This window comes from Papaver somniferum, chromosome 8 (genome assembly GCF_003573695.1).
Source record: "Papaver somniferum cultivar HN1 chromosome 8, ASM357369v1, whole genome shotgun sequence".
NCBI lineage: Eukaryota > Viridiplantae > Streptophyta > Magnoliopsida > Ranunculales > Papaveraceae > Papaver > Papaver somniferum.
This window is the reverse complement of record NC_039365.1, coordinates 116064559-116136647: the sequence shown is the minus strand read 5'-3', so window position 1 is coordinate 116136647 and position 72089 is coordinate 116064559. Positions and strand designations below refer to the sequence as shown.

At 37.8% G+C, this 72089-nt stretch overlaps 3 protein-coding genes and 1 long non-coding RNA gene across 10 annotated transcripts; 3 read left to right on the top strand and 1 right to left on the bottom strand.

Moving 5' to 3' along the window:
• The first annotated feature begins 29526 nt into the window (after positions 1-29526).
• LOC113302730 (very-long-chain 3-oxoacyl-CoA reductase 1-like) lies at positions 29527-33280 on the top strand. The gene is made up of 3 exons (XM_026551670.1): positions 29527-30550; positions 31465-31534; positions 32775-33280. Exons 1-3 carry the CDS (start codon positions 29910-29912, stop codon positions 33027-33029), a joined length of 966 nt encoding a protein of 321 aa, XP_026407455.1. The 5' UTR covers positions 29527-29909; the 3' UTR covers positions 33030-33280.
• Positions 33281-33402: 122 nt separating this feature from the next.
• On the bottom strand, positions 33403-37245 carry LOC113302729 (uncharacterized membrane protein At3g27390-like). The gene is made up of 10 exons (XM_026551669.1): positions 36699-37245; positions 36119-36227; positions 35820-36012; positions 35584-35720; positions 35079-35367; positions 34827-34933; positions 34615-34726; positions 34302-34494; positions 33947-34190; positions 33403-33849 (listed from the first exon to the last, which is right to left on the bottom strand). Exons 1-10 carry the CDS (start codon positions 36790-36792, stop codon positions 33558-33560), a joined length of 1770 nt encoding a protein of 589 aa, XP_026407454.1. The 5' UTR covers positions 36793-37245; the 3' UTR covers positions 33403-33557.
• An 8870-nt stretch (positions 37246-46115) lies between these two features.
• LOC113306553 lies at positions 46116-49995 on the top strand. 7 transcript variants are annotated; one of them, XR_003338687.1, is made up of 13 exons: positions 46116-46377; positions 46451-46682; positions 46773-46852; positions 46931-47036; positions 47154-47196; positions 47359-47466; positions 47700-47773; positions 48078-48281; positions 48431-48487; positions 48641-48752; positions 48839-48923; positions 49079-49150; positions 49716-49995. It is a non-coding gene; the product is annotated as an uncharacterized LOC113306553 (long non-coding RNA). The 7 variants fall into 7 exon arrangements; XR_003338686.1 differs by having other exon boundaries at positions 47341-47466; XR_003338685.1 differs by having other exon boundaries at positions 46594-46682; positions 47154-47466.
• An 8158-nt stretch (positions 49996-58153) lies between these two features.
• LOC113305952 lies at positions 58154-58639 on the top strand. The gene has a single exon (XM_026554943.1). It carries the CDS (start codon positions 58154-58156, stop codon positions 58637-58639), a length of 486 nt encoding a protein of 161 aa, XP_026410728.1.
• Positions 58640-72089: the final 13450 nt, after the last annotated feature.

The window sequence follows — 72089 nt, the reverse complement described above, 5'->3', positions numbered from 1 at the left end:
AAGCTGATGGACGTGAGTTTAGTTGTTTTAAACAACTATGGCAGCGACTTGTTTTGGGATTTTGGCTGAATTGTGGCAACCATTTGACATGGGATTTGAGCACGGGCGTAACTACAATTTGGGTACTATATAAGAGACCTCTCTAATATTTTTGAGGGATATCTTTAATCTTTTATCAAGCCATTGGTGATGAGAACTCAAGAAAAGAAAAGCTAGGGTTTGGAGCTATTCCATCACCGTAACTATTTCTTTACCATTTTATCATATGAAACTCATGGGTTTTGTTATTACCATGAGTAGCTAAACTTCTTAGTGATTGGGGATGAATTCTAAGTTCTAGACATGATTTGGGTTATTATATAAATCTATTTTGAAGTTCTTCACATGATTATTGATTGTTTATACCAATTAGAATATTTATGATTGATTGATAGATTGTTTAGGTGGCCAACTGAATTAATTTGTTGATTCAATCAAATGCTAGTATTGAGTTAGGAGATAAGTAATAGTCGAATAATTCATACAAAAGTAGAGAACATAAGACCTTGCAGAGGGATTCTGTGTATAAACAACACTAGAAAGTGGACCTTGAGCTAAGAGTCTAACTACTAGGATTAATCTATAATTCACAAAAGTGGACCTTGAGCCAAGAGTCTAACTACTAGCATTCAGACAAATTACACCTTGAGTGAGCTACTACTAGGTGGTTTAGACGAATAGAATCTGGTATTGGAGAGCTTCCGTACTCAGTGATGTAAAGAATTTAGGGGATAGCACTGAGCTAGCTGTTATTCCACGATTGGTAATAATATGTGATTAATTATATTAATGGATGAATATAATTACTTGATGACAGTTTAGTAACGAAGAAGGATTCCCTGATCATATTTCTCTCAATTGCTTGGAATTATTAATTACTTTTCATTGCTTTATTATTTATTTAGCTTTAAAATCCAATCCCCCATTGTGACACTTTCGACAACTAAAAATCCCTGCTTTTCGTGGGAACGAACCTTATTTACTGCTATATTATTCGTTAGTAAAGTAGAATATATGTGAATTAATTTGAGCACCTACGACACGCATCAACTGGAGGTGTAACACCTGAACGAACATTTTCCGTGGCAGCGGCTCTGGCTTTGGTGACCGAAGGTGTAACGCCTGAAGGAACATTCTCCGCGCTGCTGGTGTTGACAGGTGGCGTATTAACGCTACTGGAAGGAACGCTAATACCAAGAATAATTTCAGCGCTAGTGTTTTCAGAGTTTGTTGCTGACCCGGACCTGAGCTCTACCATCTTGAAATTGGGATTGAAAAATGAAATTGGAAATTAGTATTGCAACCGAAAGATTAATCTCCCACTGTGGTCTCCAATTGTTTGTGAGTGAAAACTGTTTCTGCCAGTTTTGGTAAATTTGTGTGTGTGGATGAGAAACGAGTCTAGACCCTAAAAAATGCACTGCACGGGAGTAATTTTTGATTCGAGAGATCAATCTGTACAATCCTGGCCTAAACCAAGAAATGGTCGTTCCAGGATTGCTTCGATCACAAAGTGAAGGAGAATGGTTGTTCTTAGGGAGGGAAGCGAAGAAAGTGTTGAGACCAGAATCGTTGATTCTGAAGGTGTGGTTGTTTACGACGTGTATCAGAAAATAGAACTGGCTAGCAGAATGGAAATCTATCAGGTAATTTCTGGATGTTGCGTTGTTCTCTGACCAAAACTTGTTGTTTGGTGAAAATAGGTGAAGCCTATTTATACAAGTCATATTGAAACGTACCCTGGTCTCGTAGGAAGTGGAAACGATTTAGTGGTGGAAGAATAGAGTAACGTGTAACCGTCAGACATTATGCTTCCATGATGAAGGAAGTGAATTCGTTTTCACCACCACCAATTATCCCGTTTCATGACACTTTCTTGTAACAGGCGCATTGCACGCCGCACGTTGTAAACCGCCTGACCAATAACTTGATGAGCACCCCCCAGTTTGTGACATGTTTTGATGTCTCGAGTGTTTTCGTGGAAAACATGTAGCACTTTTCTACGTGTGGAAAATCAAAGTCAAGGGACTTACCGCAGGAAAATAGCATGTGATGCTATTAGGCTTGTTTTGGGTGGTTGCCTAAAAATTGCTACAGGTCCGTTAGTTCGGTAGCGAACTCGGACGGTCGAGATTACATCCTGTGAGGAAGGGTAGCCGTCGATTATGGCTACCTTCTGTCGGTAGCAAAACACTTGCAAGTATACAAGGCCAAGATTTGTAATAAAATGATGAGTAGGGGTTTGTCCACAGGGAGAGGAGCATATAAGAAGTTTTCCTAGCTAAGGTGTGTAGTGAGCGGGCTTAGGTAGAGTAGAGTCGGGGAGAAAATAGTGGAGTGATTTGGGGTGAGGTGGTGATGATGGAGACGGACATGGTGGTGGTACGGAGTATGGTGGTTCTGCAGAGGGGGGTGATGGAGGAGATGGGTTCGATGGAGAAAGGGGAAGGGTGCGTTTGTTTGAGGTCTAGGGTGTTCGGCACTTGGGTGTGAGGCGAGCGCATCGATTTTTGATGTTCAGCGAGACTAAGCCGTGGGATAGGGAGATGAAAGATCAATCGGACGGTGAGATGAAGTGAAGCTTGTAACGACCGCTGGATTATATAATACAACAAAATCAACGACGCCAGATGGAGTTAGGTGTTGTAGTGTTAGGCGGAGATATCCAACTTCGATGCACATCAAGGGAGCGACCGTCGGATGCTTCTGAGAACTGATCTGACGGCTGAAGACGCAAGCGGGTATGGATTTGGGTTTTAGGCTTTTGGGTATAGAATATGGGTTTGGGCTTGGAAAACCTTGAGCCCACTTCTTCTTTAAGAACAACTTTCTTCTTCTTGAGCCCATTTCCAGCTTTTTGGACGTGCGCTCCATTCTTTGCGGCTTCCTTGCGTAATTCCTCCCGGCTTTTCACCACTTTTCTGCTCTTTTTGCTCCGCAACTCATCCAATCTTTATTTACTACCAAAAAAATGCAAATTAAGTAAGAAAATATTTATTCTTGAAAACAATGAAAATACAGAATATGGGATAAAATGTAGAATTAATGCATAAAAGATGAGTTAAATGCCAACAAAAAGGGATAAATATATACATATTTGGCACTCATCAAATACCCCCAAACCTGAATTTTACTTGTCCTCAAGTAAAACAAAACTAAGGAAATCCTAACTATACCACTGTCGCTGGTCTCTCGAATGCATTTAGCGTATGCACTAAGCCTTTTAAACCACTAAGTGTCCCTAGTGGACGAGTTGAAGTCTCGTGAAGGTTTGCTTAGAACGTACCTACAAAGTTCTAGGTCAAAATATAAGCTCAGATTCCATCAAATGTGACATGTGCAAAACAGTTTAAGCTCACAGCAAAATGGAGATGTCAATCTAGCTATCGAAGGCACAATCCTAGCACTGATAACAAAAAAGACATGTGATAAGAGTGTAAAGTGTATCTACACATGTGTAAAGAAAGATCTGAAGTCATGACTACTAATCACCAAGAGATAGTTTCTCAGGCTAAGAACTGAGGTCGAAATCTAGCTAGCTGTCCGGACTTTACGAGAATTGTGAATGAGTTGGAGGTATTTCACAATTACTCGCGTTGTACATCAATGGCATACACCCTCCTTGCTTACAACACAAAAACACAAAAGATGACTTTACATGACTCTTATTTACATTGACTACTCTCTTTTATTTTTGGAACAAGAGATGATGGAATTGATAAATACTTGATTTTTTTTTTTTTTGTATTTTTTTGAATTTTTCTATTTTTTTTTTTTTTTTTTGAATATATACATCGTTTTTTTTTTTTTTTTTTTTTTTTTTTTTTTTTTTTTTTTTTTTTTTGAACTAGGAAACACTTTTGATAATAACAAAAGGAAACAAAAGATTACATGACACTTTGCAAGAGGTAGCCCTTTTTGATGCACCCAGTTAAATTCGATGGTTGTCTTTCTTAATGTAACCTCCACCTTCTATCCCAACCAACCAAAGAACAAGCTAGTCAAGTTTCGTTCAGTATTCTAAAGTGATTGGCAATCGTAACTTCCTATCAAACACCTTGAAGATCGAGGCCATACATGTATTGGTAGATCGTGCGCGTGCAAATTTCTTATCACTATGTGAATTGTGCTAGAATCAGGGTGCCTAAATATCTAGACTAAGACTCCTAATAAAAATACATATTTGCACAAGAGTCAACATTTCAAGGTAAATGAGCTCCATTTTTATGTTTTTTTTTTTCAATTTTTTTAATTTTTTTTTTTAATTTTGATTTTTCAATTTTTTTGGAATTTTTCAATTTTTTCAAAAAGAAGAAGGAGTTCGTTTTCAATTATAGCAAATTATCATGGTATCTACTCTATACCCCCAAACCTAAACTAAACATTGTCCTCAATGTTTCAAAATATGGAAAGAATTATAAAACAATATATGAAGAGGAACATGCTGAGTAGAGTAAAAGGAGAGAGAATACCCGATTGTACGGCGAGCGATTAAAACTCCGTTATTCAAGGCAAAAATCCATCATATTAGAGTCACAATGGATGAGCACAAAATATATACAAAAGGAAATTTAACTAACACATTATCTACAAGAAAATTTGGTTTTTAATGGGATTGGACTTTTTGGAAAAAATTTGGTTTTGTTGGGAAAGACATTTGGTTTTGATGGGAAAACGAAAAATTTTGGTTTTTAGGGAAACATTTGGAAAATTTGGTTATTTAGGGAAAGAGTGGACCAGTTTAGTCCACATAGACTGGGTCCTCCAGGTCGGTTGTTTCAATGTCGGGTGGAAATGGCTCAAGGAATGGCTTTAATCTCTGCCCGTTGACTTTGAAAACGTTCTTGTTGGAGACATCCTCCAGCTCTACAGCTCCATGAGGAAAAACTGTGCGTACTAGGTACGGTCCCTTCCATCTGGAACGCAGTTTTCCTGGAAAAAGATGTAATCGGGAGTCATACAGCAAGACTTTCTGACCAGGAGTGAAGGATTTGCGTAGAATACGCTTATCATGAAATATCTTCATCTTTGCTTGTACAGCTTGGCACTGTCATAAGCCTCATTTCTCAATTCTTCCAACTCGTTGAGTTGAAGTTTCCGTTGAATTCCAGCTTCGTCCAGAGAAGTTCAGCTCTTTGATTGCCCAGTAGGCACGATGTTCTAATTCCACAGGTAGATGGCACGGCTTTCCATACACTAGACGATAGGGGGACATGCCAATTGGTGTCTTATAAGCTGTTCTATAGGCCCACAAAGCATCATTCAATCTCAATGACCAATCTTTCCTGGACGGGTTGACCGTCTTCTCCAGAATGTGCTTAATTTCCCTATTAGACACTTCCACTTGTCCACTAGTCTGAGGGTGGTACGGAGTAGCAACCTTGTGAGTTATGCCATACTTGCGTACTAAAGACTCAAAGTACTTGTTACGAAAATGTGAACCGCCGTCACTGATGATAGCTCTAGGGGTACCAAAACGTGAAATATGTTCTCCTTTAGAAATGAAAGTACCACCTTGTGGTCATTTGTTCTGGTTGCTATGGCTTCTACCCACTTAGAAACGTAATCAACTGCGACTAGGATGTACAACTTGCTGTCAGACATGGGAAATGGACCCATGAAGTCTATCCCCCAAACATCAAAAATCTCCACAATCAAAATGGGGTTCAATGGCATCATGTTTCTCCTCGAAATGCTTCCTAGCTTTTGACAGCGTTCACAAGCAACACAATAATCATGGCAATCCTTGAACAATGATGGCCAATAGAATCCACACTGCAAGATCTTTGCAGCAGTTTTCTTGGCACTGAAATGGCCTCCACATGCTTGGTCATGACAGAAAGATATCACATCTTTCTGTTCAGTGTTGGGGACACATCTCCTAATGATTTGGTCTGGACAGTACTTAAACAAATATGGGTCATCCCAAAGGAAATGTTTGACTTCAGCCAGGAATTTAGAGCGGTCTTGTCTCGACCAACGTGAGGGCATCCTACCTGTAGCGAGGTGTTAACAATATCAGCAAACCAAGGAAGGTCTGAGATAGACATCAGCTGTTCATCTGGGAATGATTCTCTAATCAGCTCAGATTCATCAATAGACTCTAAAGTTAATCTAGACAAATGATCAGCAACCACATTCTCACAACCTTTCTTATCACGGATTTCGAGATCGAATTCCTGTAATAAGAGTATCCATCGAATAAGGCGAGCTTTAGCATCCTTCTTGGAAAGAAGATACTTCAAAGCCGCATGGTCTGTGTATATGATGATCTTAGACCCTATCAGATAAGATCTAAACTTGTCTAATGCGAAAACGACGGCAAGCAATTCCTTCTCGGTAGTTGAATAATTGAGTTGGGCATCATTAAGGGTTTTGCTAGCATAGTATATCACATATGGTAGTCTATCAACTCGCTGTCCTAAAACAGCACCAACAGCATAATCAGAGGCATCACACATAAGTTCGAACGGAAGCTTCCAATCGGGTGGTCGGACTATAGGAGCGGTGGTGAGAAGGGTTTTTAATTCCTCCCATGCCTTCACACAAGCAGCATCGAAATTGAAGGCAACATCTTTGGAGAGAAGACTGCACAGAGGTCTGGAGATTTTGCTGAAATCTTTGATGAATCGCCGGTAAAAACCAGCATGACCTAGAAATGATCTGATCTCCTTCACAGAGCAAGGTTGTGGTAGATGTTGAATGAGGTCAACTTTAGCTTTATCCACTTCAATTCCTTTTTCTGAGATGATGTGTCCTAGAACTATTCCTGAATTCACCATAAAATGGCATTTTTCCCAATTTAGAACAAGGTTCTTTTCTTTACATCTGGATATCACGAGGGCAAGATGCTTCAAACATTCGTCAAACGAGGAACCAAAAACAGAGAAATCATCCATAAAGATCTCGAGAAAACTATCTATCATGTCAGAAAAAATGCTCATCATGCAACGCTGAAAAGTAGCAGGTGCATTACACAACCCGAAGGGCATACGTCTATAAGCAAACGTCCCAAATGGACACGTGAATGTAGTTTTTTCCTGATCTTCTGGAGCAATGTGAATTTGGTTATAACCGGAAAAGCCATCTAGAAAACAGTAGTGACTGTGTCCAGACACACGTTCTAGCATTTGGTCAATGAAAGGGAGCGGGAAGTGATCCTTCCTTGTTACTGTGTTCAACTTCCTGTAGTCGATGCATACTCGCCATCCTGTGGTTGTACGAGTAGGGACTAATTCATTCTTGTCGTTCTGAACAACAGTAATGCCTGACTTCTTAGGCACAACTTGAATGGGACTAACCCATTTGCTATCGGGAATTGGGTATATGATACCGCATCAAGTAGTTTCAGGATCTCTCCTTTGACTACATCTCTCATGTTAGGATTAAGTCTCCTTTGCATTTCCCTCGATGGTTTGGCATTCTCTTCAAGGTTAATGTGGTGCATGCAAATGGTGGGACTAATTCCTTTGAGATCTGAGATGGTCCATCCTAAGGCCTCTTTGTGTTCCTTAAGTACTTCTAAAAGCTTACTTTCCTGTTCCGTGTCTAAACATGATGAAATAATGACAGGTAAAGTATCAGAAGAACCTAGGAATGCGTACTTCAACGTACTAGGCAACGTTTTCAATTCAAGCTTGGGTGGCTCAACAATGGATGGAATAAGCTTGGAATCAGAGAGTAGGGGTGGTTCCACTTCATATTTCCTTCAGTGACGTCCATTTGAGGTACAGATTCGAGCAGAGATAGGACGTCACTACAGTATGCATCATCATAGGAATCAGGGTTAAAGTTCTCCATACATGCTTGAAAGGGGTCGACGGATAGAATGTTAGTCAACGAATCTTGCATTAATCCTTCAATCATATTAACTTCATGCACATCATCATCATCAAGATTCACAGGTTGTTGACTAATATCGAACACATTCAATTCTACCGTCATGTTACCAAAAGACAGTTTTAACACTCCATTCCGACAGTTGATGATCGCGTTGGACGTAGCCAAGAAAGGACGTCCTAAGATGACAGGAATGTGACAGTCTGGGTTTTGTACAGGTTGAGTGTCTAAGACAATGAAGTCTACGGGAAAATAGAATTTGTCAACCTTGATCAAAACATCTTCGACCACTCCACGAGGAATCTTGACAGATCGGTCTGCCAGTGTAGAGTGATAGATGTTGGTTTCAACTCCCCAAGACCTAACTGCTCATAAACAGAATATGGCAGTAGGTTAACACTTGCACCTAGGTCTAATAACGCTTTATTGACCGTGTGTTCTCCTATAGTGCAAGAAATTGTTGGACATCCTGGATCCCTAAACTTGGGTGGAGTTTTGTTCAGAATGATGGAACTTACCTGCTCAGCTAAGAAAGCACGTTTTTGCACATTGAGCTTGCGCTTTTGAGTGCACAAGTCTTTGAGGAATTTGGCATAAGCAGGGATTTGCTTGATTGCTTCAAGAAAAGGAATGTTGATGTTGACTCTCTTGAACAGATCTAACATCTCATTGTAATGGGTACTTTTCTGTTGATAGATCAATCTTTGAGGAAATGGGGCAACAGGAAGATGAGTTGGCAAAGGGACATTCACAGCAGTAGAATTGTCAGATTTTCCAACTTGCTCAGATTCTTTGGTTTTCTGGGGTTGTGGAGACAGTGTGGAATTTGTATCAGATTCATTAGGTTCGCCTACGTTGTTCTCGATGACTTTACCACTTCGGAGGGTGGTAATGGCATGGATTTGATCAGGTGAGGTTTCAGTGCAGGATGTTGTGCCTGTTTGAAATATCCTCTTTGGATTTTGTTGGGGTTGGCTCGGAAGTTTACCCTTTTCTCTCTCACATATTTGATCCATCTTTTGATCTAGATTTTCTGACTTTGCATCAAACTCTGGAACATTTCCTCTAGGGGATAATCTCTTGTCGGTATTGTGTTGAGGATATGATTGTTGTTGAGAGTTTGATTGTTGTTGAGGGTTTCTCGGGTGTTGATAACCTTGATTGTTCTGATATCCCTGATTGTTTTGATAGCTCTGATTGGGTTGAGATGGTCCTCCTTGAGTGGGTCCTTTTGACCATGAAAAGTTAGGGTGGTTTCTCCATCCTGGATTGTAGGTCTGTGAATAAGGGTTATGCTCTGGTTTTGAAACATGGCATGTGCCTGTTCAAGCCTAGATCCTGGACTGCAAGCAAATCGGACAATTTTGGAATTGATGGTTGGGGTCGTTACAAGCAGCACAAACAGATGAAGCGACATGTTCTCGGAGAGTAGTGGTGGAAGGTTTTGAATTTTTATGTAGTTCTAACTCTTCTAATCTCCTAACTATTGATGCCATGTTTGCTCTACCCTCAAAATCCGCTTCAATCCTAAAAGCCTTTGCTTCGGATGTAGTCTTTCTGGTTTCACGGATGGATTCCCACTGTTGCGTCTTTTCAGCTACTTCAATTAAGAAGTCCCAAGACGCGTCAGCAGTTTTATCTACGAATAGACCATTACACATCGACTCAACCGTTGTTCGGGTGGACACATCTAGACCTTCATACAAAATTTGCACAAGTCTCCATTTTTCAAAACCATGATGGGGACATTGGAGCAATAATTCATTGAATCTCTCCAGGTATCTAGCTAAGGTCTCACCTTCTAATTGCACAAAGCTATTCAGACTTTGACGAATTGTCGCAGTCTTGTGGTTCGGGAAAAACTTTTTGAAAAACTCCTTTGTGAGGTCATCCCATGTCATGATGGATTGAGGCTGTAAAGCATAGAGCCAGGCCTTTGCCTTATCTTTCAGGGAGAAAGGAAAAAGCCTTAACTTCAGGGTTTCGTCGGTCATTTGAGTGAAACGCAGAGTTCCACAAATTTCCTCGAATTCTCTCACGTGGTGGTACGGGTTTTCATTCTCAACACCTCTAAAAATAGGAAGCATCTGTATTGTGCTATTTCAGCTCATAATGGCCATTAGCCTCGGGCAGCAAAATACAAGAAGGTTGACTGGCTCTAGTTGGGTACATATAATCCTTGAGGGTACGGGGTTCTCCCATTGTTTCTGGTTGATCTGGACTGTCTCCCTCAGAACTTAGAATTTCGATAGGTTCGTCTGGGTTAATTCTAACAAGTCTGTTTGTCTGGTCTCTGTAGGTCACAATCATGTCCTAGTAGGTACCTTAACTAACATGTTGGTCAGACAGAGCAATCGGAAACAATTTGGCCACAAGGGTTATGAAGATTTGGTTTTGAATGGGTTTTGGTTTAAAGAAGGGGTTTTGTTTTTGGTTTAAAAATTTGGGCTTTGAAAAAAAAATTTTGAACTAAACCTAGCATAAATTAGCACAACTCATAAAAGAAAATAAAAACAATAATAATAATTAAAACAAACCCATAAAAGAAAAAAAAGAAAAATAAAAGAAAAATAAAAGAAAAAAAAAAAAAAAAATAAAAAATAATTACAGTCCCAAATATAAAAAAAAAAAAAAAGAAAATAAAAATTATTACAATCCCAAAATAAATAATTAAATTAATTATTACAAGCCCAAATTTGAATTTAAATGAGGCCCAAGTGGGTTAACTCATGGGTTAGGCTTACTTGTTTTTTGGAGGGAAGCCCAAAAATAGGCTTTTAGTCCCCTTTTAGTTGCACAGCCCAGTTGGGCTTTATGATCGTCCTAAGCAGCTCACGTCCAAGCCCAGCAGCAACAGGTGGAGCAGAGCCCAGCAGCAGCAGCAACGAAGCCCAGCAACAAAAGGATGCAGAGCCCAGCAGCACTTGGTGAAGCCCAAGAGCAGAAGTTACTAAGCCCAGCTCAGTTGGTTCAAGCCCAGCAGCAAAGGTTGGATCAGAGCCCAGCAGCAGAGGTTGCACAAGCCCAGTTGACAGCTTCAGTTGGCAGCCCAGTTGGCTTGGCAGCAGGCTTGGCAGCAACAGCAGCAGCAGCAGCTTGGCAGCACCAACAGCAGCAGCAACAGAGAAAGCAGGCTTTGGCTTTGGCTTGGCAGCAGCACCAGCAGCAGCAACAGCAACAGCTCAGCAGAGAAGGCAACAGCAGCAGCAGGCTTTGCAGCAGACTTGGTAGCAACAACAAATAATGCACAGCTCCAGCAGCAGTTAGCAAGTGAACAAGATAGCAATGAACACACACAACTAGGCAAGCACAACAAGGCCACAACAGCTATGAAAACTTCAAAAATATGGCAGCCAGCTCCCCGGCAGCGGCGCCAAAAACTTGGTGTGATGATAAGATGCACACAAAACACTTGCAAGTATACAAGGCCAAGATTTGTAATAAAATGATGAGTAGGGGTTTGTCCACAGGGAGAGGAGCATATAAGAAGTTTTCCTAGCTAAGGTGTGTAGTGAGCTAAGGGCAGGCAAGGTAAATGGCATACATACAAGAATGCAAGTTAAAGCAGCAAAGAAACAGCTAAGAAAAAAAAACAATGTAAATCAACAAAGAACCAAGGCTTGGAAGCCAAGGGCAAGGTGAGTTTATGCACTGACTTCAGTGCACAGTAGCTACAAAGTGCAAGAAAATAAAAGGCAAGAAAATAACTGAATTGCAAACACACAGGACTGAAAATATAAGAGACTGAAAGGGAATTGGTGGGTAAGCCAAGGCTTATGATCCACCTTGTGTCCTAATCAAATGACATGTTTCTAGGTTATGTTTGTTCCTAAGCATTCATCTAGAAATGGAAGAACACCAAATTGCTCACTAGTCTACCCCTAGCATTGGCTGTCTTTTGACAGTACAGCCAATCACAGGCTCTATGAGCATTGGTATCTCCCATTTGCTCAATCAAAACATAGCAACAGGAGAACCATCCTAGCTTCTAGTCACATGACAGTGCACAAGGCTTCACTGAGCCTTGGCCTGATGCTGTTTAGCTCATGCTAAACATGGATAAGGCAATCACATTCATCACATGTAATAATTCAAACACAACTAGCAACATTTGAGATAACTAAACACATATGCAATGTTCAACTTGATAACTGATAAGCACTGAAATTGAAATTCATAAAAATTTGTAGCAAATTCTCTACTGGCTAGTCCAGAGAGGTATACAGTGTCCCCTACACACTTCACATAACATCAATTTATACCCATTACACATCATTGGGTTTTCCCCCAATTTTCCCCCAAAATCAGTAGAACTAGGGTTTGGTGAAATTGATTTACCTACTGTTGATGAGATACTCGCTCCATCTCGTCGACCCACTCTTCTCCTGCTTCTTCTCGTTCCTCTCATGCTCCAATTGTTGCTTTAATCATCACTTATATCCCCAATTTCTCACCTAGGGTTTCAGTGAGCAGAGAGATGAGAAATTGGAGAAATTAGTGATGCTAAAGAGATGGTACGTGATGGTGATGATGGGCTTAGGTAGAGTAAGTCGGGGAGAAATAGTGGAGTGATTTGGGTGAGGTGGTGATGATGGAGACGGACATGGTGGTACGGAGTATGGTGGTTCTGCAGAGGGGGGTGATGGAGGAGATGGGTTCGATGGAGAAAGGGGAAGGGTGCGTTTGTTTGAGGTCTAGGGTGTTCGGCACTTGGGTGTGAGGCGAGCGCATCGATTTTTGATGTTCAGCGAGACTAAGCCGTGGGATAGGGAGATGAAAGATCAATCGGACGGTGAGATGAAGTGAAGCTTGTAACGACCGCTGGATTATATAATACAACAAAATCAACGACGCCAGATGGAGTTAGGTGTTGTAGTGTTAGGCGGAGATATCCAACTTCGATGCACATCAAGGGAGCGACCGTCGGATGCTTCTGAGAACTGATCTGACGGCTGAAGACGCAAGCGGGTATGGATTTGGGTTTTAGGCTTTTGGGTATAGAATATGGGTTTGGGAAATGAGTTTGGGCTTGGAAAACCTTGAGCCCACTTCTTCTTTAAGAACAACTTTCTTCTTCTTGAGCCCATTTCCAGCTTTTTGGACGTGCGCTCCATTCTTTGCGGCTTCCTTGCGTAATTCCTCCCGGCTTTTCACCACTTTTCTGCTCTTTTTGCTCCGCAACTCATCCAATCTTTATTTACTACCAAAAAAATGCAAAATTAAGTAAGAAAAATATTTATTCTTGAAAACAATGAAAATACAGAATATGGGATAAAATGTAGAATTAATGCATAAAAGATGAGTTAAATTGCCAACAAAAAGGGATAAATATATACATTATTTGGCACTCATCAGTATAGAAAAGTGGCGTCTGGCGTAGCCATGGCATAACAGCATGCCAGTGGCGTAGCCGTGGCGTTGTGGTGCGGCCACGCATGTGGCATTGTAGCATGGCCAAAACTAGGATTTGGCTCCGTGACCAAAGTTAGGGCTTAGCGGCATGGCCAAGGCTAGGGTCTGGTGTCGTGGCCAAAGTTAGGGCTTGGAGGCGTGGCCAAGGCTAGGATTTGGCGTCGTGGCCAAAGTTGGGGCTTGGCAGCGTGGCCAAGGCTAGGATTTGGTGTCGTGGCCAAAGTTAGGGCATGGCGGCGTGGCCAAGGCTAGGATTTTGCGCCGTGGACAAATTTAGGGCTTGGCGGCGTGGCCAAGGCTAGGATTTGGCGCCGTGGCCAAATTTAGAGCTTGGCGGCATCGCCAAGGCTAGGATTTGGCGCCGTGGCCAAAGTTAGGGCTTGGCGGCGTGGCCAAGGCTAGGATTTGGCGTCGCGGCCAAAGTTAGGGCTTGGCGGCATGGCCAAGGCTAGGGTTTGGCACCGTGTCAAAATTTAGGGATTGGCGGCGTGACCAAGGCTAGGATTTGGCGTCGTGTCCAAAGTTAAGGCTTGGCGGCATGGCCAAGTCTAAATTGGCTCATGGCATGTTGTGGACTATGACCAAAAATTAGGGTTCCGGCTAATGCTACTGAAGTAAAAGTATTGTTTAGATAATGAAATCCTAATTGGAGTCCGTTATGGCATTGGCCACGAACAGAAAAAGGATTAGCACGTAGTGGCATCATTTATGGCACATTGGAATATTACTGCGGTAGAGTGGCATGTTGGCATGTTACTGCGGCAGAGTGGTATGCTGGCATGCCGATTAATATGTTGTTGTGGCAGGGCGCGTTTGGCTTGCCGGTTATTATGGTGGCGCGGAAAGGTGTGTTTCGCCTTTAATGTATGGCGGCAAGTTTAAAGCGACTTGATTGGTCAAGAAAAGGGGTCGGCCAAACATATGGCGCGCCCACTCCTCTAGTGCTTGTGGCGCGTTTAAAGTGACCCGATTGGTCGGTAGGAAGGAGAGGGGACGGCCAAGCATGGGCGTGTATACACTTCTGGTGTGAGTGTGGCGGCTTTAGAGCAACCTGATTGGTCGATGGGAAATGGGGCCGGCAAGTATGGGCCCAGCCACAACTTATGTGCGTGTGGAGAGTTAAAGAGACCTGATTGGTCGAGGAAAATAGGGTCGGTTTAGGATGTGGCTTGGCCAATGAAAAGTGGCGACAGCTGGCCTAAGGCATGTCCACGCCTCCCTTTGCTACTGCGGCTCCTTGTTTTTCTGATTCTGGGCAAGGTTTTGCACCTACTAATTCATGGAGGATTAATTTCCTAGTTTTCCCAGGCTTACTTTTGACAAGCAAGGTCTGGTATATTGCGCAAGGCACAAAAGTAATTGATTGAATCCTATGTGTTGACACGGATTTCTTTAAGTTCATTGCCAGAGAGCAGCATGCTTTCTGATTGAATACCTTATGCAAAGACCTTATCCTTGATATTTGGTAATTCGTGCTACTCTGCTGCGAGTGAACACAAATTGTCATGTCATACCAACATTAAGGGTTAAGCCGGGGTACATAACATAGAAAACATTCAAGGGAACTTATATTAAGCGAATATAGGCAAGGCGCCGAAATTTACAGAACATCTGGGATGGTTGCTACATGCGCCAGTCTGGATAAATTTCATGTAAATATATTGAATGGCTCAATAAATATGCCAATGGAGAGGTTAACACTCATGGATCCGTTTCCTTACAGAGTGACGTCACATCAAATGCAAGGTTTTACAATTTTAACCCTAAACTAAAAACCACCATCAATAGGGAGATCATTCACTCGGTTGCAATCTCACATTTTCACAAGATGGTTGATCTTAGGTCAGGTTCAGTTACAGACCCTAACCCAAACCATGCAAGCACTGGAAATACTGGTGGTACTCCAGAAACTGCTCCGGCTCCCAACAACGGCACTAGCGGTACCACTCCTCCTCAAACCAACATCGGGAACAATCCTCTCTTCAGCTGGTCTCCTGAGGAAGTCAGAGAAAACCCGCCTACCATAGGTAATCTCATGAAGGTGCAAAAGACTCTTGCTAAGAATCAGACTGAATGGATGCCACTCAGAAAGAATTATGCAATTATCTCAAGACTCTTACAGACAAGATGTCAGAGAAAACTCAGGAGAAAGGAAAAGCTAAGGAAACATTTTCAGACGCTGAACCTGAATTCATTCCGATCCATGTAGTATATGATGAGGAAGTCCCTAAGGCTGCAGACAATCCACCGGTGAAAGAACCGTCCAGTTTCATCACTCGTGAAGACCTGGGACGCATTTTGGAGGATCGTGGAAAAGACAAGACGACCTTTGTCCACCGTCACCAACCTCTATACCCTGCTGTTGCGCAAAGGATTCCTCTGACAAAAGGTTATACCTCTCCACCATTCATCCTTTATGATGGAACAGGAAATGCTCAAGAACACGTTTCTCGATTTCTGGAGGCATTGGGCGAACATGATCACAACCATGTCGTTTGTCTGAAGGAATTTTCAAAGTCTCTGAAAGGAAGAGCATATACCTGGTACAACAACATCGCACCAGGAAGTATTGCAAGTTGGGAGAGATGGTTAAGGGTTTCTACATAAAATATTTCTTCGTTTCAGAGCAAATCACCCTCTCTGATCTTGGAAGGATATTTCAAAGGAGCAATGAACATCCTAATGATTATGTGAAAAGGTTCAGAGTTCAAGCTATGGACTGTCATGATCCAAATGTCACAGAACAACAACTCGTTGACTTGTGCATCAATGGAATGATTCCAGTCTACAGGTCTTTATTAGAAAATCTCAGGTTCCAGACTTTTTCAGAACTTCATGAAGTGGCTAAGAGATCTGCAACTACTACACCTGCTTTATTGGAGAGAGCTAAAACTACAAAAGTTGAAGAACCACGAGAAACTCGAGGTTGCAGACGTTTAATCAACAAACAGTACAACCTTCAACCTTCCACAAATGTTGTTGCAGAAGGGAGCAAAAGAAAATCCGATCCGCAACGCAAGCATACTTCTCCGACCCCTTCGAAAGCACAAAGAAAGGATAATCAAACTCGAGGTGCACAAGCTCCTACTCAACACGCAGGGGATGGTCAAGAAGCACCTGATTTCCATTTTCCCATTGAAGAGGTGATTGAATTATTAGATGTCTGGGTTCAAGACGGTGCAATCAAGTTACCATATGTCAAGAAAGAACCAACTGAAGAAGATATGAAAAATCCTCGTTATTGTCGCTTTCATAGGTTCGTCAATCATCCCACGAAGGATTGCAGAAATTTGAAGCGTATATTCCAAGAAAAAGTCGGACCAGGAGAACATAACTTGGGGACTGAAGGAGTGCACAGAGACCCTCTACCGGTCAGAACCTTCATTCTATCTGAACCACCCGTCAAGGAAATATTTCAATCCTTAATAGAGCATGTTTACGAATTGCGGTATTTATCAAAGGCTCAAAGGAAAGACATGTTTGTTGCATTGAATCACATCGTGTCAGGGAAATGTTTATAGATCCAGGAGAATTTCCTAAGCCTTCAGCAACAGACAAAGAAATGTACGACTGGGGACTTCTTACCACGGTCCATCTCAAAGGAAATGAGTTCAAACGAGCGTTGATTGATGTTTGAACTGTTGTCAATATTATCCCTCTGAAAACTCTCAGAGCCACTGGTATTACACGACAAGAATCCATTCATGCTCCGGTCTCAATCATGGATCATGAAGGGTCTCCCAAAGATGCTTATGTCTACATTACCCTCAAGCTGAAAGAAAACTCGACCTGGACGGAAACCAAGTTCTACATAATCCGAGAAGATCCAGATATGATATGATCCTTGGGTGTACGTGGATTCATGCTGGAAAGGTAACTCTAGCATCTTCAATTGCAAATTTCCCGGTGAGGAAAGCTCTGATTCGGAAGAAGCAGAGGATACTCCGCATCTGAAGGAAGTCAAAGCCTTGATGGAGTTGACACAGAGACCTGAAGAAAATGCACATGCTTTCATCAAAATGTTCCGCGCTCAGGCAAGTCTTATTACTCCTCATGCATCCATCTTATCAACTTTCAAATATGCTTATTGGGTCCAAGGGATTCACTCCACCAACAACTTAGCTATTGCAAAATGCTGAATGTATAACCTCACTTCAACAATATTTCACCAAGTAGTTGGATGCAGAACCTCTCGAATCGAGCATCTCATTAATACAGTCATCGCTGATGTGAATACTAATATTCCGCGGAGCACGTGTCACGATCTCGGCGGTCGCATACAAGATAACTGTATAGCCCTCGATGTACAAAGGAGACTGAGCAGCAGAAGATGCCTTCGTAGATCTACTTTATCTTCCCACAATAAGAAGTGTCTCGACGGTCAAGATGGATAAAGTAAATCCTAGCCTAGGAGGAGGTAGATGGCGAAGGGACAGAGTTAGATAACATATCTAATCAGCATTAAATGCACAAATCTCTTATCTACACGCATAATCCAAGCACGCGGAGAGAGATGACGTAGCGGGACCCGGTAGGAGAAAGCTAGCGGTGAACGAAGGTACAATCTGTACTAAGGCTGGGAAGTTCCCGAAGAAACGTGGGTCAGCTGAGATGGCAAAGTTCGACTGGAAGAAGCACGCGACGAACGAATGTACCATTTGTATGGAAGGTATATCGGAATAACGACGGACTCCAAGACAGCAAAGATATACCTGGAGTCGAAGGAGCTATAAATACCAAGCTTCACCAACAAATTAAGGCATTCAATTCTTAGGAGAAGAAGATCTAGTCTTAAGATTATACCTCTTTAATGTTTAGAACTTAAGTAGATACAACAACTTGAGTTCTCTCTATTACTTTGGGAAGCATTTAATATCTCTTGTAACCACCCAAACTCAATACAAACAATCACTCATTTCCCCGTGGGCGTAGACTAAACAGTCGAACCACGTAATCTCTTGTCATATGATAACTTAGCTTCATTACTTATTATTCTTTGTTATCATTTTGATCTTGAGCATCATTTATTTACTTAGCATCATCAGTTCAACAGAGGTATCCATACTACTTAGTATATGATTCTATGAGTTGTATACATTACGTAGGCTATGGGAAAATTAGTAGTCACAGTTTTGGTATTCCGAACCTGGATACAATTTGTTCAGACAAGAATTTGAAGACATCCGTGTCTCTGATTCATTCCAAAGGCTTGGCCTTCACCCACCAAACTCAGGTTTGAGGAGTAGAGCAATATAATGGAAATTATTGGTGTGCCCTTCGTGAGTATTGGTACCGTAGCAAGGGTAAGACTACTTTGGAGTCTTATGACCCTTTTGCTCCGGGGAGATCTAAGAAAGAGGATTATACTCCTTCCAATTTCAATGCTACCTATGCTGATGCCATTCAGAGAAGCAGTCTTCTTCCTTCGAGTGTTGGTCCTCGCCGTATTCATGTTACCGCCAAGCATATTAGGGAGGGTAATACCCTTCGTTTGTTGGAGGAGATAGACAAGACCGGGCTGACTGTCATTCCTTATTCTGCCAAGCTTCCTATGTCGAAAGATGATCATATTCTCCAGGATCATGATGATCGTTGGGCTCGTACACTCATCCACATTATTGGTCCTTGGGCTTATGGATTTTCCTCTTCAAATCCCAATGTTCCTCGCACAGCTTCGTCCTTTCCTGCTAAGTATGGTGGGTATCAACCTTTAGTCTTCAACCCTGCTACCTACGAGGTATGCTTTATAGACGTAGATTCCTTTATTTTGATTTCCTTTGTCTTCTTGCTTTCGTTAAGTATATTCCTTTTGATAGTCTGCCCTTACTTCTTCTGCTGGGACTGCTCCGGGATCCGCTAATAATTCTGTAGCTGCTAGGACAAGGAAAAAGAGGGCTTCGTCTGAAACTGCCGTTACACCTGCGGAGGTAAGGATTACATTCCTACCTAAGTGTTTATAGATTCCTTAGTATCTTTCCCCTGATCCTTAGCTATCGCATGTGCTCTTCCCTTAGGTTTCTGGGAAGAAGGGCAGGCTAAAAGTTGTAATTGATGTTGATGAATCTGATGAGGACCCCAAAGCTAGCGAGGAGGAGCCCAGGATGAGGACATGGAAGATACTGTGGATACCTCCTTTAGCCCCCACTTGGATGATATGGAGGAAGATTTTTCCAAGGATGTTCCCAGCCCTGCTCCTGCTAACTCTGTGGAAGGTGATAACCTTCATGGTGCTAGCGGCTCCTTGCTGGTGAGTCAAGTCAGCAACCAAGTTGTAACTCCCGTTTATGTAACGAAGATACCTTCGTTGTATTCTCCTGTTAGTTTTCAGCCTGTTGCTTTATCCACTGTTGGTGTTGCGGTGGTGTCTTCCAAGAGTCTTCCTTCTTCTCCCGTCACCTCGCTACATTCGATTGGTTCTTTTTTGAAGGATGTGACTCCGGTTGTGAGAGCTGGTAATTCAGATTCTCAGCCAAAGAAGAAGATTGTGATCTCCCTTAGCAGCTTTTCTTTCAATGTTGCCCCCACTTCATTGGGGAGTACTCAGTCTGTCTCTACTTCCCCTATTATCAAGCATGTTGGACCTCCGCCTTCTTCTCCAGATTGGACTGTGCTGGGTAATATTCCCTCAGCTGGCAATATGGAATTGGTGGGTCCTTCTAGCCAAGCTCCTTCTTTGGTTCCTATCTCATCCACCTCGCCTTCTCTTTGTCGTGGTGATGGTTCAGCCCTTGTGCCCCATGCTCGTTCTCAAGCGATTGATGGGGTATCGACTGAGAATCTGAGTCTTGGTAGCTCTGATGATGCCATCCTTGCCACTATTCTTCGGGATTCGAAGGGACCTTTTTCTTCTGAAGTTGATCATCATTGCCTGTCTATCTATTATGATATTACCACAAGGTTGTATACCTTGACTGCTCAGTGGCAAATGGCTAAGGATCTGTGCTTCGATCCAGATTACCTTCGTTCCAGCCAAGGTTTTGTTGAGACTCGCAGAGGTAGTATTCAGGAGATGGAGGCTTTCATGGATACCTACGCTGACTTTCTCCCCCGTATGTCTGTGTCGTGGGTAAGCAGCATTTCTGCTTCTGGTCTAGAAATACCTAAATTTGCATTTCTAACAAACTATCATAAGAGCCAGGCAAACATCATTTCTTGTTTTTTTCGGTGGAGCCGTCTACTCGGAGAGTAAAGTATCCTAATTAGGGGAAATCATTTATGACCGCTCGTTTAAAGATTTATGTGGGATCAAGAAGATCTGTGAGTACCATTGGTGGGAATCTTCTTGTGATAATCCATTATTAACAGACTTGGTTCTGTGTGAGATTGATCATGAGAGATTCAAGTGGTGTCGTGCAGGTTTTTATCGAAGATTAAAGAAGATTTGGAGACGAAAAAGATTTCTTATTAGTTCTTATATCTTTGTGTGTGCACAAACCTTGATCGGCTTGGATCCAACTAGAATTAGATTTATTCGATTAATTAGTTGTGTGAGATCGACATCACTTTATAGCTTCTCGTTGATATCTATACTGATTGATTGTGAATCTAAACTTAATTGCTTCTGTAGTTATTAGATAGATTGATCTAACCAGGAAAAAGAGTTTATTAGATTAAACGGAATAGCCTTTGTGTATGAATTGAGATATCTTTATCTTGGAAAGAATCAATAGAGTTGTTACCAAACAGATTTGTTGTTCATTTACTGTTTGGGATACGATCCAAAGGAATTGTACCAGTGCGTGACCTTCGAAGTTGGAAACGCAGGGATACAAGGGAAACTAAGTGAACTAGGGGTAGTTGTTTGGTCTCAACTGTACGAAGTTGGTGAAGATTTTGTATAGCGGCTTAATTATGAGAGTATTTAATTCTGGACTAGGTCCCGGGGTTTTTCTGCACTGGCAGTTTTCCTCGTTAACAAAATCTTGATGTGTGATTTACTTTTGTTTTCCGCAATTATATTTGTTTATATAATCTGAAGTAAATTATACAAACATTAACTCCAATATACTTGATAGTGATCCTATAGAGTTTGGTTAAGTCTGAACCTATTATCAAGTATCACACTTTGGTAGTCGTATTGTCTCGATCTCGTATCCATAGACAATCACACAAAGTGTGAATACCGATTAGTTGTATTGTCTCGACTCTGTCCATAGACGATCACTTTCGGTAACAAGACTTATAGGTTTAAAACAAAAATGTTGTGTTATATTTGGGTACCCTCGTCTTTTCAAACTGTCCCTAACAATTACTGCCAAGTCTCGCCGAGACTCCATCTCAGTTCCATCAATGACTATCCAGTTTCATTTTCCCATGGAACCTTAGTTCACCCAAGACGGAGAAGGAAAATATCTTTGCATCCGAACGTGTCAAGGGAAAAAAAATTTATATTGTGATACTTGCAAGGTTAACTATTCAAATAAAGACTCCACTACTCGACATACAGCCACAACCAGCTACTGTCACTGAAGTGAACAGGGGAAGGATCCAAGACCATGTCTTTTCATCACTCAGGCCATACGCTAGTCACACAGATGAATTTCATCGGTTCCCGCAATCAACACATATTCTCTCGAAAAGACCTGCTCCTCAGCCTGCCCCGGGTTCAGAGTTAGATGTGAAAATCGAAAAAAATAGATGCAACATGGACATTTACCCCCCCCCCCCCCCCCCCCCCCCACCAAGAAACCACTTTCTCGAGGCGGGATGTACCGTGGGGACTTCTGAAGAACTCTATCATCAACAACCTTAACGCAAACCAATTGTTTTGTTATCCTTGAATTTCGTCCCTTGCTTGCTAGCCCTAGAATGTGTACATTATTATACTGGTCCTATAATATGTCTACTGCTCTCGAGTTCGAATGATCACCAACTATAAAAATATGGATCTCAACATATGGTTTATTGTATAAGTCCACGAGGGTCCTTCTCAAGATATCGAGCATATGCAGAACAATAATTGCGTCTTTTCCACGTAAACGAGAACTCGACGTGCCTCACTACAGACATATCCTGCCCGTAAAATATTTATTTCCCTCTTTGAAGATTGAATATTGAGAATTATAGGATCTTACTTCTCTCCAATCAATAAGAATCCCTGGTCGTACATAAATCTGGGAACTGACGAAGAACCATATATCAGATATATGCATATCTTATAAAATATAACCCGGGTATCCAATTCTCAGGTAGCAGATTTGGAAACCATCAACACAAGGGTCTATAGAGAATGCGACTCATGAGGGACATTCAAAGTTAAGTATTTATCATCGGAGACAACCAAACACATCCATTTCTTATCGATACACGTTTCATTCTTCACACACACATTGCAACATACAAAAATGTTATTACTTGGGGACTGGGGACTAGAGATCAGTCTTCACAGTAGTAAGGGGCACTTATTTATGACTCGGGAGATCAAAGTATCACCTTTATTCAGTATTGTCGAATATTTCGATGTTAGCATCTTCTTTGCGTTCAAATATTATAACTACGTCTCGGATCCTAAATAAAGATATGAAGATTCAATTCTGAATAGTTTTGTCGTTACAAGATGTTTTGGGGTTCTGTACGCATGCACCAAGACTCATATCAAGTGGAAGAAGCATTCAAAACATACCTTAACACTGGTGCATACATGAGAAATAAATAGGGCTTGCAATCAGTTTGAAGAGGAGTTTATAGTTCATACTCTACTCGTACATGGATCACAATTCAGCCATCTAACTCGATGAACTAGGACAAATTGGTTAATAACTAGACAACGCTTCCTTGAAGAAAATGTTCGTTTTATAACATATTAAAAAGGGCTCCGCATTCCGAGATATAATTCAAGAGACATGGTTGATGCATTCGATTTCACGTGGACTTATCACCATCAAAACAAGGTCCAAATATGGTTTTTTTTCTCTACATGATGAAATTTTAATCTTTTCAGTTCGATAACTGTGGTCAACCTCTAAATTTGGATATCAAACGAATTTTTTACAACCTCTAGGGTGAAGATCGCATAAGGCACCATTTCTTATTACAAATTTGACTAAGGATTTTTACCTACTCACTACACGACAACAAAATTTAGGGTTTGCATCAACTACAAGCGCATGAGGGTGCTCCTCATTCACCAGTATACATGAGCAAGGTCTAAGAGAAAACAAATATCAACTAAAATTACCTAACAAATGTCTTCCCCGACTTCGGGATTGGAACAGAGCCTACGAAGTCAGTCCCAAGATATCTGTCCAGTCCCTTGTGCTCCAGTTCTCCTCGTAGAAGCCCCCCCAAACATGAATATAGTTGCTTACCGGGGACTGGTATTGTCGAATTTTAGGCCAGTTGGTCCTTTCTCAGCATATGAGAAGTGTGAGATCACAAATACAGAAAATATCAGACAAGGGTTTCAACGGTCAAATTGTATAAGCTAAAATCGGGTTTCAACAAAACATGACTATGGTTTCCTCTAAAGACCGACCCACCACCACCCAAAAAAAAAAACTTTGTCTTCATCTAATCTCTTTATGTAATACCCTGATTCGGCGGGTAGCGTTCATCGATTGAAATATAGGTAATGGTCTTTCCTTTCCTAACACTGAGGCCTTTTCAGCATAATTGTCTTCAAATTTAGCAAATATGTAGATGGAAAAATATAGCATCTACCATCAACTGACATCTGGAGCGTCCTAGAGCTTAGATCTAAAAAGGATCTTACGGCGAGATCGAGTAATAAGTCCTCAAATCGAGCACGATATGAAGATAAATACTTAACAGAACACGAGACACGACACATAAAATCATGACGTGGAAGACGCGAGTTCTGGAGCGAGAAGTGGAGACAAGGTCAAGCCTTTTAGGATTGTAACCTGAAGATCAAGATACTCTGAATATCACAGGTCGAGGGGTTAACCGATTAACAAAGTAAAGTCTGAATGGATCATAACGTCACCTCCATCTAGACATAAGTGGTCCATCTGTATTAACGTGTTTGGCATGAGTCACACGCTAAACTAACTGTATATAAACCCTCGAATGATCAATTTGTAAAGGAAGACGGTAGAGATTGGTTACACCTAGTCACATGCTAGGTTGTGACGGATCACAACATGAATGTACACACAAAACTATTTTGGGCATAACTTTTGCATATGATGTCCGAATTTAGTGATTTTTGGCTCGTTTAAACCGTATAAACAAGAGATACACATATGCGACCAGTAGATATCATCCCGATAAACTCAAAATTACTGTTTCTATCAAAAGATCAAATATGGATAGAGAAGGTATGAGTATAGAAGAGAAAAATCTCCCTGAAGATGTTAATTAGTCACATAATAACCGAGAGGTCATTTGTTCAGTTTTCATGTGCTTTCTCACCTTTCAAAAGATTGTGCACGAAGATGAGCATGCACATTCCAACATAACTAGGTTGTGTTGAGTTTACCCTTGTCTTGTTCGTCACAGGTGACTAAGACATAATCATCATTCTTGACCTCTTGCTTGGTTTGCTTTATCTTGTTCCATCTGTTGTATTTCTTCTTTGACTTGTGACGAAGAGTGTCATTATCGCAATATTCATTCGTACAAGAGTCTTTAGACAACAAGATGTCTTTCCTTAGTTTTTCAAGAAGACTCTCAACATTTATCAATTGAGTGTCATTCTTGTGACTAACATTTGGTCCCTCTTTGGCTGTAAAAGACTCCGGGACCAATTTATAGATGGGTTTCGCAGGAGCGGCTTCATACCATTAGGACCACTTCCCTATTGGGTACTTTTCGAAACATCTTTTCTCCAATTTGGAACATCAGATCTTGTCTTCGCATTTACAAAGTCATCTCTCTTTCTATAATCGGGTCTTTTATGAGATGACCTTGTCGAGCTATAAGCAAAACTTGAACTATCATTATAATAATTATTTTGCCTAAACTTAGGACAATAACGATCTGAGTTATTTCGGGAAGCAAACTTAGCCAATTCGTTTGATATGAAAGAAAGTGCATCCTGTATCTTACGAACTTTGCATCCCCATTGTAAGTGTCCATTATTAGCACAAAAAAAACAATAAAAAAAAATAATGTTTAGTAACATAAGAAGTGTGAGTTTTAATGTTACCTTTTTTTGGATCCAGTTGCATTGGAGCTCGACGATTTTTCTTCTTCTTCTTATCTTTGTCCAGTGTTGTTGTTGCTTTCTTAACATTAGCAGAAGTGCTTTATTTGATGGTTGCACTCGAAGAGTCGGGTTGAACACAATTCTTTGGATTGACATGCTTTACTTCTTTACAAGAAATAGGAGCATCTTTGACATCAGTGGAAGCCCCTGGTTGAGAAGAATTTGTAGCTTTAACAAATTTCACCTCTTTGATAATATTTGAAGCATATATTCCCTAATAGCACAATCATCGTGTATCACGGTGATTTATACTTGCTTCTAACATTGAGGTTAACTTGTTTGAGCTTTCATTGGACTTTTCAGTTCCAAATTTTCTTCTTCCAACGTCTTGATTTTATCAAGAACACCAGTTAGATCAGCCTCAAGGCGCTTTTCTCGAGAGAGATATGGACATTCTTTATCTTCAAAACACAGTTGTTGAGATTTAATCCTTGCTTTTGATTCACCAAGTTTTTTTTTTTCGAAAAAAAAAAATCTCTTCTTAGATTTTCACATCCAATTTCTTAGAATTTAGATCTTATTTACGATCTTTAAGAAGAGATTCAGTGATGCGAAAACCACTATAATGTCCTTGGAAAACTTTTCTCAACTTCTTGTTCTCTCGAAAAAAGGGGTTATGAGAACAATGAGATCAGAAGTTTTCAGTTTTCCCTTTCTCAAAGGATCTGGTATCTTAGAGTATTAATATCCTCATAAACATCTCGATCGACATCTGAGTCACCGTCGTAGGAAATTTCATCCAAATGTTTTCCTAGGTGTGATTCCCAGTTATCAGCAGTTTCTGCATCATTAACAAGATGAACTTTTCTAGTAGATTCTCTCGAGATTTCATGAATGTCTTCAGATATTGATTCATAGATGCCATCATCAAGTGTTAATTCAAAACTCTTGATATCTTGCTTTATGTTAACTGAATCATTCCCAGGTTCTATAAAAACTATTTTTAGATTCCAGTCTTATAGGTTGGATCGCACCAAACACAAATTATTGGATCTATTCCTGTTTTCCTGCTCTGATACCAATTGAAAAGACTAGGGTACCCAAATACACCACAATATTTTAAATATCAACATATAATTCTGGTATCTTAAGTGATTGTCTGTGGACGGAGTCGAGACAATACAAGTTAAGTCCTATACCTTGTGTGATTGTCCATGGACGATATCGAGACAATACGACAACAAGATATTAATTGAGAATAGTTACGTTAAAAAACCGATTGACTATTAGGATCAATGTCAAGTAATTCAGATTAACTTATAAGTGTAATTACCTTAAATTATAACAAAAAAATTATATTTTTGGAATAATAATGTAAATGACACAGCAAGATTTTGTTAACGAGGAAACCTCAAATGCAGAAAAACCCCAGGACCTAGTCCAGTTTTGAATACTCTCAGAATTAAGCCGCTATACAAAATCTAATACCAACATCGTATACTTGATACCAAGTAGACTACCCCTAGATACTTAGTTTCCCAAGTATCCCCGCGCCTTCAACTTCTAGAGTCACGCACGTGAATAGCTACTCTTTTGGATCGTATTCCAAACATCAAAGAAATGAATCTGTTCGGTACCACTCTCATCAATCTTTGATAAAAGATATGTGTGAGTTGTTGACAAAGACTCTTCCGTTTAAAATAATAAACTCCTTTCTCTAGTTAGATCAATCCAAAACTTGATTACCGAAATAACCAATTTTCGGATTTGCAATCAATCAATATAGAAGTCAAAGAGTAACTATAAAGCGATGCCGATCTTATATAACTAGGCAATCAAGTCTATCAAAGATAAACACGATTCTAGTTGGATCAAAGTCGATCAAGGTTTGTGCACAAAATTCACAAGATACGAAAACTAATAAGAAAATCTTCTTCGTCTTCAAATTTTCAATTGCCTTCTCAATCAATAACATGCACAACACAAACTTGAATCCTCCTGTGATCAATCATAACAAAACGGAGTCTGTTAACAATGAATTGTCACAAGATGACTTTAGATCCACAAATGGTTCTAAAGATCCCGTCGATACTTTGATCTAGTTTGAGTGACCCTTATATCAGAAGAGAAGGTTCTTAAGAACAATCAAAATAGGTGCAATCAAAGTTTCAACAACCGTTAGTCAATCAAATCAATAAACGAAAACTAAAATAACAATGAAATTATCTAGTTTCCCACCTTCGGTACTTGTAGAGATTCTTGATCCCACAGAAGTATTTAAATGGGCGGTCGTAAGAGATTTCGCCTAATTAGGGTATTTTTATCTCCGGATAGGCGGCTCCACTAGAAAAAACACGAATGAAGTTTGCCTAACTCTTAGGGTAGTTTGCAAGAAATGCCAACTCAAGTATTTATAGAACAAGGTTAATTGGACAACAAGGAAATTCCAAAATCAAAAATATTCTCAAGATATTCATTGAAGTACCTAATTTCAGTTTTCCTATTTTCAATTAAATGCCAAACCACATTTCTCAAATCTTTCTTAAGAAACTTCAATTATTAGCTTTGCACATTAACTAATAACCTTTTCTAGAGGATGTGCTTTAATTGCTGGTAACTAAAACATATATATTTGAAAATCATAATTAAATGCTTTTTAATATTTCGGTTCGGGATCACTTGAGTATTAAGGAATATTTATGAAAATGTTCAAATAATGTCGACATCTAGAAGTTTTTAATTTATTAACTTAGTTAAACATGATTAAATGCTATTATGAATTATATAAATCGGGTAGATAAGGGGTACCTTAGAAAAACTATTTAAATCCTTATTTTGTCCTATTAGCATATCCCCCAATTACTTTTGGTATCCCCAATTGGGTGTTAAAAAAAACAAAACAAAAACTCATGGTCCCTCCCAATTGGGTAGATAAGTCGTTCTTAAGTTAGTAATCGGCCCAGTTCCTCCCAAATCCGTGGGCTTCTCTAATGGATCCCAGCAATCAAACAAGCCTGCTAAAAAACAAGAAACCTATTTTGAGGCATACTCATTCATTATACCATCTAGGATGGGTTTATAAGGGGTGTCTAAAGATAGTGCAATTACCCATATATCCTTAAAGAATTTAAATTACTAGAGTGCCCTTATCCTGAAAAACCTAAAATAAAAAATCAAAATAAACTTTAAACTTAAACATCTTGGACTCCAATTCAATCAAGAAATTGATCAAGCAAAGCAAACACGAATCGAAGTGAGCGATGTTAGAGTGCGAAATCCAAATCTCAATTGCTCTTAGATGTATTTTAGAATGTATATGTAACAAACCCATCTTGTTTTTGATTGATTTTATTTTGTTTGATCGATAGAATATGATTTCAAAGATGAAATTCGGGTTTTCAGAAGATCAGTTCGGCTGATCTTGGAGTATTAATTTTGAGCCGAACCTAGTGCATGATTTAGAGAAACACTATGTTCGGCTAATGCGACTTTGCTAGATTCTGTTCAAATTATCCGAACCTAAATTCGTCAACTACAGAGTGAAGTTCGGCTGATAACTTTTCATCCGAGCCTCAGCTTTTTGAAAATATACTCAAGTTCGGCTGATAACTTGTCAGTCAAACCTAAGTATATTTTCAAAAAACTGAGGCTCGGCTAAAAAGTTATCATACGAACTGTTCATCTGGTCAGTAGATCTGGGTTTTAAAAATTCCATTTTTTGACGGATTTAACTTATAAAAAGAAATTAAACCTCGTATATAATCTACCTCTGATTTGAATCACACATTTTGGTCACTTCTAATCACTAAAATCTCAAAATTCAAAATCCAAGTTTTTTTTCACTTCTTCTTCTTCTTCCTCTCAAAAACCCCAACTCTCTCACATAAATTTGATTTTCTACTAATTCACCACTAATAATTTATTTTTTAGTCGATCCTTAAAATTCCTAGTTAATAAAATCTAATCATAATCATTAATACTAGTTATGTAAGGGTAGTTATGCATTATGAAAAAATGATGGATAAGGAGTGATGTTGTTTTTTATTTAATAATCCTATTTTGGCATTTTCCGGTATGACTTAAAAAAAATTCAGCATGCCTGAAATAGGTTTCAAAAACAAACCGTGAGTCTTTAGCTGTCAGTCCAGTAAACAGTAATAGCTTAATAGTATTCAACTTCTCCCATCCACTTTTCAATACAATACAGTTGAAGAGTTTTAATGGTGATTTAATGGTAATTGGCTTTCCTCTTTTATATAATTCTGTTGCAGGTTTTTCAGCTCATCTAACTCAACAACTTCATAAATTCCTCCATTCATTCTCAACCCCCGTGATTGCATGACCCTTCCCTTCCCCTGTCTACTAGTATCCTCTCTCTCTGTCAATTAAGTCAAATCTTATCTACCTTGAACTACCCACATGATTTAGATCCTCCCTTTCCATTATTAAAACCCTCTCACACAAAACCCATTTCTCAGATCCGATCTTTTATCAAGAATAGAGTGTTATAATGGCGGGTTGTGTGTACGAAGACTTGTTATTGCAACCAGCCTGGGTTCTTGGTCTTTTAGCCCTTGGTGTGATTGCAGTTTTGAAACCTGTTTTGATTTTCTTAAGATGGGTTTACATAACTTTCCTAAGACCAGGTAAGAATTTGAAGAAATATGGTTCATGGGCAATTGTAACAGGACCAACAGATGGTATTGGAAAAGCTTTTGCATTTCAATTAGCAAGAAAAGGACTTAACTTAATATTAGTCGGTAGAAATCCAGATAAATTAAAAGAAGTATCTGATTCCATTACACAGAAATTTGGAGGAAAGATACAAATCAAGAATGTAGTTGTAGATTTCTCTGGTGATATAGATGGAGGAGTTAAGAAGATACAAGAAGTCATTGATAGTTTAGATGTTGGTTTATTGATTAATAATGTTGGTGTTTCGTATCCATATGCAAGATTTTTCCATGAAGTTGATGAAGAGTTGTTAAAGAATTTGATTAAGATTAATATTGAAGGGACTACTAAGGTGACACAAGCTGTTATACCGGGTATGTTGAAGAGAAAGAAAGGTGCTATTGTCAATATTGGTTCTGGTGCTGCTACTGTCATTCCTTCTGATCCTCTTTATGCTGTTTATGCCGGCACTAAAGCGTAAGTCTCATCAGTTTCTTAGTTTGTGGTTATTTTTGTGATTACTTAAAACTTTATGTATGAGAACACATTTGGATCTGATCTATTTGAAATTGCATATGGAAAACTAATAGAGCTATAAGCTAAGTTTTCCTTGCAATAATACGGCAATACCCGTTTTGTTATCATGCTTTTTTCTCCCCTCTTACTAGGTTTAGTTGCACTCAGCTTAGAACCAGTTGTAATACCCATTTCGTTTTCATGCTTTTGTTGTTTATCATGCTTACTGCACGGTTTCTCGCCTTTGTATAGAAATGAGATTGTTATTGTTGGTTGATACCAGAGACAGAGATGAGGTTTGTTGGAAACAATAGAAAGGGTTGGAACAAATAATACTGAGAAATTGGGTAGACATAGGCAGCGTCATGGTTCTTTAATTTTTTCTTGCTGAAATGTGCTAGGTCTGCCATTTCATCACCCTGGTTCTGCTTTGTTGTCAACTATGCTGTCTGGGCGAGGCTTATGGCTGAGCGTTGGGTCTAAAATATAGAGCTGCAGCGAAGGTGAGGTAGAGCCACAGCATTAGCATACATTGCTTTCCAACCAGCAAACCTAATTTAGGTGATACATTATTACTCTAATGACAAACGAGTGGGGCTTTGATCTCAGTTAAAGAAGTGAGCCCAGGATCAAAATGAAGACTTAAGTGCTATACGGTTTTGATTGGTTAATTAGGTCTTCTCTAAGTTCCTCAGATAAAGGTAGCGCCTTGGCCGGGCGAGGTGCCTAGGCACCAAAACTCCCACTTTTGGTGCCTAGATGCTCCTTGTACAACATAGATATACTTAAGAACCCTTTTGTTTTTCTTGTTATTTATTTGTGATGGTGGATTACATGATGAGTAGTATATTGAGGCTACTTGGCTTTCTTTTCAGGTATATTGACCAGTTCTCAAGGTGCCTCTTTGTAGAGTACAAGAAGAACGGAATCGATGTGCAGTGTCAGGTTTGTTTTTCTCAACTTCAGATGGTCTAGTATACATAGTTAATTTCTTCTTCTTTTACTTTGGTTGGTAAAATATACTCTTTCCATAGTTAGCTCTTGCCAACCTATTATCCAAATTTGAATTTCCTTGCTGATGCAGTATATTAGAAAGGTTGGCTTTACTTTATATGAAACGAGTAAGAATACATGTGCATAGCACATGCTTGCATCTTGTACACTTTTAACAACACAGATTTTTGAAAAGAAGAAAATGTTTTGCTCATTAATGAAAATTGAGTATTCATATTTGTACTCATCATGTATATATTTCAAAGAGCTTTCCGAATATATAAACTTTACGAAAATCCGGTTTGTATTTCGAGAGATACAAATATTTTGAGCTCTTTGATTTTTTTACAAACAATGGCATTTTTGTAAATATATAAAGATAGATCAAAATGTTCATTTTACTCTGGGAAGCACGTGTAGTGTTGGTTGTTATAAGCTGATGATATTGGAGCTTATATCAGATTTTATGACGGCCGAAAAATTTCCCTTCTGTTTATAGTAGTTAGATAAGGCAGGTCTTGTATTCTAATTAGCAGATGCATGAACTTTAAAACTGCTTTTATAGTTTATACTGTTGATTATGTTCTGAGCTGTCTTTTAGTATGGTACGCTCTCAACGGAGTAAAGCTCACAATTTCTTAGAGCATAGCAAGTCCTGCAACTTCATTGTCGTAGTACCCTGAGTGGAGAGTCCATTGCCATAGTGGGTTGTATTTTCGTACTTAAGAGCATTGAAGATGTCATATTTAGTTCTTGTTATCCCAATTTAAAGCTCAGTGTAAAATGATGCCTACACAAAAAGTTATTAAGTTTGAATTCACTCACATGGAGTTAGATATGTCCTGTATTCTACTAAAGCATATGGACGGACTTTCAAATTGGGACTCGAAATAAGCTTTCTATTGTTGATTCGGATAATCTTCTGAGCTTTCTTTTGGTCTGGATGGAGCTCAGAAATCTGCTGCACCTTCAATAGAGTAGAGCTCCCATTTTCTAGAGCGTGGCAAGTCCTGCAATTTTATTGTAGTAGTACTTCGTGTGGAGAGTCCACCAACCATAGCCGGATGTTCTCCTCTGTTTTGAGAAATGATAAGTCTGAATTTTATGATTAAGTAGTTCTGCTGGTGCTTCATTTTACAGCTAGGAAGGCTTAAAATATTGTAATTTGATTTTTCTTATGGGTCGGATGTAGGTCCCACTGTATGTGGCAACAAAGATGGCTTCAATCAGAAGAGCTTCTCTCGTTGTGCCATCAACAGATGGTTATGCTAGAGCTGCTATGCGGTGGATAGGCTATGAACCACGTTGCACTCCTTACTGGCCGCACTCTGTTATCTGGACTTTGGTGTACATGTTGCCAGAGTCTTTCGTGGATGCATATCGTCTAAACTTCTCCCTCGGTGTCCGTAAGAGGGGTCAACTCAAAGATTCCAGGAAGAAGGAATGAAGAGTATTCTTGCCATTGTGTCCATTGTTCTCCTCCCTTAATCGATGGACTTAGGTTTAGCAACTTGATAGATGATTCTTGCTACCACAGACTGGAAACTAAGTTTTAGAATATTAATGCACTTTTCATGTTGTATCGTTTAATGCTCTCTTTACCTTCTAAGGCTAAGTACAAAAACTTGGATGATTTATCAATGTACTTCTTTTGCCCATTATTTCTTTCTGGTGTACCAAATGTCAAGTTTCTGTTAATCGTTCTTGCTTGTTTGTGGTTGTATACCAGTTCAATATGGCTTAAAAGGAAATCATTTCTGTAGCGGTTCTGAGGTTGAAAATTGTGCGAGTGCATTCTTCTAAATTGAAAGTAGGGTTCCTCTTTCAGGTGAAAAATCAACGACAGGTAAATTCCACTGGATTGTTGGTATATGAATATGATAAACACTAGGTAGGGGAGTCAATTACAGGAAAAGAAAGACAAACTTGTAAGTAAGACCTTTGATTAATTCTATTACAAGCAAATTACAGCTGACTATGCAATTTCTATATCCTTTACAACTGGCTGAGTTTCCTCTCTATCAAGGTCGGAGTTTTCTGTTCTGTTTCGGAAGGATTTCTGGCTAAATATTCTGACGAAGCTACTTTTTGATCTTGAAATTGATTGAGACCTACTAGGAAGGGAGTGAGATCTTGGTGTACGACCCCCGTTGGTCGAATGAGTAAATTTTTTCCTTGCAAGCTCTTCAGATAGGGACTTGGTTAGTACATCGAACCTTCTCTTTGCAGTTGGATACCTGGAGATAGATTTGGTAATACCTTGGAGCCTATATATGAAACAAAAAAACAAAAACAAAAAAGATGAAAAAGGTAGTGCAATGAATTAGCCCAGGCTTTAGTGGAGGGTGGTGTCAGGTTTGTTACCTTCTAGCTAGTCCATCAAGTTCGGCTTTCTTCCTATTTCCCTCTGGTGGTGGTTCGACAATGGAGTTCTTTAATCTCTCAGGATGGCCGCTTAATAGAACCAAATTGGAGAGATATTTTTCTTCTTCCTCTGTGAGATTATGAGCTTTGATTTGGTCTTTGATGACCAGTAAGGGGTTCAGGAACCAATCATAGAATGCATCTTTTGGTCTATTCATCGAATTTATTTCAGTGTTAGTATCTCCTGCGTAAAGAAAACATGTCTCGAAATCCTTTATTTATTTACTAAAAATACTACGAGGAAGAGGAAAATAAAAAATTGAGAGAGAGAGAGAGAGAGAACAGTTTCACTTACTCAACAATATACCCTCGCAGTTGGACTCAATAGAACGCAAAAGTGCTTGAAGAATGCAGTACGCCGGTAAGCCGAGGCAAATGACTCCATATTTCCTAGACTTGGATTCATCTATATCTTCGGGCGTTATTAATCCTTCAGCAATCAGCCTCTCTCCTTGGCCTTTGCAGTCTTTAAATAAGCTATCAAGTAACTGCATGTACACAATTTCTAGATTATTTCACACTTTACCAAATATCACTTAACAACAGGCTAACATTTAAAGGTAGTATAAAGACATTCAATGTATTACTATAATTCCAAGGGATGATACCTCAAACAAATTTAATTCAACAATCTTGAGTGAGACTGTCCGGGATGGGGGATTGCGGAAAGATGATGTTTGCGAGTTAGTGGTTGGCGGGGTCTTCTTTCGGAACTGAGGACTGATAATCACAGGGCAACAATAAAGTGAAGTTCCAAATTACAGAGTAAGCTGTTAAACTAAAAAAGTGCCTGTAAAATGCAAATGCATTATACGAGTACCTAGGAAAACAAGTGCCTTCTGCTATGCCAAGCATATCATTGCAGTATTCATCAAACATCGCCAGGGAAGCAACAATGTAACAGAGACCTGACCAAACAGATGATTCCTGTGAAGCAATAATTCATCAAATATGAAATCAAATCTTCCATCTTTTACTGGTTACTTTCGAAGATGAAGCAGAACACCTCCACACTTTGGAAATATGATCTAGCTATTCTTATCTGTATGAAAATAGAACTGGCGGTACTGACCTGGTATAGAATAACTCCTGCATAAGCACCTAAGAAGATACTTGATACCGTTGCACCCAAAAAGGCACCAACAACCAACACTGGCCAGAATAAAATAGCAAAACCCGCAAATGGTACACATATAGTCTCCAAGAAAGGGCCTTCCCGACCTATAAGATCGTGAAACAACCGCTGCCATCCCTTGAAAAGCATAATTGGGGCCTTAACTATGGAGACACATGTGATCACTACAAAGTCGACGGTAATACCAAGCACTGCAACTAACACAGCACCTAGAAGGAGGAGTATCCTACAACAAGATGGGGTTAGATTCTGACAAGTCAAAATCCCTCGCCAATAACGATAATTGCCAAAACAAGGTTGATCTTTTCGGTATCAGTAACTGGCATTAACTCAAGACTCCATTATGCAATATCCACAGAACTTCTTCAATCAAGATGTACTGTTTTGTTTTAGTAATATGATAGAAAGGGAACAAGAGCGAACAGAATTAAACACCACAAACCTGATCTCATATGGTTTTCCCATTGGGGGATCTTCAAGACGGAGGTCATCCATAATGGAAAAGTAGGAATGGAAACAGACGTCCATAACGTCCCTGACAATGGTGAAGCTCCCTTCTAAGGTGTCCACTGTCCCATCCTACAAATTCAGAAAAGTAAACCTCAATCCATTGAAGAAGTTAAAGAGTAAGAAACGATAATATGAAGAAGTGATATCGTCGAAAGAACATTGACATACATAGAGACAATGGAAAAACTTATCAGTTTTCCCTTCTTCAACAGCTTTAAAGGTGGCAATCACTGGTGCTATAAGGCCATACCCTGCACCTCCTAATATACTCCCAACAATTCCTACCACTGGCCAACAAACTAAGAGAACCATAACACATATGCAAAGCACAAGCTTCAGAACAGGTCCGATCAATTTAGCTCTGCATCCCGTTATCACAAACCATAAAGCAAACAAAGAGTACACAAGATTGAACGTAAAATTAGTCCATCGTAACAGTTAAAAAACATGACGGATGAACGAAATACCTTAAGATGCAATAATATGTCCAGAGACCATGTGCAAGCCAAAGGACGACAATGATCATAGAGTTTCCGATTGCTATTATAAGGCATATCAAGGGACAAAATATAACGCCTGAAAAAGAAATCTTAAAAATAAATTCCATGACATCGCAACTTACCATACAATACAAAAATTGTACATCAATTGTCAGCGTGAGCAATATTAATTAATTTCCCAACAAAAAACAGCTAGAAGCTCACAAGGCCGGTGAAAGGACTACACCAGCGATGCCAAGTGAATGGAATTACTACTATAAGTGCCCATTGGAAGAATAACTAATGGCAATATTTGCATAAATTTAAAGTGGGTAGCGTTTGAAACCAAACTCAATGCCATTTCAGATACATATTCCCATTTTCATGCAGTTAAGTGAAAATGCTGCGGTACAGAGTGACTCAACAAACAACAGGTGTTCAGTCTCAACAACCCATTGCCTTACACTTCATCCAGTGAAACCAACGGACAAAAAAAATGAAGGAAATTCAAACAAAACCCATATCAGAAACTGAAAACTGGAAGAGAAATTAGGTAAGAAAAAGTGACCTTTTATGATGCCAAGAATTAGAAGAGCAATGAAGTAGGGCAAAAACCGAATAAAACTCCACAAAGTAACCCAAAACCCCTTTGGAGGTTCCATTTCTTAATTTTTTTACCTAGATCTCCAAATCTGTTTTCAAAACCTTAACCAGTACTCTTACAAACAACACACAAATTCAAGAGATAAACAAAATTCCATCACAAAATCTACCCCAAAATTTCAAATTTTGGGTACTATCAGTCGGTACTTCAGGAGAAACATGCGCAGAATGAGAGTTAAAGAGTACGAAAATTGGATGAGAACCGGAGCACTAAGATTGAGTGCAAGACGGTTAGATAACCGCTTGGAATGTATAGATTTATTAGAGAGATTGATACAGGAGAAAAAATGTTATGAAAGCAAGACAAAGAGAGATAAAAGTAGAGAATATGAGTGATAAAGATATTCTGTGTTGTGGTTGGCTAAATCTCACTTATCTTGTATTGTTTGTGTGCTCAGTGGGCAGTGTGCCATCGCATAAAATAAAGTGAACTTGAAACTAAAGTTAAGACTCATGTCTTCAATTACTGTCGATCTCAGTTAGATACAAACTATGCAGCTCAACCACTATTTGTGTATTGGATGTCTGAAAATTGTACATTAGCCAAGAGCAAATTATAGGTGAACTCGTGCCTTTTTTTGCAAGAGGGGGCAGAGATACGAGGGGAGAATAAAATTATAGTTGAACTCATTAACTAAGACAAATTCTAAATATAATCGGATTAAAAAAAGTACTATAATACTAATTCAATGACTTTTAACCTAATAAGTTTTTGACTCTCCAATCTCCATTCCTTGTCATATTTAACTATCATAGTTAACTATGATGGTTGTGGAGTGCAAGATTAAACAAGTTGGAGTTTGATGTCAATGGATCATCCATGTTTACAACAAATATGGGATTTAACAGTGTTGGAAGAGGTCGTGCGAAATAAACATTATTTTATTGTTTTTTTTTTTTTTGCACATATTCTATATGTCTGTGCCTCTTTTTAATTACCTGTGAACCATTCAAATTTTTCTTTTTAATAATAAAATGTAGATAATCTTAACATGATGATGGTAAGTGATCAAACTCCCGTTCAAACTGAACAGACAGGGTCGGCTTTGGCGAAAAGTCGACTTTGGCCAAAAGTCGACTTACATATCAAACATATCAACAAAGAGGCAGCAGAACTCATTCGTATAATTTGAAAAGGGAGGATGGGTGGACACTCTTATATGTATTATTGGAACAATTGTTGAATTATGCTTACAAAACAATCACAACAAACCAGAAAAATCAATGTCAAGGCTGAGTCGCGGACTAAGTTGCTCAAGATATTTCGTGACTGTGTCCAAAATTATGCAAGCAGTTCTTCCATGCGCGTCGTCTTCAGGATAAAACAGCCGGTTTTGATATCTCTTTCACAATTACTCTTGCACCGTGAGGAATGTGACTACACTTCATTCTTGCTCAGAAACTCTTTAGAAAAACGAAGGATGACCACACACTTGTTTTTATTTCTCACAAAAATTCATTTTCTTAGAAAGAAGGCACAATTAGGAGATACCTCCACAAATTAGGGGATACTAAAAAAAAATATCATGAAATAATTTGAAGTAATTTGAAGAACTCCTTAACCAAATGATTTTGGTAATGTCTAAATTGCTCTTCAGTATCCCCTTGAGTATCCTCCTTTGAATACCTCCTATTGCATTAAACTTTATATTAGATTTTGATTTTATTTTTTGAAGTGTTAGTAATAGCGAAAAAGAAGGAAGATTTTTGGGAGATTTTAGTGACATGAGAGATCCTCAAAAAGAAGGTGCTTATATTGGTTTTAGTGACCTCCAATTACAACAATTTATAGACAATCAAACTTTCATCTACGGAAAAACCCTAAACCAAACCCCAGTAAAAAACCCTAAATCAATCAAATTTTGCATTCACAGAGCACAGTCGGCATATTCGTGAATACTAGACTTGTGCCTACACACCGGAAAATTTTCTTTTTCTTGTCACTTGGTGAGCGCGGGGCATTTTTCTTTTCCTTTTTCTACATAACGGGCATTTTTCTTTTTCATCGTGGGTGCGATGGATTTTTGATTTGGTGCGTAGAATTTGCTTGATCAAGACTTTACTCCTGCAGCAGTATCCGAAACGTTGACTCCATCCTGTACAATTTCCGCTGTAGAGAATAAAGAGAATCAAATTCCTTGCGAATAGTAGCACTCATAGTCTCACGTTATAAAACCCCAATTCTCCATCTTCCTAATTAAAAACCGTCACTCCAAATATGATGAAGAATGGATTAGTGATCACCTGCACACTGAGATTCAATGATTGTTCGCAGAATAAGGAAAATAAGACCTGAGAAGGAGAATAAGTGAGAAGCCTCCTAAAACGTCACATCGATACTATTATAGCAGTGTTTGATCCTGTTATTTTTCAACGGAGTTTTACTTTTCAAAATTAAAAATTAAGATAGATAAAGGAGATCATATGTTCTTCAGTAATCAAGATTTGAAACCATGGTGTTGTGTGAGTTCATAGAGGGGAGCGGAGTATAGTGGCGGTATAGATCCATGTCTGTCATATTGCAAGTGATTATCATTTCCGTTTCACGTAGCGTAATGGTTCAAATTAGGTTTAACCTTTAATTTCTCTTTCTTAACTATTCGAAAGCAGATGTGATGAAAATTGATGGTCATGGAAGAGAATTCAACCGATTTCTAAGAAAGAATCAACCTTAATAAAATAAAAAGATATTCATCACAACAGTTAAACATTAAGTGGTTTGGGTTATCTTTTGTAATAGGTTCATACTTATTTTTTCCCTTCTGACCGTAATTCTTCAATTTTAGAAAGAACTTATTCAAGTAATCGATCAAAAATATTGAATTTTATGATTCGGAAAGAAACACTGCACTGTGGTGGGAGGAAGAGGTAAGGGGAACCCTTATCTGGAATATTGAATTTGACAAATAACGGAATAAAGAATGATGGCCACAAATTAATAATAACCGGAAGTATTGTTGACCTAAGATGATGTTACTAACGTACAATTAAGTATTTGGTGTAAACATGGTGTAGTGAAATTAATTAGTTTAAAATTTGGAAGAAAGTGTTGTCCACCTTCTTTTTCTATAGACGGTGTTACTAACGAACGGTTAAATACATGATGTAAACAAAACGTAACCCAATATTTAATATTTGCCACCAATAGAGTTATGACAAATACCCTCATCATAGCTTCTACATTAGAAAAGACCTATTTCGGTCAATAAGAAATGAGGATTTCATTACCGTTCAACGAATAACTCATTTTGTCAATACCTTTAAAGGGAAAGATAAAACAATGCCGATTGTGCTAAAGACAGTCGGCATTGTTTTATTTTCGCACACTATGCCCGTTGTAACTAGTGGAATCTTATAACGTGATTGTGTCAGTGAAAAGAGATTATTAACCTTCAAATTATTACTTTTCCATGTTTAACCTTCTTATTAAGAGATTAGTCGATTAATCTTCAGAATTTGCACCTTAACGTTTCTACAAATATCCGCACAATTACATGCCAACCTGCTTAGAAAAATGCAACTTGAAAAACATCAGTAGTGCTCCTTTTCTTTCTTCCGTTCCGTACCCACTCGAGAAGGAATTTCCTAGCCAAAAAGGATGTTAGGATATGGGCATCCACCTCAGAGGCCCTAAGAGATTAATTGCAGAATTTTAAATAACCCAACAATGTGGGACTAATAATTTTAACACGTCCCCTCACGTGTAGCCTCGTTGGATCTAACACGTGGACAATAAATCGGGTGACGCGGAGTAAAGGTGCGGTCAACTGACTCGACACAAATAACCTGTTCTGATACCGTGTTAGGATACAAGCATCCAATTCAAAACCAATTAGTAATGAGTGGAGAGGCTCTAAGAAATTATAAACTGCATTATCTTAGATAACCCAACAATGTGGGACTAATAATTTTAACAAAGGACACTTATTGTGGCAGTATTCAAATTGCTCGGGTATGCAACTTAGGCATGGTCCATTACTCCATTTCGATCTAAAGGGACATGGCAGACAACAACCAATTTCGTGAAGATCTTCAAATTCGATTCTTTATTAATTTAAATGCAATGCCGACTTTTTTTTTTGATAACCTAGCGCGTTTTGATTCGAATCATTTTGAGTATCATGATTTGTATCGCTGCTCAAAATGATTTTTTCTTTATATAACCTAAATCAAAAATCACTCATTGTGATTTGTGTGATCTTTTTCTGATCGAGAAGAAGAGATAACGAGGGATGCTCAAAATGATTTAGGTTTTTTTCTTTTTTTTTGGTAAGGAAAATATGGTTATTTCACATCTAGAAAAAACCTTGTCCAAAATCTAACCCAATTTAATTTTGAGTATCCTCCAATTTGTAGAGGTATCCCCCAATTATGCCTTCTTTAGAAACTTAAGAGACATAATATAAAACTCGCTCTAAAACAAAAAACTTTTTCTTTTTCCAACCAAAATCCGATTTTGTACTCAAACTTTTTCATACCATTCAATGTGAAGTTATTATAGTGTATTAAACACTATTAACACCACAAAATATGAAACAGTCAAAATCGATTATAACAAAATAAGATTTTCTTTTATGAAACCCTTAATTGCTATTAAAACATTTTTATTGGGAATTCAATTTTGTTTTAATCACTCCCTCCGTACCACATATATAGGCGGAGGGGGACAATTCTCTTAGATTAAGAAAAGTGCTTTGGATTCATAATTTTTCATACCTTTTCTTATTTTACCCTGTGTCCTATTACTACTACAATTTTCCATGTACAATAAATAAGGGTATTTAGGAGAAATTCATCTTGAAAATAGGACTCCGCCTATCTAGTTGGACAAATAAAAATCAAAATTCCGCCTATATAATAGGTACAGAGAGAGTGTTTTATTCTCAACAATCCCCCACTTATATTTTAAAATATTGAGCAAGAACGTACAAAGTTATGCATAAACAAAGGTGTCTCACGACTTGAACCTTTACGTAGTATTAATAGGCTCTCTTAAAATATGACTATAGAGTGAACATAAGTCTTGAACTGTAGGAGATAAAAAGATTACTTAATGTTAGAGAATTGCTCGGTCGAACTCGCATGCGTTACTATCTCAAGCATGTTTGTCAATGTTAGTGATCAAAACTATAAGTCTTGATTTCTGGTGTATTATAGCTAAGTCTCGGACTAGGATAGAAAGTGTAGTTGAGCTTAAGGATCTCATGGCGATTCATCATACAAGTAGAAGAACTACTCAAGGAACCGGTGGAACTTCTTGACAAAAAGGTATGTGAAGACTTGAACTTATATGTTACTCAAAAGTCTATCTACTCTATCTCCTACTCTTTGAGACAAGAAGTCGTATGCTATATATATAGACTTGGATTATACACATTTGGTATTTCGAGCCGGGTATACCTCGCCTATCTATATCTCGAAATATGTGTTGGTAAGCTTTTTGCTTCGATCAAGTTTATCTTTACCATGTGACGGAAGTCATGATCTGTTTCAATCATCTTGAAAATTGCTTTGAAGAGAAATGGTGTAACAACTATATAATGTCCTCTAAGAATGTTTCAATGATTGAAATGAGAGTTTAGATTACATAACCAATGGTGGACATAAGCATTGTTGTGGAAACACATTTATGTATAAGTCCTATTCCTTGAACCAAAGTTTGTGAACTTTGTTGATCAAGAGAACCGGAAGAATGGCACGATCCAAGTCCACGAACTCAGTCCGCGAACCGGCGAAGTTCTCATTCCCGATAATTTCTACTGGGGTTTGCAAACTCTGACCGGTAACTTAAGTCCGCGAACCTAGTCTGCGAACTTGAGAAGGTTATATATCTGAAGATGATTTCTGAACTTAAACTTAAAAAGACTAAGGAATGCAGTTTGCAAACCGTGGGTATAAAAGTTCATGAACCGATTCAAGTGAATCAAATCATCTTTGTTTCAATTGTGTCTTGTGTATTACATAAGATTTCCTTGCAATTGAACAACTATCTAACTAGTTCATTTGAGTCATGTGAACTAGTTCTGGTGAAGAAGAATATGGTTGATATGAAGGTGATCATATGGCTAACCATTTGGTTCACTCTTGTTGAACCAACTAATGTACAAGTTTGGGTACGGTTACATAAGCCCAGGAACGTGCATTTCATTTGTGTATAACAAGCTATGTTTTCGATCTAACATTTGATAAATATTAGCTTGAATCTAATCAGTTTTTCATCTAACGGTGAATCTTGAATGCTTTGCTACTAAGCTAACATTGATTGGAAACCCTGATTTGAAAGACTATATAAAGGAGACATCTAGTATTGTGCAAAACTAATCCCTACACCTCACTGTGATACTAGGATATTTGGTTTTCTTCTTCTAAAACCAGGTTAACGACTTAAAGACTTCATTGGGATTGTGAAGCCAGATCGATATTACTTTTATCGTAGTTGTGTGATCTGATCTTGCATCTTCTATCGTACGAGTACAATCAGATTGATTGGCTTAGGATTGATATCTCCGATAGGCAAGATATACAAAGTAATCACAAACATCTTCGTCTCATTGTTTGTGATTCTGCAACATCTTGTTTCGCTACCATACGATTAAGATTGTTGTGAGGTGATTGATAACTCTAGGCTGTTCTTCGGGAATATAAGACCGGACTATTAATTGGTTCCTGTTCACCTTGATTATTATCAAAAGACGGAACAAAACCTTTAGGGTTTATCTGTGGGAGACAGATTGATCCTTTGATAGACTTGTCTGTGGGAGACAAATTTGTTTATTGTCAAAGCCTGTGATATTGGGTCGTAGCAACTCTTATTTGTGGGTGAGATCAGCTAAGGGAATCAGGTGCGTAGTATCCTACTGGGATCAGAGGCGTAGGAGCATAATTGTACCTTGGATCAGTGGGAGATTGATTGGGGTTTAACTACAGTCCAGTCCGAAGTTAGCTTGGAGTAGGCTAGTGTCTGTAGCGGCTTAATACAATGTGTGTTCAATCTGGACTAGGTCCAGGGGTTTTTCTGCATTTGCGGTTTACTCGTTAACAAAATTTCTGGTGTCTGTGTGTATTTCAATTTCCGCATTATATTGTTTTATCTTTATAATTGAAATAATACAGGTTGTGTGTTAGATCATCAATTAGAGTAATCCAACCTTTGGTTGTTGATTGTCATTGATTGATCCTTGGATATTGGTCTTTGGTACCATCCAAGTTATTCCTTGCATTTGATTAGAACTCGCAGTTCCTGCTTGAGTAAATCAAATCAAGAAGAGAGATATATACTCGTTGATATACTTTTAATTGATTGAGTATGTTGATTCTCTTAAAAGTATATTCGAGTTAGTCCATACAGATTTCTAAGCGAAATATTGGGTGGTGTTGTTAGACCCCCGCTTTTTCAATTGGTATCAGAGCAGGTAAACACGTTCAAGACCTTACAAGTCTGTGTTTGTAGCGATTTGACTCTATGGACAGATGTGCTATCTCTATTAACGTACCACCAGTCTTCGATGGCTCTAATTAATTATGGTGGAAAATTGCTATGCAAGCTTTTCTTCAAGCGCGTGATTTTCAATCATGGGTATATGTTATTAATGGCTATGATGCTCCCGTTGTGGCAGTTGGAGATGTAAACGTTCCCAAGAATATTGGTGAATATAATCCTGCCTATATACTTGTTGCAAAGAAAAATTACGACGGTTTGAATGCCATCATACATGCCACTACCCCAAATCTTCAGCACCATGTGTCAAATTGCACTAGGTCTAAAGATGCTTAGGATATCTTAGAAACCGTATTTGAAGGTAACTCAAGTGAAAAGGAAGCTAGGCTTCAAAACCTTAATTACGATTGGGAGAACCTTCGTATGGCAGATGAAGATACATTTGATGAGTTTAATCACAAAGTGTCTGAATTGTTAATGCATCTTTTGCATTGGGTAAGACTATTCCTGAAAAGGACATTGTGATGAAAATTCTCAGATCGCTGCCATCTAGATACGAGTCTAAGAAGCATGCCATCGTTGTGGGAAATAACCTTGATAATCTTTCCAGAAATACATTGGTTAGAAAGCTAAAGATCTTTGATCATGAACATACATCCAAAATCGGAAAGGATGTTGCCTTCAAAGCACAGAAGAACACTAAGTTACTTGATAAAAGTAAAAGTGTTTATGTCTCTGAGGATGATCAGTCTGAGGGTGATTTTTCGTATGAAGATCTTGGCAAATCAGTGTCCTTAATCACAAGAAAGTTTAGGGATCTTCTATTGAAGAGAAGTAAACGATTTTCAAGAGACAAACCTAGGTCGTCAGATAAACCTCACAATCGCGTCCCTCCTAAAAACAGGGATGCTGATGAGGCTGATGACGAGGACATGCCACAGTGCTTTAAGTGTAAAGATTTTGGTCATTTTGCAAACGAGTGCCCAAATCGTAGAAAATACGCTGGGAACAAAGGTCTTGCTGTAACACTTGATGAGATGTCTGAGATCTATGATTCTGATGAAGATAGGAAATCAAGTGTTGGTCTTCTATGTGAAAACATTGATTTTGATAATTGTAGCAATACATATATCAACCTTGATGGTTTCTATGAAGAAGAGAATCCAATCAAGCTGGAAGAATCAATTGACCCATCCTTTGGAAATTTTGTTTGTAATGTTTCAGGATCTACTATGTGTCTGGCTGCTTTCACACCACAGATGCCTGAATATTATCCAAGTTTGACGTGCTCGTTTTGTTCTCAGAAGGGTCATGAACTATCAAGATGTTACAAGTACAAACATCAAGTGAGGCACGCCAACAAACTTCAATGAAGAGAAAATCGATTGGCAAGGAAGATTAAACTTGCTCAGAAGACTGCTGAGGTATGTAAGATTTTATCTTCGTCTAAGAAGTTAGTTTCCAAAGACAACATAAGACCATTAGAGAAGAAGATAGGGTCAAATCGCTTTGATAGACGGAAGTCAGAGGATTCCTTTCAAGAGGAAAATGCACTACACCAAATTTCCATATTAGTAACCTAAATTCGTAACGATTTATGAACCGTTACAAATTTCCTGTTACAGATAGCCGATACGAAATAGTTGTAACAAGATGTAGCCGTTACGAATTTTAGAATAATTCGTAACAAGGGTAAGCCGTTACGAAGTTTTTTATTAGGCGTGCCATTCACTCGCTTTGTCACACTAGGTGGTCACACATGAATATTTTTTCCACCCAAAGCAGAAACTGGTAGAGGATATTTCCTCCCCCTCGTATCTTTACCCGTTAACCATACATCTCGAGCTCCCCATTCTTCTTCATCTCTTTTCTTTCTCTGCCTCTCTCTCCCTCTCTTCTTTTCTCTTTTGCCAATCAAAGCTTCTTCCATATGGATCTGTAGAGTTCTGATGAGTGTTCTTGATATTTGCTTGTCCCTGTTCAAAGAGAGATGGGGAGAATAAGAAATTAAGGTTTCAGTGATTGATGGATTTCAAAAAATTAGGGTTTCAATGAAGTAGTGAAAACGAAGGGGAAAATTAGCTGAAGTCTTGAGTATAGATAAATGAAAGCGAGAAAAGGATGATTTAGATCTTCATCTTTCTAGGTATTCCTATTCTTATCTTTTTTATTGATTTCGATTCTCAGATTGAGTCGTGTTTTATTTCTCATTTTTGCAGTTAGTCTGGATCGTGTTTTATGTAAACCCTAATTTCAAGGATGAGCTGTTGCTGCTGAGTGGTTGAAATGGGTCGATATAATACAGAACAAACAAATTTCAGTAATCTAATAAAACCAACTAAATTCCCCCAATTTTTTTTAGGGTATAAGGTTCGGCAGTATGGGGAAGGGGAAGATATCACCTAAATTTGCAGTCATGAAGAGATTAATAAGCTCTAAAATGATCAAAAAGTAAGCTTCATAAAACATCTTCTCCTTTTATTGATTCCTTTTCAGTTTGATTCTCACAAAAAATAAAAATCTGATCTTTTTTTTTTTTAGTTTTTTGAATTTAGGACAAAAGAGGATATTCTAAACCTTAGAAAGAATGATCTTCAGAAGGAAAAATTACCCAAAAACGTGTAAGTCTTCTTGTTTCTTTTACTCAATTTAATTTCTGTGATTAGTTTAATTTAAATTTCTGAAATTTTACTATGCAGGCCTCAAGTATAATCAGCTCTGTTCTTTAAACATAGTAGTGCATTGGGTCCTCCTGATAGGGTTTTGGTTGATACCAATTTTGTCAATTTCTCCTTTTTGAAAAAGGTAATTTTGTTTCAAAAACGGGTCTGGTTGATTGGATTGAGCTGAACTTATTTGTGTGTTGTTGTCTATAGAGATAACCTCAACTGATGTTCTTTATATCACTTGCATTTTGTGTAGTTGGATTTGGAAAAGGCAATGACAGATTGCTTATATGCAAAATGTGAGTCTTCTTCTTTTGCTCGATATACTTGAATGGTACTCTGTGATATTTATTGTGTCTGACTGGTTTGATATGCTTGTTTGTTTTACATCGACTCATTTGTGATGGGATGAATTGGTGATGGTTATCGACAAAAATTACAAGGATGAGTTGTTGCTGCAGAGTGGTTGAAATTGATTTTGGTGATGTTCTGCTGATGGGTTTGCTTGTAGAGGCGTGTATTCCTGCGATTAGTCAATAATTACTTCAGACTTGGACACAGAACCATGGGTACAAGCTCAAACAGCTCAACTAGTATCTATAATTTGTGTTTGTTGAGTGTTTGATTTTATATCCTTACCGATAATTCACTGTGGTATAGTAATATTAGTAGTTATACTACCAGTTTGTCATTTTTAGCTAGTGATGCTCCAATTTGGTCTAGCAACTTGGTTTCATTGTGACATTGTGCCGCAGACTTGCAATTGATACATAATTTGCATCACGTTTTTGTGCTTGTCCAGTTCGCAAGATTAGAAGAACATGGAAGTTGTTGAATCTGAAACTGGTGGTTACATAGGGGGACCATGGTCAAAGGGTAATGGAATTGGTTACTGTGTTCTCTCTAACTTGCTTTTGTTTTTTTTTGACAAATTACCTAATACGGGGTAGGTTTTACTGAGTGGCTCTGTCGGTGTTATGTCAATGATGTTTTATGAGAATTGGGAGTTATACAATCTTTGTCATATCCGGTTATGTCATTTATACAGTAAACCCTTCTATTTTGATATTAAATGTAATGGCTATGTTTGTTATCATTCAGTTCACTCCTCCTTGTGGGAATACAATAAACCCTTCTCATTCTGAACAAATTGTTGGTTCTTTCTGTTTCTGTTATTCAGCTTATCTTGTGAGGATGACGAAGAGTGAGCAAGTCGTAGAGTGTACAGAGGCCACTTTCATTCTCAAACATGTAGTGGCTGCACACCTGTGTTTGCTTCGGGTGTGATTTGTGCCGGTTTTCAGACTGCAATTGTCGGACTTGCACTGATTTCACAACGAATGCTAAACCTTAAATCTTCAGAGTTAACTGTTTCCAGGACAAGGTATTATATCCTTTTTGTCTTTTGGGCGGGTATGGTTGCTATGGCATTGGACTTTTCTTATGCACAGAGCTTAATACAAAAGTTACAAAAATATGACCAGTTGTAATCTATGACTAACTGTTACTAATCGTTTCAGTATTTTGTTGTAGGATTTGTTAGTTTGGTTCTATATTACTTATTGTAATCTATTTCCCTTTGTCTCAGCGGTGAGTTGTTTATTGCGGTTCACATCATGTAATCTCTTAACTGTTTCCTGTGGTTCCCTAACTATTGCTAACTTATAGTTCCCTTAATAAGTAAGAATCACTTTGAAACTTGATACATATCGTAACTTGTGTATAACATAAACATTATTTCAGAAAGCTACAGAAATAGGAGGCGAGAGATACGAGCAGCTTGAGTTCCCGAAGAAAGTTTCTCAACACTACAGAAAGAGTTGGTTATGGAGTTGTGCTCAGACCTTGTTGACTGGTATGTAATCTCGTATTCATCACCAGCAATATTTTGACACGTCTGGTGGTACTTGATATGTTATTTTTTATGAATAACTTTGACAGGAAATTGGGCGACAACCTCCAACTCAGGAATTGATTGCTAAGGATTTGCATGGAACTTAGTGGCGATTCCGTTATATATTTCGGAGTGAGATTCATTCAGTCTCTTCTATTTTTCTTTGAGGGATTGAATTGTTGGCTCCAATTGGGGTTCTAATATCAAGTGTTCTTATGCTTAAGCTGTATGATGTCAATTGATTTCAACTGGAATACTCCTTACAGTTGAAATCTTCTTGTTTGTAGTTACAGAAGAAGCTCTATATACATAGTTGTGGCACGCTTGTGCTGGTCCTCTTGTGGCTCTACCACATGAAGGTATACTGATTTTTCCAAGTGTTCTATATTTTAGCTCTACTGGTTTAGTCATTATACAATTTCATTTAGTTTTTTATGGTTTATCCAACAAAACAAGATTAATTCAAGCTAGTTTTGACCAGTTTAAGTATGATTTCATTCTCTATTCATTTATTTGTTAGATTTCTAGTCAAGGAATTGTAGAAATAAGTGAGAATGGACTGAACTTAGGAACTTAGCAACTGCAAGTTTTGAATAAGTTTCTATGTAGTTTCTGCTTATAGTGATATAAGTGAGAATGAACTGAACTTAGGAACTTAGTAGGTTTTTATGACATCCCTCAGAATTTGATACTTAACTGATTTTTTTGGTACTTGAAAGAATTTGTATTCTTTATAAATTTGTATTCTTAACTGAACCCAGGCATTCCATTTTGATCCTATTAGCTTCAATTGTTCTCAAGGCTGAAGAGGTGTTAATGTATGCTCAAATTTGAATAATTCTATATGCTTTCAGTTGGTTACCCTGCAATTTAAATCTTGGCTTCTTAACGGTTTTTATTTTGTTTTCTACCTTCTTTTTGCAGGCTAGATTCTTTGTGCAGGAACTACAAGCGGCCTGGTTATTATCCTTATGAATAAGTCAGGGATTACGGAGAACTTTATGAAGAATGCCTGGTAACTATCTGCAAGTTTTGAGTAAGTTGTATGTACTTTTTGAGCTGAACTTATACTGACCTAAGTGAGAAGGAACTGAACTTAGGAAGTCTCTATGTATTCCCTCGGAATTTGATAACAAAAAAAAAAAAATTGTACTTAGAAGAATTGATGTTCTTTTTTGATATGAATTGATTGATTGAATTTGAATGTGGTATGAATTGAATGAATATTGATATGAATTGAATGAAGAAACTATTGCTGGATGTGGTAGAACAAAAGGAATGCAGGTTAGGCTATTTGTATTTCCGGCAGAAAATGTATTGCCGGTCAATATTGCCCTGGTCAAAATTAGTCAGGCAGTAATTTTTCTGCTGTTACAAAATAAATCGTAACGGCTGAAGGTGTTCCGACTGTCAGGTTACAAAAAATTCGTAACGGCTTACGTCTTTACGACTCGCCATGTAGTAACGGCTGAAACCTTTTACAGACGCCGTTACAACCCAAAATGCGACAGCCCCATTGCCATTACAAAAAAATTGTAAACCCCCTTTTTGAACACGCAAGAGCCGTTACAACCCGTTTTAGTAACGTCTCAGACCTGTTACTAATCCCAGAATTTGGTGTAGTGATGGTGGAAAAATGTTGTTCACCACAGCACAAATTAATTGTGTTGTTTGGTAAATCTTGTCTCATGTGCCTGATCAAAAGAGATAAGATTGTGTACTACTCAGGCTTTAGGAGAAGTTTTTTTTCTTAGGTTTGTTTTTCCTGTCTATCAAATAAAGTAAAGGTTTATTATCGACAATTCTACTCTTTATAGGGTTTAGAGTTGGGCGTCCACGAACCTGTTTAAAGGTTGCGAACCCTACATTCCTTTTTCCTCTCTGATATCTTTTATATCTTAAGACTGCTTGATGAGATTGTGATTTCCACTCATAAAAACCAGTTGTTTATAACCATTCTCTAAGCATCATGTCTTTGGATGGAAAAGATGTCAATATGATTGTTAAGCCATCAATCAAGGAAAAAGAGAAATCTCCAGTAACTCCTTTCTTGAAAAGAAAGAGGAGGAATACAAGAAAGCCAAGGGCTGTCCCTTCTAACTCTCAGAAGTTTTCCGATGTTCTTGATGAGTTGAAGGAAGTAAGAAAGGAGATTAGTGAAATAAAGGCTTGCGTTTTAAGATCTTTGGAAATTCAGAAGGCCCTGGTTCGACATCATCAGCCAAGACGGTTTGTTTGTATTGACTCGTTTCTCCACGAACCTTATATTCCAATAGTTGTTGACGACAAGGAGTTCGGGAATGATAAGGAATTTCTCAAAGATATTCTTGCCTAGTATATGTCTTCTTTTTGGTTTAGTTGGAAGAATAACTAGTGTCGCGAATAACAATGATTGTGACTACACATAGCTATTATTTTTCATCTTCTTTTTTTAGGTTTATTGGTATTAAATTCTAAAAATATTTGGAGGATGATGTTTTTGCAGTATTAATCTTTATGATTTGTTATATTGCAATGGGTTATGGGATATTGGTGTTTACGTCCGTGAACTATATTCGTCCCATACTTTTCAAAAATAAAGTCGTTCGTGTTCGGTATTCACATACTGGTAAAAGAATGAATGGACTTTTGACAAATACAAAAGTTAAGCCTATATTGTCAATTATCTTGATGGAAGATAGGTTAAAATCTTTTGTATTCAAGGATTATGTCTATTATTGTCGTTATGCAAATAATGATTGAATATATAATGAACCCTTGTGTATTCCTCAGTATTGATCATCCCTGGTCCATATTTTATGTATTACTGTGAGGCTCCGTAATATATCTTATATTGAGCATTATACAACCAAGTTGATTTTCTTAGCTTAGTTGTTGTTCCGTGAGATATGTTATGTTGAGCATATTGAACTAAATTAATCATCTTATTTGGTTATTTAGTTATTGCTCTGTAAGTATTCTTATGTCGAGCAAAACAAATGACAATTAAATTGATACTTTTGTAATTAGTTTGGTTGTGTATTCCAATTAGATTAATTATGGGTTCTCTTGTAATTAATCTAATTGAGTATTTTCGTGTCTCCATAAGTTCTCTTATGTTGAGCACAAGAAATTGAATTGATCATTTTTTGTGATTAATTTGATTGATTTTTTTGGATATAGAAAATCATTTTCATGGTTTTGGTGTCCAATAAAATCCTTCTTTTCTTTTGAAATTAAGGTCGCTCTTGTTGTTCTTTCGGGAATGACATCAAATGGGGGAGAGTTCTTTTGAACTTGTGCTTAATGGTCATATCTTGAGGGGTGTGCGGTTGTGGAATTTTAGAGGGGTTATATTGTATCTTTAAACTCCTTGATGAATGCATTTATCTCCGGCTTTATGATTACATCTAAATTAGTTGATATGTATTTTTTTCTTTTAGTCATGAAATGTCTCTTTCGGAAATTTCATTATGATCCCGTTCTTGTACCTTTGCCAATTTTATTGACAAAAAGGGGGAGAATTAATATGTAGTTCACACTACAAATAAATATGGTTTTCGGATCATTATGTAAGGGGGAGTGGTTTCCATGTGAGATGGAGTATTGACTAAGGGGGAGTGATACATATCACCACAGTATTATTGTTGAAGTTGTGATACAATTGAACTTTGACGTTGTGTAATAATACTATGACACTGTATAACAATGATCGAGACTGATGCTTTCTCATTGTTATAGCTACGGATCTTCAACAACGGTGATGCTAAACTTATAACCTTTGGTATCATTGGAGTACTTGGAAGTGACAAAGATTTCGAGGAATGTTGAAGATTAGACATGTGGATTAGGAGCTACTAAAGTTTCTTTATCTTTTTTGTATTCCATATGTATTGATAGTTTTGTCACTATAATTGACAAAGGGGGAGATTGTTAGAGTATTACTCAGTCGAACTCGCATGCGTTGCTATCTCAAGCATGTTTGTCAATGTTAGTGATCAAAACTATAAGTCTTGATTTCTAGTCTATTATAGCTAAGTTTCGGACTAGGATAGAAAGTGTAGTTGATCTCAAGGACTTCATGGCGATTCATCATACAAATAGAAGAACTACTCAAGGAACCGGTGGAACTTCTTGAAAAAAAGGTATGTGAATACTTGAACTTATCTGTCACTCAAATGTCTATCTACTCTGTCTCCTACTCTTTGAGACAAGAAGTCGTATACTATATATATAGACTTGGATTATACACATTTGGTATTTCGAGCAGAGTATACCTCGCCTATCTATATCTCGAAATATGTGTTGTTAAGCTTTTCGCTTCGATCAAGTTTATCTTTACCATGTGACGAAAGTCATGATATGTTTCAATCATCTTGAAAATTGCTTTGACGAGAAATGGTGTAACAACTATATAACGTCCTCTAAGAATGTTTCAATGATTGAAATGAGAGTTTAGATTACATAACCAATGGTGGACATAAGCATTATTGTGGAAACACATTTATGTATAAGTCATATTCCTTGAACCAAATTTTGCGAACTTTGTTGATCAAGAGAACCGGAAGAATGGCGCGAGCCAAGTCCGCGAACTCAGTCCGCGAACTGCCGAAGTTCTCAAACCCGAGAATTTCTGCTGGAGTTGACAAACTATGTGCGTGAAGATAAGTCCACGAACTCAATCCGCGAACCCAGTCCGCGAATCGGCAAAGTTCTCATTCCCGAGAATTTCTGCTGGAGTTTGTAAACCGAACCTAGTCTGCGAACTTGAGAAGGTTATATATCTGAAGATGATTTCTGAACTTAAACTTAAAAATACTAAGGAATGCAGTTTGCAAACCGTGGGTATAAAAGTTCATGAACCGATTCAAGTGAATCAAATCATCTTTGTTTCAATTGTGTCTTGTGTATTACATAAGATTTCCTTGCAATTGAACAACTATCTAACTAGTTCATTTGAGTCATGTGAACTAGTTCTGGTGAAGAAGAATATGGTTGATATGAAGGTGATCATATGGCTAACCATTTGGTTCACTCTTGTTGAACCAACTAATGTACAAGTTTGGGTACGGTTACATAAGCCCAGGAACGTGCATTTCATTTGTGTATAACAAGCTATGTTTTCGATCTAACATTTGATAAATATTAGCTTGAATCTAATCAGTTTTTCATCTAACGGTGAATCTTGAATGCTTTGCTACTAAGCTAACATTGATTGGAAACCCTGATTTGAAAGACTATATAAATGAGACATCTAGTATTGTGCAAAACTAATCCCTACACCTCACTGTGATACTAGGATATTTGGTTTTCTTCTTCTAAAACCAGGTTAACGACTTAAAGACTTCATTGGGATTGTGAAGCCAGATCGATATTACTTTTATCGTAGTTGTGTGATCTGATCTTGCATCTTCTATCGTACGAGTACAATCAGATTGATTGGCTTAGGATTGATATCTCCGATAGGCAAGATATACAAAGTAATCACAAACATCTTCGTCTCATTGTTTGTGATTCTGCAACATCTTGTTTCGCTACCATACGATTAAGATTGTTGTGAGGTGATTGATAACTCTAGGCTGTTCTTCGGGAATATAAGACCGGACTATTAATTGGTTCCTGTTCACCTTGATTATTATCAAAAGACGGAACAAAACCTTTAGGGTTTATCTGTGGGAGACAGATTGATCCTTTGATAGACTTGTCTGTGGGAGACAAATTTGTTTATTGTAAAAGCCTGTGATATTGGGTCGTAGCAACTCTTATTTGTGGGTGAGATCAGCTAAGGGAATCAGGTGCGTAGTATCCTACTGGGATCAGAGGCGTAGGAGCATAATTGTACCTTGGATCAGTGGGAGATTGATTGGGGTTTAACTACAGTCCAGTCCGAAGTTAGCTTGGAGTAGGCTAGTGTCTGTAGCGGCTTAATACAATGTGTGTTCAATCTGGACTAGGTCCAGGGGTTTTTCTGCATTTGCGGTTTACTCGTTAACAAAATTTCTGGTGTCTGTGTGTATTTCAATTTCCGCATTATATTGTTTTATCTTTATAATTGAAATAATACAGGTTGTGTGTTAGATCATCAATTAGAGTAATCCAACCTTTGGTTGTTGATTGTCATTGATTGATCCTTGGATATTGGTCTTTGGTACCATTCAAGTTATTCCTTGCATTTGATTAGAACTCGCAGTTCCTGCTTGAGTAAATCAAATCAAGAAGAGAGATATATACTCGTTGATATACTTTTAATTGATTGAGTATGTTGATTCTCTTAAAAGTATATTCGAGTTAGTCCATACAGATTGCTAAGCGAAATATTGGGTGGTGTTGTTAGACCCCCGCTTTTTCACTTAACACACACGATTATATTAGTGTAATACCCAAATGCACCACAAGCTTTTAAATATCAACCTATAAGTCCGATACCAAGTGTGATCGTCTATGGACAAAGTCGAGACAATACAACAACTATGGTATACACTTTGTGTGAGCGTATATGGATATGAAATCGAGAAAATACAACACAGTGTTCACTTGATTATAGGTACGATATTAAACAGAAACACTATATGTCAATATCAAGTGACCAAGAATTAACGTACAAGTGTATTTACTTTAAATTATAATAACCAAATTATAATTGCGGAGTAATAAAGTAAATGACTCAGCAATATTTTGTTAACGAGGAAACCGCAAATGCAGGAAAATCCCGGACCTAGTCCAATTTGAATACTCTCAAAATTAATCCATTATACAAAATCTAATGCCAACTTCGTATAGTTGAGACCAAGTAGACTACCCCTAGCTACTTAGTTTCCTCAGTATCCTTGCGTCTTCGACTTCTAGAGTCACGCACGTGAATCACCACTCCTTTAGATTGTATTCCGAACAGAAAAAGAACAAATCTGTTTGGTGACCACTCTAATCGATCTTTGGTAAAAGATATGTTTGAGTTGTCAACAAGGCTCTTCCGTTTAAGCTAATAAATTCCGTTTTTCGGGTAAGATCAATCTGAATCAGTAACTTAGATTCAAATTCACAACTATCAGATTCAGATATTTAAAAATACCACCAAATGATAGTTGCCGATCAATACGACTTTCAGATTAGATAAATCTAATCTAAGTAGGATCCCGGCCGATCAAGATGTGTGCACAAATTCACAAGATACTAAAACTAATAAGAAAATCTTCTTTGTCTTCAAATCTTTAATTTCCTTCTCAATAAACTGCACAACACAAACTTGAATCCTCTTGTGATCAATCACGCACGGAAAGGGGTATGTTAACTATTGATTCTCACAAGATGTCTTTAGATCCACAAATGGTTCTAAAGATTCCATCGATACTTTGATCTAGTTTGAGTGACCCTTGTGTCAGAAGAGAAGGCTCTCAAGACCACTATTTGAGTGGCGATAAGAGAAATAAAAGGTAATCGAACTGAGAATAAACGAGCTCAAGACAGGAGCTCGAAAAAGTATATTTTGATTTTTGAAAACAACTCAAAGTTTACCATCAACTTGATATGAAAAAATATCTCCAGCTCACAAAGGACATAAGATGAAAATTAAATATAGTTTTTTCTTGGAAAGAGCATAAGCTACAAATTAAAAAATAGATCTACATCACAAAGAGTGCAAGATAAAATAAATATCTTTATCTCACAAAGAGCACAAGCTAAAATAAAACTAGCTCTAGCCGGCAAAGAGCATAAGCTAAAAAATGAAATAGCTATAGCTTGAAAAGAGCATAAGCTAAAATTAAAAATATCTCTAGTTCGCAAAGAGCACAAGCTAAAACAGAACTGGATCTAGCTCGCAAAGAGCATAAGCTAGAAAATAAGAATAGCTCTAGCTCGCAAAGAGCATAAGTTAAAAATTAAAATATATCTAGCTCGCAAAGAGCATAAGCTAAAAAATAGAATGTCTCTAGCTCTCAAAGAGTATGATAGTTCACAAAGAGCATAAGTTGAACTAGATTAGCTCCAGATCGTAAAGAGCATAAGCTAAAAACTAAAACAACTTGAAATCGAAACCTTTCGAAGCTGCATATTCGAAGAGGTAAAAACAACTAAACATCAAAAATTAAATAATTGTTGTAGGAACATGAGTGGGGAAATGTCTGACCACCACATGAGGAGACATGCATGTAAACTTCACTCTTTCTACTTGACACATGTAAGGTTTAACCAACAAGTGTACCACATAACTCCCACTAGTGCATGTACTCTTTATGTATATAAAAGAGGAAGTAGACAAGTAATAAGAAGTACTGATTTCCTTCTTCTATTCTCTTTAATACTATATTCTCTCTTTTGTCTTACCATTTTACTTTATCACGTTATCAACACCTTGCTCTAACTAATTGAGGCTTGGTTTAATCAATCAAGGTAGGAAATTTTGTTCTCTACACAATCATTAAAGGAGGTATTTTTATTTTTTTTATTGGAACATTCTTCTAAAATTCGTTGCACATGCATGTTGTCTCTTCTTTGAAATTAATGTGTGTGTCTTCATATTTATTACATACCCATAATCATAGAGTAAATAAATCATCTCCTGATTTTTGTATATTGTTCTCCTTCTTTTAAGGATATTAATTACTCATGGTAGTCATAATTTGTACTTTTACCACATGCTTGTCCTTACCTTGAAAATGATATATGTACCATATTCTTTTATGATAAGCTACCTATTAAACAAAATCATTTTTATCTTTTTTTTTTACTTGGACCAAAAAATTTAAAAATCCATCGTGGTTGTTTAAAACTTTATCATATAGTGTTGTACTATTTTATTTTAAAATGGTAAGTATTATTTTCGAAAAACATGATCACTAGAAGTGTTAGAGTAGACCATAAAAATCATGATGTTGTATTGCTTATTTTATATTCTAGTTTGAACCATGTTCCAAATATTGACAATATATATATAATATTTATTTTAAATATTAATCACGCTTAAGGTTTGTTAATAAATATGCAAACTAAATGCGACTTAAATTCCAATAATTTATATGCGTATATAAATGATAAATGGGCCTGTAGTTTATTTTTTTTAACAGACCTATCTTCAGTTGATTATTTTGTCAACCCTGATAACAAATTGTTTGCAATTTTTAAACCATAAAGAAATTTGGTCTGCAAACAAAGTTCCACTGTTAAAACCATAAATAAGATTGGTTAATTAATTTTGTGAACGTGGTTATGATCAGAGATTGGATTATATGACATATCCGTATTACCCACAAAACCATAAAGAAATTTGGTTTTGGTATCCATCTTGGCCACAAAGAAATTTGGTCACGGGAAAATGATACTGGGATTTGTCGTGGACTCAGAAGGACTTGAGCACCATATTAATGTCCTTTATTTTGTCTATGTAGATGGACCCAATTCGACCAGAATTCAAACTTTTGGACTCAGCAGGACTTGAGTACCACCGTTGGGTATCTGATGTGGAAACCACTTTCGTGGAAAAGAACTTCACCTCCACTATCAATCCATCTGCCGACGCTGCTCCGGCAACTGAGAAAGGCAAAGCTAATGCTTTTATGTTCCTCAAGAGGCATATCGATCCTAACCTACGTTGGGGTTATCGTCACTTGAAAATGCCAAAAGAGCTATGGGATACTCTAGATAGCCGTTTTGGGAACATTCATGATTCATTAATACCACAATTGAACGTCCTGTGGAATGAAATCTGCTTCCTCGATTATGTGAAAGTGAATGATTTCCAAAAAGACATGCTCCAGATTCAGGCACGTATGGATTTTTGTGGAAAGAAACTTACTGATGAGGAAATGATTCAGAAAATCCTATCGACCTTTCCCACCTCGTCCATGATACTAGCGAACCAGTATCGTTTATAGGTCGACAATAAAAGAATCAACACATTCAGTAGGTTGATAAACCTACTGCAAGTGGCCGAAAGGCACAATGAGATTCTTTTCAATAACAATGTCAGAGCTGTCGGGAAAAAGAAAGTTCCCTAAGATAACCATGGCAAGGTCCATAAGGGAAAGAACCCCAAAGGAAAAAGGGATTGAAATTCTGATTCACATCCCCATGATCCATACCCACGTGGAGATAACACCTATCATGGAAGAGGACGTAAGGGACATAATCGAGGTCGAGGACGTAAAGGCCACTCTAATGTTTGGCATAGAGAAGGAACTTCTGGCCATAGTAGTGGTGATCCTAAGTTCGAGAAAACACCTAAAAACCCAGCTGACAAAAAGGTCGCAGACGAAAATGCGCCTTGTTTTAGGTGTGGAATTTCTGGACATTGGTACAAGCATTGCAAGGCTAATGCCAATGTAGATGCGAGCTACAAAAAGTACCGGTAAACTCTCGAACAAGAGGCTAACTATATGGAATAAAATGATGTAACCCCTGACGTTAACCTCACAGTCTCAGACTTCCTGGGCAATGAGAACTTTTCCCCAACAATGGATGTGCCTGACTTTGCTTGGGCATAAGAATTTAGTTTCTTGTTTTATAGCTTGCTAGACTCTGTCTGTTTTTAGATGCTTTGAAGTTTTATGACTATCATTTGTTTAATAGTTTGAGTAGGTGTTGTTGTTAAACATGTTGTTTCCATCTTTATGTTATGTATGGATTATCTATAAGTACTTATTTTCTATTAAGTTCAATAGAATTTTACTTTGTTTATAGTAATCTGTTGTTTAGCATGTAAATTAGAATGGAAAGGACGCCATTCTAGTGGAACAAAATTCTCTAAAGGAAATGAGATAAATTGTTCGTTTTTCTTTGTTTGTAACATTCCTGCCTAATGTTCTTGTAGGAATGTCTCCAGGAGAAATTGAATGTCTAGTTGATAGTGAAACCACCCACACTATCCTAAGAAATAGACAATTATTTTGTCGATTTTACTCCTTATAATACATCTTTGACTATGATGATTGGATCATCGCAGGTAATAATTGGGAGAGGTAGTGCTCAATTCTTGTTGCCAAACGGCACAATGATTAAAGTCACAGAAGCTCTATATGCACCAAGATCTCATCGCACTTTGTTGAGTTTCAAGGATATCCGTGCAAATGGTTATCACTTGGAAACTCACTGTGAAAATGGAATTGAGTACATATATGTGACCTCTAGTGAATGCGGAAGGAAGCGCATCTTAGAGAAACTAATGAGTCACTCTAGTGGATTGTGTATCACCACTATTAGGATTATCGAATCCCATGTGGTTGCCAACGATGAACTGTTGGCCAGTGACTTATATAAGCTTTGGCACGATCGACTGGGGGAACCAGGTCGTGATATGATGATCCGTGTTTCGAAGAACTCACACGGACATCCTTTCTTTCGAATGAAAAAGAAAATGAGACAAAATATTGTTACAATACAGAGTAACAATGTGCATTCTAAAGTAAATGATGCACATTTTATGCCTTCTAAAGTAAGAGAAGCGCAACCTTCGTCTTCAAAAGTAATTGAAGCGCACCCACTGTCTCATTCTTCTTCGTTGTCCTTATCGAAGGCACATCGCTCATTCTGCAAAGCTTGTTCTTTGTCAAAGACATGATCGAGACCATCCTATGCAAAAGATACCAAACAAAATATTCCATTTTTACAAAGAATACAAGGTGATATTTGTGGACCTATACATCCAGAATGCGGACCGTTCAGATATTTTATGGTTCTGGTTGATGCTTCGACCCATTGGTCACACGTTGCATTGTTGTCCATAAGAAATGCTGCATTTGCAAAGCTCCTAACACAAGTTATACGATTAAGGGCTCACCACCCTGATTATCCAATCAAGTCTATCAGACTTGATAATGCTGGGGAATTTACATCTAAAGGATTTGATGATTTTTGTATGCCTAATGGAATTGACGTAGAGCATCCCGTACCCCATGTACACACTCAAAATGGTCTCGCAGAAGATACCGTCAAAAGGTTACAGATGATAGCTAGGGCATTGGTTATGCGTTCCAACCTTCCCATTACTGCCTGGGGGTACGCCATATTGCATGCAGCATTACTTATTCGCTTTAGACCCACTGTTATCCAACCATTTTCCGTGTACCAATTGGTAACTGGATATGAGACTGATATTTCACATTTATGCATATTTGGTTGTGCCGTATACGTGCCTATTACGCCCCCACAACGTACTAAGATGGGTCCACAAAGACGAGTAGGTATTTATGTTGGATACGAATCCCCAACAATTATCCGCTACTTAGAACCTTTGACAGGCGATCTCTTTACCGCTAGATTTTCGGATTGTCACTTTGATGAGACAACCTTCCCGTCGTTAGGGGGAGGTATGGAAAAGGACTTCCAAAGGGAACGACAGGAATTGTCATGGTGTGTTCCCACATTGTCTCATCTTGATCCCCGCACTCCACAATGCGAAGGTGAAGTGAAAATAATTATCGATCTTCAGAATGTGACAAATTCAATACCTGATGCATTTACTGATATCGCTAAAGTGACGAGATCACATATACTAGCTGCAAACGTGCCTGCAAGGTTGGAAGTTCCCGACAAGGGAAAAGGTACCATAAATATATGTACCAAGGCTGCACTTGGTGGAAGTGTAGCTGAGGCCGTGGCCCCCAAAAGGAAAAGGGGGAGACCACTTGGTTCGATCGATACTCAGCCAAGGAAGAAAAGGGCGAGTAAGGCACAAACTGGTCCATATATCATATACAGATAATCCATCTCATGAGATTATCTCTGATTACAGTTATGTCCATGAATCATTAATGGGGGACGCCCCGAAGTTTGAATTGATTCCAGAGAACAAAGAAATCTCAATGGATTGTGAAAGTGCATACGTGTTTATGGACGCATATTGATGATATATTCTCATATATTGTTGCTCGAGAGATTATCGAGCACGATGATATCGAACCACGCTCTATTGCAGAATGCCAAAAAAGAGCAGATTGGCCTCAATAGAGAGATGCAATCCGGGATGAACTAGATTCATTGGCAAAAAGACAGGTATTTGGTGCGGTAGTGCTAACCCCACCAGGTGTAAAGCCTGTAGGACATAAATGGGTATTTGTCAGAAAGTGTAATGAGAAAAACGAAGTCTTGAGATATAAGGCTCGCCTTGTGGCGCAAGGTTTCTCACAACGCCCTGATATTGATTACGAAGAAACGTACTCTCCTGTAATGGACGTCATAACGTTCCGTTACTTAGTCAGCTTAGTATTTTCAGAAGGAATTTAAATGCAACTTATGGATGTGGTTACCGCATATCTCTATGGGGATCTTGATACATAGATATTCATGAAAGTTCCAGATGGACTTCCATTGCCCAAATCAAGTAACTCTAAACCACGGAGTGCATTTTCAATTCAGTTGAAACGCTCACTTTACGGATTAAAGCAATCTGGGCGGATGTGGTATACCCGTCTAAGTGATTATTTGATTGGTAAGGGATATACAAATAATGAATTGTGCCTCTGTGTGTTTATAAAAAAACAAGTTTCGGATTTGGTATTATAGATGTTTATGTCGACGACATGAACATAGTAGGTGCTCTTGATGAACTAAGAGAAACCGCAAGCTATTTGAAATCCGAATTTAAGATGAAAGATCTTGGGAAAACTCGAATGTGTCTAGGACTTGAACTAGAACATCGAGCTTGTGGAATATTAATCCACCAGTCTGCATATGTCCAAAAGATACTTAGGAAATTTAATATGGACAAAGTGCACCCTACTAGCGCTCCCATGGTTGGTCGAACTTTAGATGTACATAAAGATCCATTTCGTCCAAAGGAAAATGGTGAAGATGTATTGGGAGCTGAATATCCCTATCTAAGTGAAATAGGCGCATTATTGTACTTAGCACAATGTACTCGACCATATATCTCATTCTTGGTGAACTTGTTAGCTAGATATAGCTCAGCGCCAACGCAGCGTCATTGGAATGGTATAAAGAATATATTTAGATACCTAAAGGTAACCATTGACTTGGGTTTGTTTTATTCTTACGAAGACGAAAGAAGAGATGATAATATAATTGCAACTCCTTACAACAAGAATTTTTTGGTTGGTTTTGCTGATGCCGGGTACCTCTCAGACCCACACAAAGGTCGATCACAAACTGGATATGTGTTCACTATCGGGACTACAACGATATCCTGGAGATCGACCAAGCAAACCCTTGTGGCTACCTCCACGAACCACTCTGAGATCATTGCCCTACATGAGGCGGTTCGTGAGTGTATATGGTTAAGGTCTATCATTACACATATTCGAGGGACATGTGGTTTGAGTTCTACCACTGAAGATCCAACTTGCATTTACGAAGATAATGCAGCTTGCATCGAACAGATGAAGCAAGGGTATATCAAGGGTGATAATACGAAACATATATCACCGAAGTTCTTCTACAATCAGCAACAACAATGTCTTCTAAACATTCAGGTCAGTAAAGTAAAATATGACGAAAATTTGGCAGACTTATTTACTAAGTCATTACCTAAGGCACATTTGGAAAACATGTGAGAAGTATAGGACTAAAGAGATTGTTCGAACTTCCCATGACCCCATAGGACTAAAGGAACTGTCCACTCCCACGAATGTATTAGACTAAAGAAATTGTCCTGCATCAGGGGGAGCACCTCATGGTATTTTGAACTCTTTTCCTTCACCGAGGTCACTTTTTCCCACTGGGTTTTACTACTCGGAAAGGTTTTTAGTAAGACAACAATAATACCATAATACAAATGATGAGGAGATGTCGATATCAGGGGGAGTATCTAACGATGCACTGATGACATCAAAGTGTGTTGTACTCTTTTCCTTCACCGAGGTTACTTTTTCCCACTAGGTTTTGTTACTCGACAAGGTTTTTAATGAGACAACAAAATTACTCGAGATACAACTGCGGTTGAGGTTATTCTTCTCCTTACAAGTGATCAGGTTTTTGTGAGAAATATTTTTCCTGACACGGTTCTACAAAGGAGAAAAGTCTTGACCAACGACACCATTTCAGAAGCTCAAATATCTTCTTTCTACTTCGGCCAGTTTTTATCTCGACGAAGTTTTCTGGAAAGGTTTTTACAAAGCAGTTAGTTTATAATGGTGGTCATCCAAGGGAGAGTGTTGTAGGAACATGAGTGGGGAAATGTCTGACCACCACATGTGGAGACATGCATGTAAACTTCACTCTTTCTACTTGAAATATGTAAGGTTTAGTCTTTGCTAACCAACAAGTGTACCACATAACTCCCACTAGTGCATGTACTCTTTACATATATAAAAGAGGAAGTAGACAAGTAATAAGAAGTACTGATTTCCTTCTTCTCTTCTCTTTAATACTATATTCTCTCTTTTGTCTTACCATTTTACTTTATCAATAATTTTTATAATTCTCACCTGCATTCATACATAGGTACATGCATCCATTATTTTTCATATATTTGCATCATTTGCACAGCTCAGCTGTTAAAACTAAAGCTACAAAGGATAAAACAAAAAGACTTCAAAATTGAAAATAAAAGATGAGAATACGCAAAATTAACTCTTCAAGAGACCTATCTCAAAAATTAGGTCTTCAAGAGCTCTATCCAAAAATTAGCTCTTTAAGAGCACGAACTAAAAATTAGCTCTTCAAGAGCTCGATCAAAACAAGTTAGCTTATCAAGAGCTCGATCTAAAAAGTTAGCTCCACGAGATATCGAACTCAGAAAAAAAAACAGCCCTCGTCAAGCTAAAGTACAAAAATAACAAAATTCTCAAAAGTTGGAAAAATGAGAAACTTTACTCCGAAAAGGGGAAGGTGAAGGCGGAGAGTGGGTGGGGTGGGGGTGGGTAGAAAAATATACAGGTGCAAAAAATAGAAAACTACATTGACTTGATCCATAAAAATGGGCATGTGAACAGTCACATAAATGACGCAGCCATAATTCAAGGGAAACAAAATTTTGATTTTGGGTAGCAAACCTAAGGATCCACCTTAAACATAAAAAGTAGAATATTTTAAAACAAAATACTTTTCTTTGGGGAGAAGAGGCATCAATACCTCGAAAAAATGGTACATGTAAGCTATTAAATCTAAAGAATTTTGCGATAAATGTCACCAAAGCAAAAGATGTTAAAGAAAAATGGACCATTAAAGCTTTATATAAACAAAGCCTACACTCGTTTGTATAAAACTAGGGGAAATATGTAAATGGAAAAAATATGCATCTACAGATATCTAAGACCTGAAAATCAAACAAGTTTCACATAAGCATTAGTTTATATAAAACTGGGGTCAGATATATATGGTAGAGCATTGCTCGGTTGAACCCACAAATTTTGCTATCTCAAGCTTGTTGTCAGTATTAGCTGATCAAAACTATATCTTACTTTCTAGTATATTAATTCAAGTCTCGGACTAGGTTAGAATTTTAGTTGAGTACCAGAGATCACCCTTGAAGAATGAAGATCGACAAAGACATTTGGAGAACTTATGTATTTTACTCACTATACCATCATATTATCTATTGAGACTATGTCGTATGACTTCTAGTAGAATTACAAAGAAGAAGTTTCGAGTCAAGCTTTTCGTGTGAAAAATATCGAAATATGGTTTATCAAATAAGATGTTCAACGGTCCTTTACAATATTAGTTCTATGAATTAATTTGTGTATCAATTAAAAATTTCCCATGCAAATGATTGTATCACTTGAGAATGTTTCAAACATCATAAGAGAGAAATATGAACTCACTGATATTTCTACTAAGGGTAGGTTGGCGAACCAGTTCGCAAACCATAGATATCTGAGTTATAGAAATATAGGAAGGTTGGCGAACCAGTTCTCAAACCGCAAGTTAGTTGGGTACGGTTCACAATCCAGGTTGGCGAACCGTGGTGAACTGAGTTTTAAGTTGGATAAATAGGCTAGTAGTTGGAGAATATAGTTCGCGAACTGTGGTCAACTGAGTTTCGTAGTCTAGTAGGGTTGGCAAACCCGATTCACGAACCGTAGCACCCTGACCCGTGAAAAATCCCTACGGTTGTCGAACCGTTGTACCAACTGTCCCGATAATTTTTAGCAAATGCTTAAATACCTATTATTTTATATGGTGTCAACAACCGAAGTTGATCCTCAAAACAAAAATCAGAAAATAATAATAATAATAATAATAATAATAATACGAAGGATAATATGGTGGTAGTCAAAGCTTCACTCCCAGGTACGCTATTTCGGCTGCTATCACACGTAAGAATAACAAATACGCTGACAAGTGTCCATCTCTTGGTCATGGTTTTAGAGTTTTAGCGCTCTCGACTCTGGGAGAACTTGGTGAAGACATTATTCTCTTTATGAAAAGGTTGAAGACTTGCATGGTTAGTTATGATGGTAATAGAAAACTAGGTAGTTCTCTTTTTCATCGTTTAGATATTATTATTCAAAAAGGCGTGGGTGCCCAGATTGTTGCTAGACTCCCAGCTAACCCTGTGTAATTACTTTGTTTTTTATTTTTAATCCCTCTGAGGTGGTGTTTATATGATAATAATAATAATAATAATAATAATAAATTCACTCTTGGTTTTTTAATAAAAGCCTTCATGGCATCCTTTCATAAAAATAATAATAATAACATAGTATCAACAACCGAAGTTGACATCATAATATAGTGTCGACAATCGAAGTTCAACCCAAAATATGGTGTCAACAACCAAAGTAGAGACCAAAATCTAATGTCAACAACGAAAGTTGATCCCAAAAAATTGATGTACTAAAATTAGTGAACCTGATATGAATCGAACACGCATCTTATGACGTGGTGTCGGTCGTGCTACCATTGCACCACAAATTCAGCATATCATTATTCATTTACATGTCTTCCTAGTAACACTGTTCGGAAATTCAAAATAAAATGCATTGTTTTCCAAACAGACTCAATTCTTAAGGAAAGTTAATCATTTCTCAACCTAGATATAACGAATATAGTCTAGAATAGTTTGCAGATGGACTCCTTTCCGAAACTACAGATTCGTATTGAGGTTCTTTAAACAATCAACACAGTGAAGAAGATAAAGGTAAAAAAAACACTGATTCAATACTCCAAATTACCTTAAAGAAGATATGGCACCAAAAGTAATGCACTTGTATGCTTGTATCTTACTGCAATGTTAATACCATTTCACCACTACACCTCCAACTCCATTGTTTTACCACCACCACGAATGTTCCACCACTTCCACCAGCAATGCCACAAATAAATAACAATACATAATCAGTATCTTAACAATCAATATGAGAATAAAAAACAACTAAAATACTTAAGCCTAGCTTGAAATTTCGAAAAACTGTGCATAACCACCAAAGTATGATATTCTTGTATAAAGGAAGTGTAAAAGAAGAAACAAGAGAACAAGCCAACATGCACACACAAAATACGTATTTATCCCACATCTATAGTCTTACTACTGTCAGTAAACAAGCACCCACACAAAATTCTAGTTTGTAACATTCATAATGATCATCTTGTTGGGTAACAATTATTCAAAAAGGGTGGACGTGTGACCCACTACTTAGTGTGAATGATAATCTTATAATAATTAGTTGTTTGACTTAATGCCACATATAACTAGGACTCGTGGCAATTTTGCTAGAGCACATCTCGGTCGAACTCACATGCGTTGCTATCTCAAGCATGTTTGTCAATGTTAGTGATCAAAACTATAAGTCTTGATTTCTAGCCTATTTATAGATATCTCGGACTAGGACATAGATTGTGTAGTTGAGCTTAGATTCCACGACGTTCATCATTTGAAGACGAAGAACTACTAAGGGGAGCTTGTGGAACTTTATTGACAAAAGATATATGGAGACTGAAACTCATCTATCACTTGGAAAGTCTATTTCTACTGTATCTCGTGTATTGAGACATAAGTCATATTACAATATAGTTTTTTATATACATATTTGAGATTTCGAGCTGAGTTTATCTCGCTTACATATTTCTCTAAATATGTGTTGGCAAGCTTTCGCTTCGACCAAGTTCATCTTATATCATGAGAATATTGCCGAGTAAAATATTACATGGTTTGTGTGATACAATCATTTGGTGTAGTCTTGGAATGTTTCATTATGATTATTTCAATATCTTAAAAATTGCTTTGATGCTAATAGTGTGTGAAAACGTCTATTTTCATCCTATAAGAAAGTTTCAATGATTGAAATAAAGAGCTTAGAATCATATAACCATGTTTGGATATAAACATAGTGTGTTATCACATTTGTGTGTAAGTCCAAAACCGGGAACCTGAAGTATACGTAGCCGTACGCGTACTGGCGGTTGTTGGATGTTTGGGAAAGTATGCGTACCCGTACACATACTGGCGAAGTATCACGTCCGTGAATTTATGCTGGAGTTTGGAGTGTGAATTGGTATGCGTACTGGCGTAACCAAACTCGTCCCGACTACTTAAGTATGCATACCATTTTGCATACTTAGGTTGGTTACTTTATAAAATAGGTTGTACATGAACTTAAACATTTATAAAATAAGGAATGCAATCTTTGAAAACCGTGGCTATAATGTTCATGAACTGATTCGAGTGAATCAAACCGATTTTGCTTCAATTGTATTTTTGTATACTTTTATGAGAATATAGCAATTGAACGACTCTTTAACTAGTTTCATTTGAGTCATTTGAACTAGTTATGGTTAAGATGAATAAGGTTGATATGAGAGTAATCATATGGCTAACTTCGGTTAACTATTGTTGAGCCAACATGGTGTACACGTTTGGGTACGGTTACATAAACCTAAATGAGGGTACATTTCATTAGTGTGTAACAAGCTAAGTTCGATCTAACAGTTGAAAGATATTAGCTTGGTTGAATCAGATTTTTCATCTAACGATGAATATTGAATGCTTTGTTACCAAGGTAACTTGGATTGCAAACCCTGATTGAAAATTATATAAAGGAGAACTCTAGCAACTAGGAAACCTAATCCCCACACCTCCTGTGTGTTACTAGTTGCATCAACTAGAGTCGATTCTCCTTTAACCTTAGGTTTCTATCGAGACCCTATAGGTTAACGACTTCAAAGAATTCATTGGGATTGTGAAGCCAGGCCCAACTATTTTCTTTGTAGTTGCGTGTTCTGATCTTGCCCGATTCTATCGTTTGAGTACTATCTTCTCTAATATTTGCTCGAGATTTAATTTCCGATAGGCAAGATAAAAAGTAATCACAAACACCTTCGTCTCATCGTTTGTGATTCCACAATATCTAGTTTCGCCATCATACGATTTAGATTATTGTGAGGTGATCGATAATACTAGGATGTTCTTCGGGAATATAAGTCCGGTTTATCAATTGGTTCTTGTTCACCTTGATTTATCAAAATACGGAACAAAAACTCTTGGGTATTTATGCGGGAGACAAGTTTATTCAATCTATAGACTTTTCTGTGTGAGACAGATTTGTTTATCAAGTCTTCGACTTTGGGTCGTAGCAAATATTGGTTGTGGGTGAGATCAGCTAAGAGAATCAAGTGCGTAGTATCCTGCTGGGATCAGAGACGTAAGGAACGCAACCGTACCTTGAATCAGTGTGAGATTAATTAGGGTTCAACTATAGTCCAGTACGAAGTTCATTGGTAGTAGGATAGTGTCTGTAGTGGCTTAATACAGTGTGGTGTTCAAACTGGACTAGGTCCCGGGTTTTTTTTGCATTTGCGGTTTCCTCGTTAACAAAACTTCTGGTGTCTGTGTTATTTCTTTTTTGCATAATATTTTGTTATATAATTTAAATATTACAGGTTGTGCGTTAAGATCAATCAATTAGAATATCCAACCTTTGGTTGTTGATTTAAATTAATTGACACTTGAACATTGGTCTTTGGTACCGTTCAGTTGTTTCACATTATAATCAGGCTCGCGGATTTCTATCTGTTTGATTTTCCGATTACATTGTGAAACAGATATATAAACTCTTTGATATACTTTTCTCTAGTGTTAGATCATAGCTCGGTTGACCCCACCAAGCGTTGGTATGTCAAATTTGATTGTCAAATTTTAGTGAATCAATCTCATTTAAAGAGTCACTTGATTATTTACTAGAGTCAACTTCGTATAGGTTAGCTAGAAAGTTACTAGGATATGAGACTTAGAAGTATTACGTGAATACTTAAATAATGTGAAGAAGTAAATAGCTACAACGACGACATCATCATTCCACTTTAGTAATATTTGACTTGAACTGTTTCATTCCTAACGTATCTTTCTAGTCGTGCATATTGAAAACATAACTGCGAAGCTGTGAATGATTATACTCTAGTTAGACATAGTATTAAGGAATTACAATACGAAGTATAATGCCTATCTTTTGAACTTCGTATATAAGACATCGACATAATCATATGAATGCTATTGTGATTATGTATGGGTATGGATGAAGATTTCTTTCTAGGAAACAATGTTTTATATTCGTTTAAAGGAAGTACAATTCATAAAATTGTTTGATGAATCGAAAGGGAAATGGCTGGCTTATTGGTATTGTTATTCATTGCAAATCTTTGGATTACCAATATGTGTGTTTAGTATAATCGCTCATAACTTGTTTATGTATCTTGGTAAAACTATTCACAAGGCCTGGCTTTTATATTGGTATGACTTTTATTAGTGAAAACGATCTTAAGTAATTACCTGACATGGTATGATCGATTTTTGTAATTGGTGTGACCATTCCTAGTCATTGGGTAACCAATCCTAGAACTTGGTTGGGACTAATCAAAAGATGTGTAATCGATCCTTGTAGTAGGTTAACAAGTTTTAGTAATTGGTGTGACCGACTTGTGCAACCGAATACAAGTTAGATATATACCATATATATGCGGTAACCGATCCTAGTACCTAGTAAACCAAATTTTGGTAATTAGTGTGACCGATCCTAGTACCCACATGGAGGTAGAACCGAAACTTGTTTTGGTAGAACTGTTAAACCCATGAATGGTGATTGAATGTTTTTTGATCAATTACATGGTTCTTGGAAATCAGATGAACCAATTCTAAACTCATTTAGAAGTATGGCAAATCGGTTCCAAGATTGTAAATATTAAAAAGGATTTACAAATTAAAGATGTCGACATACTTTGAACATGTGCAATAACTCTTATCTTTTATTGTTCAAAGATATTCCTTAATAGCTAAAGGAAAGAATCCCGAATCGAAATAAATTGAGAATTTTTTAATTAAGGTTCTTAGTTTTATATGCTTTTAATTTCTAGCAATTAAAATGCATATCTTTAGAAAATAAAAATTAGTAATGTGCATTTACTAGTTGGAGATTTTCTACTGAGATTTCGATCATTAATTGGACAGATCATTTCCAGGAATTATGAAAACTGTTTTTGGCTTTATTGCATATCTTTGAGAATATTCGGTTTTGGAAATTCCTTGATATCCAAACTTCCTTGGTCTATAAATACCCAAGTTTGCATTTCGAGCAAACCATCCTAAGATCCAGCAAAACTACCTAGTTGTGTTGTTACTGGTGGAGCCGTCTATTCAGAGAGGAAAGTAACCTAATTAGGCGAAATCTCTTACGACCGCTCGTTTTAAAGACTTCTTCGGGATTGGGAATCTCTACGAGTACCGTTGGTGGGAAACTAGATAATTGCAGTTTATCATTGGTTTTTGATTAATTTGATTAACTAACGATGGTTGAACTTTGATTGCACCTAATTTGTTTATGCTTGAGAATCTTCTCTTCTGATATAAGATTCACTCAAACTAGATCGAAGTTTCGACGGGGATCTTTAGACTGTTTGTATATCTAAAGACGTCTTGTGATAATCCATTGTTAACAGATTGCGTTCTGTGTGTGATTGATCACAAGAGTTTCAAGTTGATTGTGTGCAGGTGTTTATTGAAGATATAAGAAGATTTGAAGACGAAAAATATTTCTGATTTGGGTTCATAATCTTTGGTGTGCACAAAATTTGATCGGATGCGGATCCAACTATAATCGGTTTATCTTTGTGATAACCTTGATTGATTAGTTGAGTATATCGGCATCAATATACTGTCTTTGTGACTAAGAAGTATTGATTGTAAAACCTAGACAATTACTTTTTGTAATTGTATTGAGATAGATCTAAGAACTTGAAAAAGGAGTTTATTGGAATAAACGGAAGAGCCTTTTGTCAAACTCATATCACTTTTTTGAAAAGAGTTGTTACCAAACAGATTTGTTGTTCCTTTACTGTTTGGAATACGAACCAAAGAAATTGTTCCAAGTGCGTGACTTATTGCAAGTTGGAGGCGCGGGGATACAGACGGAACTAGGTGAACTACAGGTTTATGTCACA

Bases quoted from the DNA above. Each gene is read 5' to 3' on its own strand.
- LOC113305952 (XM_026554943.1), top strand. From the start codon at position 58,154: ATGGACCCAATTCGACCAGAATTCAAACTTTTGGACTCAGCAGGACTT.
- LOC113302729 (XM_026551669.1), bottom strand. From the start codon at position 36,792: ATGGAACCTCCAAAGGGGTTTTGGGTTACTTTGTGGAGTTTTATTCGG. The intron at 34,727-34,826 runs GTACTCGTATAA...TGTGATTATCAG, and splicing joins GAAGGCACTTGTTTTCCTAG to TCCTCAGTTCCGAAAGAAGA. The intron at 33,850-33,946 runs GTAACAAACCTG...TTTCATATATAG, and splicing joins CTTGATGGACTAGCTAGAAG to GCTCCAAGGTATTACCAAAT.
- LOC113302730 (XM_026551670.1), top strand. From the start codon at position 29,910: ATGGCGGGTTGTGTGTACGAAGACTTGTTATTGCAACCAGCCTGGGTT. The intron at 30,551-31,464 runs GTAAGTCTCATC...CTTTCTTTTCAG, and splicing joins GTTTATGCCGGCACTAAAGC to GTATATTGACCAGTTCTCAA. The intron at 31,535-32,774 runs GTTTGTTTTTCT...GGTCGGATGTAG, and splicing joins GAATCGATGTGCAGTGTCAG to GTCCCACTGTATGTGGCAAC.